Source organism: Zingiber officinale, chromosome 11B (genome assembly GCF_018446385.1).
Source record: "Zingiber officinale cultivar Zhangliang chromosome 11B, Zo_v1.1, whole genome shotgun sequence".
Taxonomy (NCBI): domain Eukaryota; kingdom Viridiplantae; phylum Streptophyta; class Magnoliopsida; order Zingiberales; family Zingiberaceae; genus Zingiber; species Zingiber officinale.
The window spans coordinates 85,977,489-86,038,436 of NC_056007.1; the positions used below are offsets into that span (position 1 = coordinate 85,977,489).

General features: G+C 39.2%; 4 protein-coding genes across 4 annotated transcripts; 3 read left to right on the forward strand and 1 right to left on the reverse strand.

The window, feature by feature from the left end:
• Positions 1-18,644: 18,644 nt before the first annotated feature.
• LOC122034839 (protein WHAT'S THIS FACTOR 9, mitochondrial-like) lies at positions 18,645-20,467 on the reverse strand. Its single transcript, XM_042594194.1, has one exon. The coding sequence runs from the start codon at positions 20,378-20,380 to the stop codon at positions 19,055-19,057; it is 1,326 nt and encodes a 441-aa protein (XP_042450128.1). The 5' UTR covers positions 20,381-20,467; the 3' UTR covers positions 18,645-19,054.
• Positions 20,468-22,386: 1,919 nt separating this feature from the next.
• On the forward strand, positions 22,387-23,563 carry LOC122035368 (zinc finger protein 6-like). The gene has a single exon (XM_042594778.1). The coding sequence runs from the start codon at positions 22,736-22,738 to the stop codon at positions 23,312-23,314; it is 579 nt and encodes a 192-aa protein (XP_042450712.1). The 5' UTR covers positions 22,387-22,735; the 3' UTR covers positions 23,315-23,563.
• Positions 23,564-53,329: 29,766 nt separating this feature from the next.
• LOC122034134 (protein TIFY 10b-like) lies at positions 53,330-54,158 on the forward strand. Its single transcript, XM_042593258.1, has 3 exons — positions 53,330-53,447; positions 53,536-53,662; positions 53,744-54,158. Exons 1-3 carry the CDS (start codon positions 53,330-53,332, stop codon positions 54,156-54,158), a joined length of 660 nt encoding a protein of 219 aa, XP_042449192.1.
• Positions 54,159-56,889: 2,731 nt separating this feature from the next.
• On the forward strand, positions 56,890-60,626 carry LOC122034135 (poly(A)-specific ribonuclease PARN-like). Its single transcript, XM_042593260.1, has 7 exons — positions 56,890-57,307; positions 57,852-58,085; positions 58,176-58,230; positions 58,419-58,532; positions 58,687-58,813; positions 58,907-59,743; positions 60,207-60,626. Exons 1-6 carry the CDS (start codon positions 56,901-56,903, stop codon positions 59,302-59,304), a joined length of 1,335 nt encoding a protein of 444 aa, XP_042449194.1. The 5' UTR covers positions 56,890-56,900; the 3' UTR covers positions 59,305-59,743; positions 60,207-60,626.
• The last annotated feature ends 322 nt before the right edge of the window (positions 60,627-60,948 follow it).

The window sequence follows — 60,948 nt, forward strand, 5'->3', positions numbered from 1 at the left end:
GAGGAATTCTATAACATGTGTCCTCCAATCACTTGGAAACGTGAGGCCTTGCATCCGGTCGACATGTGCCACCAGCAGTGTTTTTTCAATTGGTTGCTGAATGGCGACCGGCGTTATTGAGCTCGCGAGTTTGGCTAACTCATCAGCCGCCTGGTTCTCCGTTCGGGGAATCTTCTGAATAAGCACCTCTCGGAAAGTAGCTTTGAGTTTTTCAAAGGCCTCAGCATAGAGTTTGAGCCGAACACAGTTGATTTCAAAGGTGCCGGAAAGCTGCTGAGCGGCCAACTGTGAATCCGAGTAAAGTGTCACCCGACCGGCTCCCACATGCCGTGCTGCCTGCAATCCGGCTATAAGGGCCTCATACTCTGCTTCATTGTTAGTAGCTTTGTAATCTAGCCGGACGGATAGGTGCATCTTTTCTTCCTGAGGTGAGAGTAGTAATATTCCGAGCCCACTTCCGAGCCGAGTGGAGGATCCATCCACATATATTCTCCACATAGCTTCCGCCTCTGGCCTTTGCACCTCGGTCACAAAATCAGCCAAGGATTGGGCTTTGATCGCCGAGCGGGGCTGATATTGGATGTCAAATTCACTTAATTCTGTCGTCCACTTGATAAGCCGTCTGGACACTTCTGGATTCAACAGTACTCTTCCGAGTGGACTGTTCGTCCGGACAATGATGGTGTGAGCCAAGAAATAGGGTCGAAGGCGCCGAGCGGCCAGAACCAAAGCGAAGGCCAACTTCTCGAGCCCGCTGTAACGAGATTCAGCATCTTTTAAAATGTGGCTTAGAAAATACACCGGCTGCTCTTCACCGCTCGCCCTCACAAGCGCTGAGCCTACAGCATGCTCAGTTGACGACAGATACATATAAAGTGACTCACCCACGATCGGCTTGGCCAGCACAGGCAGAGAATTTAGATATGTTTTCAACTCTTCAAATGCTCGGTCACACTCTTCATCCCACTGGAACTTAGTGGCCTTGCGCAGGATCTTGAAGAATGGCAGGCTCCGGTCGGCGGTTTTGGAGATAAATCTGGACAAAGCAGTTATCCGACCGGTCAACCGTTGCACTTCTCTTGTGTTTCTGGGAGGAAGCATGTCTTGCAGAGCTTTCACCTTGCTGGGGTTGGCTTCAATTCCCCGCTCGGTCACTATATATCCCAAGAAACGCCCTCCTTTTGCTCCGAACAGGCACTTCTGGGGATTTAGCTTGACCCCATATTTGCGCAGCGTTCGGAAGGTTTCTTCCATGTCCTTGAAGAGATCTGCCGCTCGGACGGATTTAATAAGAATGTCGTCTACATAAACTTCCAGATTCCGCCCGATCTGCTCCCGGAATACTTTGTTCATCAAGCGTTGATAGGTGGCCCCGGCATTCTTCAATCCGAACGGCATCACGTTGTAGCAATAAGTGCCGTCGGCCGTTACGAAGCTTACTTTTTCTTGATCTTCCCGGGCGAGCGGCACTTGATGATATCCTTGGTAGGCGTCAAGCATGCAAATTAATTCGCAGCCGGCCGTAGAGTCCACCAGCTGATCTATCCGGGGCAGGGGATAAAAATCCTTGGGGCATGCTTTGTTTAAGTCCCGAAAGTCGATGCAGACTCTCCACTTGCCGCCCGGCTTGGAGACCAATACCACGTTGGCCAGCCAGCTCGGGAACTGCACCTCGCGTATGTGGCCGGCCTTCAGAAGGTTTTCTACTTCTGCCCGGATGATGGCATTCTGCTCGGCACTGAAATCTCTTTTCCTCTGCTTCACTGGCCGAGCGTCCGGTCGGACATGCAACTCATGCTGCGCCAGGCTTGGCGAAATTCCGGGTAACTCATGTGTCGACCAGACGAAGACATCATGATTTCGTTGGAGGCATTCGATTAGCTTCTCCTTCTGTTCTTCCTCCAGATCAGAGGCGATAAAAGTCGTGGCCTCCGATCGGGTCGGATGGATTTGAACTTCCTCCTTTTCATCATAAATTAAAGTAGGAGGTTTCTCGGTTATGGCGTGTACCTCGATTCGGGGCGCCTTCCGAGCGGAACAAGCTTCTGCTCGGATCATCTCTATATAACACCGCCGAGCTGCTAGCTGATCTCCACGCACTTCTCCTACTTTGTCCGCCACGGGGAACTTTATCTTCTGGTGGAAGGTTGAGACAACCGCTCGGAATTCGCCGAGCGCCGGTCGTCCCAAAATGACGTTGTAGGATGATGGAGAGTCGACCACCACGAAGTTTATTGTCCTGGTCCTCCTGAGCGGCTCTTCTCCCAGCGAGGTGGCCAGCCGGATCTGTCCGACCGGCTGAACTTCGTTGCCCGTAAACCCGTAGAGCGGGGTCGTCATGGGAAGCAGCTCGGCTCGATCAATTTGCAGCTGATCGAATGCCTTCTTGAATATGATGTTGACCGAGCTCCCTGTGTCAACAAATACGCGGTGAATGGTGTAATTTGCTATTACCGCTTTAATGAGCAGCGCGTCGTCGTGGGGCACTTCTACTCCTTCCAAGTCTCCGGGCCCGCTCTTGGCTGCAGCCGACCGCGTGGATCTGCAGCTGCCGGACGCCCGCCTTTCTGGCTCGGTTGGAGTCTCCTCCGGTCGGCCCGCCAGCAATAACGTTGATCTCGCCCCGGGAAGTATTGCTCCTGTTTTCCTCCTCCCGAGTGGACGGCCGGGACCTTTCTCTGGACACCCGGCGACTCTCCTGTCTTGGGGATCGGTGCCGATCGGGAGTTCGTTGATGATGTGGCCTATCAGCTCGAGTCCGATCGGCCTCGTTTGTTCTCTGTCGCCTGTCGACTGGGGGAGACCGTCGACCGCCATTTCGGGGAACTGGATGAGCAACAAAGGGAAGACTCCGGCAATCCCGGGTGTTGTGCGTGTCGGCCTGGTGATATGAACAAAACATGGGTGTCCATTTCTTCATGGTCGTCCACCTCTTCTTTTGTTTGGGCCGCTCGGCAGCCACTTCTTGTACGTGCGATCTGGCGTGGGGGGATCGAATTGCTTCGGCCCTCGGTCCTCTGGGTGGCTGCTGAGCGGCGTGCTGTTTCCGCTCGGCATGAACAGGTGCGCGTTCGGTTGGAGTTTCCTTTTTCCGGGCGGCTTGCGCTTCTTCCACGTTTATGTATTCGTTGGCCCGATGTAGCATGTGATCATAATCTCGGGGCGGCTTTCGGATGAGCGACCGGAAGAAGTCCCCATCCATAAGGCCTTGCGTGAAGGCGTTCATCATCGTCTCCGATGTGGCCGTTGGGATGTCCATCGCCACTTGATTGAATCGCTGGATGTAAGCTCGAAGCGATTCTTTTGGCTCTTGCTTGATGGCAAACAAGCTGACACTTGTCTTCTGATAACGCCGACTGCTAGCGAAGTGGTGGAGGAAGGCCGTTCGGAATTCCTTGAAGCTTGTGATGGATCCGTCCGGCAGCCTCCGGAACCACCGTTGAGCCGATCCCGAGAGAGTGGTAAGAAAGACACGGCACTTCACTCCATCGGTGTATTGATGGAGCGTGGCTGTGTTATCAAACTTACCCAGATGATCATCCGGGTCCGTTGTTCCGTTGTACTCGCCGATCGTCGGAGGCACGTAGTGCTTGGGCAGAGGGTCTCGTAGAATAGCCTCCGAGAATTGGCGATTGGTCCGCTCGGGAGATGAGTCCGCCCGGGGAGCCTTCCCTTTTCTGTCGTCTCGCCTTGGCATTTCGTCTGATGAAGAGTCTCTATCTCTCCGAGCTAGTACGGCTTCAGGGGTGCGAAATAAGGCCCGGTGGAATGCGACGGTGGCTGGAGGTGCTTCCGCTTGGCCACCCGACGCAGATGTTGCTTGTTGCTCCGGCCGTTCGGCCGCTGCTCTCTGTTTTTGTTCCACCAGTTTGGCGGCCCTTATCTCGACCAAAGCGTCGAGTTCTTCCCTCGAAAGCGTCACCGTGTGTTGTCGTCCAGCCTCGTCCATCGTTTCCGATCGGATGCAGGAGCGTTCCCACAGACGGCGCCAAATTTGATCATGTCCGAACCGGGAGTCAATGGACACTGGGCACGTGGCGCTCCTTGCTGAATCTTCAAGTGCTCCGATGAACCTGCAACAAAACCGAGCCGGGAGGGGTGTCCCGGCGACGGCCCTCCGACGCTCAAGTCAGGCGAGGAATAGCAAAAAGGTGGCTCCAAGATGAAGATTTTTCATACCTCCGGTGAAGAAATGGAGGCCTTATATAGACCTCTTGAAGAAGCCTGGGCGCGCCAGTCAAAGCAACCACCTGCCTTTGACCATGCCCAGGTATGGGTCTATCAGAAGGGCCATGCCCAAATATGGATCTGTCAGGAAGATGTCCATGAGACCATACTGCTACTGTATCAACCTTTCCATGATGTGAAGGCAAGATCCTCCATCGTGCGATCTGGTGTACGGCCTAATCATCAGACATGCTTCTGCTGATATCCCATATCCCGAGCCGAGCGCATAGGCCGCTCGGCCACCTTTGTACCCTCGCCCTTATTTTGGCCGAACGGACAACCTGCTCGGCCCTTTGGCCTCTGCCGAGCGGACTCCCGGTCGGCCCTTCGATCTTCCTGCCTTGGCGTCGGAAACCCAAGCCCATGGATGGGTTATCTCTAGCTCCGCTCGGACCTACCCAGCTGCTTGGCTAGGCCGTTAACCGCTTAGCCCTTCATCGGTCCTCAAGCTGAGACCCTTCAGGAAGTGGGTCCCCCATTCTTACTGCCGGATCAGATGGCTTTCTATCTCCATCTACCAATCGAAGAACTCTTACCAAAGGAGCAAATATTTTCAAACAAAGTGTCACACCATTCCAAAAACTCATGCCAATCACTGTAGAGTAAGCCAATTTTCCTTTGTTTATTTTTGACCATTTACATTTCTCCCACATATCACTTGTAAACATGGCCCTTAAACTAGCTTTTTTTCAATCAAACTTTACAATGTGAGGAAATTTGATGCAAACCTAGTAACTCCTGGTCGGACTATGTCTCTCTTCTTCGTGAAACTTCTTATCAATGATAAAGTCTTATGGTGAGCATAGATGAAAATGGTAAAAGCCTTGGATTGCTCAATCACCTTTTTATATCGTGGAAGTTTTTCAATATTTTCAAGCATGAGATTAACAGTATGAGTTGCACATGAACTCCAAAAGATCCCAGGTTATTTTTCTTTCATCAATTTAGCTGCAGTCATATTGTTGGTGGCATTGTCTGTTACAATCTGAATAATATTATTGTTGGTTGATCCTAAGAATATCGTACCGGTTCCACTGTACAAAAATTTTGTACAAGTGTCGAACCTTTCCTAACAACCTATTGTGTTCTTTAAAAATTAAATTCAGAATCGCAAACGGAACTTAACATTATTGATTCCAAATTAACTTATCTGTTCTTAGTGGTTTAGACTTAGATCGCAAACGATGCTTAACATTATTGATTCAAATCCACCCATATTACAAATTCAATTAAACATTAATTTCAGAAATCGACTTTCAGGTTAAATATGGCGAGGCACTAGGCCTTCTTGGATATGGGAGCAACCACCACTTCCTAGACAAAGTCTTTCAATGAAATCTAATATTTAATTTCCTTATATAACCCTAGGTTTAACCAAAAAGAACAATCGAATCACAAATTCAAAAAACAAAAAAAAACACAAACTTGAATCACAAATTCGAAACCTAGAATTATATGTCTCTTGTGTTTAGAATTCATACAAAGAAAAACTAGTATGATGCGGAAAATAATTACTAGTTATACCTTTCTTTGTAAGCAACAACCTCTTGATCTTCTACCATATTCCTCTTCTTATCCCGAACGTTGTGTGGGCAACAATCTACTGAGATGAGAACCACCCAAGCCCTTCTTCTTCCTTCTTGCAAGTTTCGGCCAAACACCACTCCTTGAGATGATGAGTTTCGGCCACCACCACCAAGCTCCAAGGGATACTAGAGCAAAGCCTCCTTTCTCTCCTTCTTCTCCTAACTAGAACCGGCCACCAAGGACTCCTCTAGTGTTGATGCCGCCGACCACCAAGGAGGAAGAGAAAAGGAGAAGAGCAAGGAACTAGGGTTGCCCACCACCAAGGAAGAGAGGAGAGGAAAATAGAATAGAGTTATTGTGAGGTGAAGGCACCTCTACCCCCTCTTTTATATTCCTTGGTCTTGGAAAATAAGGAAAATTTAAATAAAAACTTCCTTATTTTCTTTGCCATGAAAAGAAAATTTTAATTGATTAAAAATAATTTCCTTTTCTTCATGGTCGGCCACCTCATAGCTCCAAGCAAGGAAAGTTTTAATAACACAAGAATTAAAACTTCCTAATTTTCTTCCGAAATTTTAATAAAAATTTCTCTAATAATTTTTTCCTTCATGGTTGGTTATAAAAAGAAATTTTATAAATTAAAATCTCTCTATTAAAACATGTGGATGATTTCCAAAAAGGAAAATTATCTTTAAAATTAAAATCTTCCTCTCAATCTACAAATAAGGAAAGATATCAAATCTTTTCTTAATCTTTTGTAGAAACTATAATAGGAAAGATTTAATTTTAAAACTCTCTTTTAAAATCATGAACATGGTTTCATAAAAGGAAAGTTTTATCAAAAATTAAAATCTTCCTTTCAATCTACAAATAAGGAAAGATATCAAATCTTTTCTTAATCTTTTGTAGAAAGTTATAAAAGGAAAGATTTAAATTTTAAACTCTCTTTTAAAACCATGAGGATGGTTTCATAAAAGGAAAGTTTTATCAAAAATTAAAATCTTCCTTTTAACTACAAATAAGGAAAGATATCAAACCTTTCTCTTAATCTTTTGTAGAAAGCTATAAAAGGAAAGATTAAAATTTTAAACTCTCTTTTAAAACCATGGTTTCCACATAGAAAGATTTAAAAAATAAAAACCTTTTTTAATTTAATGTGGCCGGCCACACCAAGCTTGGATTCAAGCTAGGGCCGGCCACACAACTTGGCTCATCCTATTTGCTTGGCCGGCCCAAGCTTGGGTTCCAAGCTTGCTTGGTCAGCCACCTTAGGATGGGTATATAGGTGGGTATAATACTTTATAAATAAGAGGCTACGATAGGGACCGAAAGGAGGAATTGGTTTTGGTCTCCCTATGAAATTAAGCTTTCCGTGTTTGCCCCGAACACCCAACTTAATTTCATCAATAATAATTCATACCACTAAAGAATTATTATTGAACTATTGCACCAATCTCAAATTATATTTTGGGCTCCTTCTTATTATAAGTGTATTAGTCTCCCTGTGTTTAAGATATAAAATGTCCACTAATTAAATGAGTTACTGACAACTCACTTAATTAATATCTTGCTCTAAGAGTAGTACCACTCAACTTCATTATCATGTCGGACTAAGTCCACCTGCAGGGTTTACATGACAATCCTTATGAGCTCCTCTTGGGGACATCATCAACATAGATTACTAGGACACAGTTTTCTTCTATAATCAACAACACACACTATAAATAATATCATTTTCCAACTTATCGGGCCTATTGATTTATCAAACTAAATCTCACCTATTGATAAGTTAAAGAAATAAATACTAGATATATGTGTTTGTTATTATATCAGGATTAAAAGCATACACTTCCATAATAACAAAGGTATTGTTCTTTTATTCAGTCAGTATAAAAAGAACTTACCTTAAATGGTCCTGCTCAAAACACTCAGTGTTAGAGTATATACTAAAAGCTTAGCTTTTGTAAACATTTATTTTGAAATAAAGAATCACATTGGTCAAAAATGTCTACATTTATATGCTAAGTGTAGTTGTTCAATTAATTTATATTGTAGATAACATGGTGTGTGGAGTCACACACAGAAGATCATGTTATTGGTTCTTTATAAATTATAAACAGTAGCTCACGACTAAGATGGAAAGGAACAAATCATTGGAATAGTCGTAGTGTAATTAAGTATTAGTTTATCTTAACTAATAAATTACACTAGTACACTCTGAGTGTATTGAGCAGGACCATTTAAGGTAAGTTCTTTTTGTACTGACTTAATAAAAGAACAAGACCTTAGTTATTATGGAAGTGTGTGCTCTTAATCCTAATATAATAACAAGCACATATATTTAGTATTTATTTCTTTAACTTATCAAAGGGTGATATTTAGCTCGATAAATCAAAAGGTCCGATAAGTTGGGAAATGATATTACTTATAGTGTGTGTTGTTGATTATAGAAGGAAACTGTGTCCTACTAATCTAGGTTGATAATGTCCCCAAGAGGAGCTCATAAGGATTGTCATGTTAAACCCTGCAGGTGGACTTAGTCCGACATGACGATAAGGTTGAGTGGTACTACTCTTGAACTGAGATATTAATTAAAATGAGCTGTCAGTAACTCAATTAATTAGTGGGCATCCGACATCTTAAACACAGGGAGACTAACACACTCATAATAAGAAGGAGCCCAAAATGTAATTTGGGATTGGTGCGGTAGTTCAATAATAATTCTTTAGTGGAATGAATTATTATTGATGAAATTAAGTTGTGTGTTCGGGGCGAACACGGGAAGCTTAATTTCATCGGGAGACCAAAACCAATTCCTCCTCTCGGTCTCTATCGTAGCTTCTTGTATATAGAGATTTATACCCACCATATATCCACTTCTTACCCACCTTTATACCCATCCTAATGGGGCCGGCCAAGCAAGATTGGAACCCAAGCTTGGGCCGGCCAAGTAAATAGGATGAGTTGAGTTGGTGTGGCCGGCCCTAGCTTGAACCCAAGCTTGGTGTGGTCGGCCACATCATATTAAAAGAATTTTTATTTTGTTTAAAATCTTTCTTTATGTGGAAGCAATGATTTAAAAGAAGAGTTTAAAATTAAATATTTCCTTTTATAGTTTTCTACAAAAGATTAAGAGAAAGATTAGATATCTTTCCTTATTTGTAGATTGAAAGGAGATTTTAATTTTAGAGATAACTTTCCTTTTAGAAATCATCCATATGTTTTAATAAGAGAGATTTTAAATTTATAAAATTTCCTTTTATAACCAACCATGAAGGGATAAATTATTAGAGAAATTTTAATTTTAAAATTTTCGGAAACAAATAAGGAAGTTTTAATTTTGTGTTTAAAACTTTCCTTATTTGGAGCATGGGGATGTGGTCGGCCATAGCATGGTTAAAAGGAAAATTTAATTAATTTTTCCTTAATAACCAAAGGCAAGGAATATAAGGGAATTTTAATAACAATTAAATTTCCTTATTTGCCAAGACCAAGGAATATAAAAGAAGGGGTAGAGGTGTCTTCACCTAACAACATCTATTCTATAGTTCCTCCTCTTTTCCTTGGTGTGTGGTCGGCCCTATTCCCTCCTCTTCTCTTCTTCTTTAGTGGCCGGATCATCCTTCTCTTGGAGCTCTTGTTGGTGGCCGGTTCTAGCTAGGAGAAGAAGGAGAGAAAGGAGGCTTTGCTCTTGCATCCCTTGGAGCTTGGTGGTGGTGGTCGGACCTCTACTTCTCTTAGAGAATTGGTGGTGGCCGAATCTAGCTTGGAGAAGAAGGAGCTTGGTGGTTCTCGTCTCGGAAGATCGTTGCCCACACAACGTCCGAGATTAGAAGAGGAATACGGTAGAAGATCAAGAGGTTATTTGCTTACAAAGAAAGGTATAACTAGTAATTATTTTCCGCATCATACTAGTTTTTCTTTGTATGAATTCCAAACACAAGAGGCATATGATTCTAGATTTTCGGATTAGAAATTCGAGTTTGTGTTTTTTTTTTATTTTTCAAATTTGTGATTCGATTGTTCCTTTTGGTTAAACCTAGAGTTATATAAGGAAATTAAATATTAAATTTCTTTAAAAGGTTTTGTCTAAGAAGTGGTGCTTGCTCCCATATCCAAGAAGGCCTAGTGCCTCGCCATGTTTAACCTGGAAGCCAATTTTGGAAATTAATATTTAATTAAATTTATAACATAGGTGGATTTGGATCAATAATGTTAAGCATCGTTTGCGATCCAAATCTAAATCATTAAGAACAGATAAGTTAAATTTGGAATCGATAATGTTAAATTCCGTTTGCGATTCCTAATTTAATTTCTAAAGAACACAATAGGTTGTTTAGGAAAGGCTCGACACTTGTACAAAATTTTATACAGTGGAACCGGTACGATCTTCCTAGGACCAACCAACACTCAAAATGTACTAGTTTAATTTTATAGTTATGATAAACTAATACCTAATTAGACTACGACTATTCCAATGGTTTGTTCCTTTCCATCTCAGTCGTGAGCTACTGTTTATGATTTATAAGGAATTGATAACATTATCTTCTGTGTGTGACACCACACACTATGTTATCTACAATATAAATTAATTGAACAACTACACTTAGCATAAATGTAGACAATTGACCAACGTGATTCTTTATTTCTAAATGAATGTTTTATACAAAAAGCTAGGCTTTTAGTATACACTCTAACAATTATGAGCTCCTACTTGTTCAATACACTTGTCAACATATTCAAAAATAAGTTTAGCTGTATGCGCCTCGTCTGAAGACTCCTTAGACTCTAAAAATGTAGTACCCTCCTTACAATTAACACATAAATTTAAGATGCTTCTTCTTTTTCTATAACTCCATGCATCTGTCATGATTGAGCACTCATTCTTTGCCCATTCTTCTTCATGTTTCTTCAGCAATTATTTTATTCTTTCAACTTTCGCTTTCAACTGTAACGCTCAAAAATTCTCAAAATAAATTTTAGAAATATTCTATTATTTTTCTGGAATTTTAGAATATTTTTATGGAATTTTTGGAGAAGCAGAAGTAGCAAAATTAAATAAAAAACGTAAAACAGCCTAAGCGGGACTTGAACCCGTGACCTATAGACCCTATGACTTATAGGGCGACTTTAGTAACCAAGGGGCCCCAGCAGGGGTGTGCTGAAAGAAGAGGAGAGAAATTATATTTATGGTCGAGTTGAGTTGTATTAATCACTTAATATAAATAGGGGATTTAAGTGGGAGTTTATTATTTTGATCGACAACTTCTCTTCTCCCTCAAACCCTCACCGCCGAACCTCTCTCTTCCGCACCCTCTCGGCACGACAAGCCCAAGGAAACCTAGGGTTCCATCCCTAGGGTCGTAGGAGCACCTTCCGGCGATAACTCCGACACGAGGACGCTCCTCTCCGCGAGAAGAACGTGTAGACGTAAGAAGATCACCGAAGAGACCTTCTTCTCCGGAAACCTAGCGATCGGATTTGTAAGAAAAACTAGCGCGGGAGGTAAGTAACCCCTCACATGCAGTATAAGTAGTTAATCACATGTTTTTACGCCTTTAGTTCAGTCATATGCAGATTTTTCGACACGTAGGGTGTATTTGACCCTCCTCGCAGGTTTAGGGTTTAGTTGAGCACCTCTAGATGGGCTAGACATGTTTCCCCCTTCAGTTTTGAGATTTTGGACACTGTCGGATGCCTAGAGGTGGTCCCCTAATAGAGAGGAGAGTTAGAGCACACCAAGTGCTCGATAAGATGACTCGTACAGCTAAATGATACAATAGGCATTTTTATAGCTCAGTTAAATGCCATAGAAGCATTTTAAATAGCATGTTTAGTCTTGCTTCAGTTTATATGGGACTACGGTCCAATGGGTGGGCTCCCATAGTCGCCTCTAGGTTCAAATAACCTAGCTCTAGGTTCAGATAACCTAGTAAGAACAAGATAAGATAAATCAGTTTATGAACAGTATTTTACTTTTATCAGTGGCACTGTACTGGACTCTCAGTTGTCCTTGGGTTGGACTCCCATAGTCGTCCCTAGGTTTAGATAACCTAGTAAACCCTACTAGATTCGGGATTTGCTACCTCGGGTCTAGTTAGGGATACGCGCATAACAAGTACAGTTGCCGGACCCATCAGCAGCATGATTATTATTTTTATCTATTATGAAAAATAGTTTTCAAAGCTTCACAACTCAGTTAGGTGAATACAGTTCAGCTTCAGCATTAATCTAACATAAGTTTTAGCTTAGCTTATGTATCGGTTTAGTTTCCTTGATGATACAACAATTAGTTTTATGTTCAGTATTTGATTGCTATGGATCACATGTCCATATGCCATGTTTTTAGCATTTTCAGTATGATCATCAGCATGTATTTCAAATAGCACCTTTTAAAAGCATGATTTCATCGAATGCATGTTTTGTGAGGTAGATGGTTCTTACTAAGCTCCCAAGCTTATAGTTTCTTTTTCCTTATACTACAGATAAAGGTAAAGGGAAGATGGATTAGCGGAGGCTAGAGTTCAATGCGACCAGATGTGTGTGAGAAGGAACCTGGAATAAAGATTTTGGGAAATAGCAAACCTAAAACTTAGTATTTCCTTATATTGTTACTTTCTGCACTTTTAGGAGGTTAAGTATCATGATTTGTGAAGTTATACCCTATGCCATGCTTAGACTCCTCGTTGTCTTGATATTAGATAGTAAACTATAAGTAATGTCATGCCTAGTAGTATTTTTATGCTGGTAGTTGATCCATGTGAGTTGGGAATGAGTTTCGGGTGGATTTCTGGAAAATCAGAAAACCCAATCGATCAGCCGATCGATTGAGGAGTCTTCAATCGATCAGCCGATCGATTGGAAGAAATCCCCGCGTACAGTGAGCTGTTGAATCGATCAGCGGATCGATTGAGGAGTCCTCGATCGATCAGCCGATCGATTGAGACGAGACTTCCGCGTACAGAAAGCTGATGAATCGATCAGCTGATCGATTGGCCACGGATCGATTAGCCGATCGATCGGGGAGCTTAGTCCTGCGAACAGAGAGCTACTGGAGCGATCAGCTGATCGATTGAGGTTTCTCAATCGATCAGCCGATCGATCGGGAGAACTCCTCACGTACAGAACGTTGCTGAATCGATCATTGGATCGATTGGCCAGACTGGATCGATCAGCCGATCGATCCAGAAGGTTCTTCCATGCACAGAAGCATGTTGAAGCGATCAGAGGATCGATTGAAGACTTTTCAATCGATTGAGTCCCAACTCAATCGATTGGGGAAGTCTGAATTCAGCTCCTAGACTATATGAGAAGTTTAGATTCCAGATTTTACAGTAAATGGCAGAGATTTTAATTAGTTCAGCTTTTTCGCACCCCAATATTCAGTGATAGCCCACAATAGTTTAGCATAATGTAACCCCTGGCCTTACAGTTTAGTCAGTAGAAGGCGGGTCGTTACATCAACAGTGGCTCCCTAAGTTGATATTGAGTTGGAGGCTTGAATCCTGATCTAAATTGACTCACTGCCTCCATTAGTTGCTTGAAGTTATCATTATCAACATCATTGAATGAGATTACATTTTCATAAACTCATCTCCCAACATATTGTTGAACTTGTTGAGTTCTCTCTTTGAAAAGAGACTCATTTATATTTTTTTGACGAAGCACTTTACTCCCTCTTGAACTTACATTTTCTGGAGCAATTACTGATGCATATCTATCCATGGAGCCAAGTGGAAGAGGTTTTTTAATTTCATTCATCCCTTCAATTTCAAGACCTTCTTCTTCGTCTAGAAAAATAGTCACCTCTGCTCTACAACTTTGCTCTTCCGTTATTTTGTTCTTCTTTCTGTTCCTCCCTTCTAAAATAGTCTGTTTGCACTTATTTTTATCTTCTTGAGATGCTTTTCGACAACCAGATACATTTCCAGGTATATTTCCAATGTGCTCCTTGATCCTATAAACTCCCCATGACATTGTTTTTCCACGTAACTTGCATTTAATTTTATCGAGATTCTTAGGATCAATCAACATCCCAAACTCCCATCCGATGTCGTTTGACTTTCTTCTAAGAATCCCGGATTCGGATTGAGTGACGGATGTTGTCGAAGATGGATTGCTTGTCATTATGATAACCTGAAAAAATTATATATAACATAATAAAATTCAATTATATAATACAAAATATAGCTTTAAATAGTCTTAGAATATTATTTTATATATCTTAATTTAATTAATAAAAATTATTAGCTATTTATCAAAAAATTAAATTTTAAATATACTTTGAAATCTAATTTATATAAATTAATAATATTTATTAGAATTTTTTTTAATTTTAATATAATTTTAAATTTTTATATTTTTAAATCTGATTAATAATTTAATATAAATTAATAATATATAAAATTGTTAAATCTGATTTATATAAATTAATAATATTTATTATAATTTTTAAATTTTAAATATAATTTTTATATTTTTAAATCTGATTAATATAAATTAATAATATTTATTAGAATTTTTTAATTTTAAATATAATATTTATATCTGTTATATAAATTAATAATATTTATTAAAAAAATAAATTAAATTATTTATATATTTAAATCTGTTTTATATAAATTAATAATATTTATTAAAATAAATAAATTTTAAATATATATAATTGGGGTAATTTAATTAGGCTTTATGAAACCCTATTATTAAAATTATCTCGGTTAGGAGTTGTTTGATTTTATTAAATCCTAAAACAAATTATGTACAGTGAAACACACACCGACGCCGCGATCAGACACCTCGCACACCTCGCGGGAGGCGTCCGGCGCCGTCGGAAGCGTCATCGGACGCGTCCGACCCGTCCGAGAAAGTCCGATGTCGCTTCCGGCGGCTTCCAGTGCCACCGGAAGCATCACGAGATGCCACCGGGCGCTTCCTGCGACACTTCCGGCGGCTTCAGACGCGTCCGGCGCCACCGGAGACGTGTTGCGACGACAACTCAACAGGAGAAACAAAAAAAACTAACAGAAAGTCAGAAAAAAAACGTAAAAATTTACCGGAGCCACGGAGCGATGAAGCCTTACAGCGACGATGAGAGAAGACGAAGCGGCGATGAGAGACGACGAAGACGTAAGCACGCACGCAAACGAGCAAATTAGGTACAAAATACTAAAACTTAAATATCTACGCCGAGGGCCCCGAGGCCCGCCAAGAGCCGCCTAGGGCCGCCTAGGCGGATGGGCCACCTAGGTCACCCGCATGGGGGGTTTCCTACGTGGTCTGTTACCGCACAGCGCCTAGGCAACGCCTAAGCTATCGCCTAGGCCATGTTTTCAAACACTGTTTTTAAATAATATTTTATATTTTTATATAATTTGTATAATTTGTATTTTCAAAATTTTATATACATATTTTTATGTAATTATATAAATTTATTATTTTTTATATTTATATTTTTATTAATTTTATATATTTTTTCAAATATTCATATTATAAAAAATAATAATTTTGAAAAGTATTCAAAATATAACAATAATTATATAAGCACATTATTAATGGTGTATCAAAAATTATATTTAGATAATTAAAAAAGATTAATTTATATAGTTTAAAGATATTATTCTTATTTAATTAAAAATTAAATTAAAAAATAATTATTTATCAAACACTTAAACTTTACTTTGTATTAGCTTTTCGTTTATATTTTCAAACACTTCATACTTAACTTTAACTTCTTACTAACTTTAAAATATTTTCTATAAAAATTACTTTTAAATAAGCAAAAGACTCGCAAACACTCCCTAAGTAGATAGAATTATGGATTGTTATGAGTAAAAAGAGCATTATTTTAACACAAGAAATAAAATTTTAAATTAGTCTGATCTAGGGGCGGGTTGACGGAGCCATTAGGAACGAGTGAATCACCTTTTACCACATAAATTAGTCTAATCTCGACCAAATGATCTTATCTACATATCACACGACACTGAGACAATAATGCAGCGACAAAATATCTTCTTAGTTTTCTAAATATTTAAAGATCAAGTCTCAAATTTGATGAATTAATAAAATAATTTTTCTTAATTGGTAGTTGACATAACGATGAACTGACCTCTTAAATGATACAGGAGTCACATATATATTATTATTATTATTATTATTGCTTATTTTGACCTTTTTTTGTATATTAGGTTTTTTTTAGATATTTTTTATATTTAGGATATTTTTAGTATTTAAAATATTTTTGATAATTTTTATTTTTTTTATAGTTTTTGATATTTTGAGTACGTTAAATTTAAGATTATAAAAGTTTAATAATATTTCCCTTCTTTTAGGATTTTTTTTCTTTATTTATAGGATAGTAATTATAATCCATATATATATCTTTTTTAGATATATAGAAATCAATCCTCTATCATTAAATAATATCTTTTTTTGAAAAAACCTTAACGTTGATATTATCTCTTTTTATCTTCTCCTCAAATCTCTTTTGATAAATATTATTCTGCTCGACATTATTAGGACGTCTCCAATAGAGATATTTGAATAAATCATCGGGCACAATTCATTTTAGGTGACATGCAATTGGATCCCATGTAAGGTAGGCAATGGTTATTTTATTATATTTTTTTAATTTTTTGTTTTTTTTAAATAATCATTTGGAAAAAATAAACAAGGAAGGTGGTCAATTTTTTTAGTTATTTTTTTAAAAATTCAATTAGTAAAAAAATATAATTAATTTTATTTAAATATAAAATTAGATATAAATGGAAGAGGAATCTTTGTACATAAAATTATCATTTTATGATCAAAAGATCACGAATTTGAATCTTGAAAATAACCTCTTGTAAAAAATAAGATAAAATTATGTACAATAAATTCTTCCTCAGGATACCATATAACGAAAATTTCATGCACCGAACTATCATTTTTTTTATAAAATTAGATATAAATTAATAAAATAATAATAGGACTATATATATTTGATTGAGAAGATATTTAATTATAAATTTTAAATATTTAAAAATTAAAATATTTGATTAATAATGTCATCCTGAGGAACATAAATATTTTATAAAAAAATATTTAATATCATTATAGATACTTTAAAATACTTTTCTATTTATTTTAATGACCAATTAGAAACGTACGTGAAACTGAATCGATCATCGAATTAATTGACATAGATGGAATAACTGATGCTCACTAATATAAATAAATAAAGCTGTGGACCTATCCAAAAAATAAGCATATTTGAGGGACCATCAAATCAAAGTGATTAATAGAAAATATTTAATCACAGTAAGGGAGAGCTGCCTAGTTAAAGTATTTGACAATCGATTTAAAATCAAAAAATAATAAGAAATATAGAGGAATCTAAACATCTTGGGAGTCATTAAATATTTCTAATAAAAAGAGTTTGACGGTGTTATAAAACTTGAAAATTAGAGAGACAAAAATATGGACAAACTCAAGAAACCCAAGAATATAATAATGTCCATTTAACATAAATCTAAAACATTTAGTATTGTTAAGTATTTTTTTTTGACTAAAAGTGTTTAATGATGACTAATCGATTAGAATCATATCTAGTTGATTGATCAATCAATTGATAATCATAAATATCTTTAGTCAAAAGTGTTTGATAATCTTATAAAGCTCAATGTAAGAAATAAACACATAGACAGGCTCACAGAACTTTAGAAGTACAATAATACTCAACTAGCATAAATTTGCAAATTTTAGGATCGTCAAATATGTTTGACTAAAAGTTTTAGGTGATCCTATAGAACCTAAGATTTCTACACTCATCAAACATTTTTGATCAATGGCACATCAAATCGATTGACTAGTTGGCTGATAACCAATAACTATCTGAGCCAAAAATATTTGATGTATATGGCTCAAATTCAAAGAAGTAACAAACACCTAATATTAACAGACTTAGGAAAACCACGGAAAACATCAATTTAGCATGAATCCAAAATCTCCAAGTAGTTAAGCACTTTGGCAAAAGGTATTTGGTGGACCTATAGGGCATAAAATTCGAGGAAAAGATAACTGGACAACCTCACAGAAACTCCAAGTGTGCAAGAGTGTCAATTTGGGAACACTTCTAAGATTTTTGTTACACTCAAACACTTTTTGCTAAATAAACACTTTTGATAAGAAAAAATTAATGAACATAAAACACTCAAATTCTAGAAAAATGAATATGGACAAACTTAAAAGAACCCTATGAATACAACAACACTCATTTGACACAAATCCAAAGGATCTAAGACCAACCAATAGTACACATCAAAAACTTTTGATAAAAAAAATATTTGACGGTCAAATTCAAAATCTAAAAGCCATAACATAAAATTCCTAAAGTGTAATTGTATTCATTTTACATTAATCTGAAGTCTATTGTTGGGCTCCCTCGCTGAAAAGGATCAAATATTAATTTGTTTGTGGCCATAAGTGGGATAAAGATATAGTCAAAAATATAGTTTATAGTAGATACAGCAAGCGGCATCTTTCCTCAGTGAACATCAAGTCCCTTGTTAAAACAGATGGAATTAAACAACATAGTAAAGGATTATTAACCCTAAACCCTGGGTTAGGGTTTAGGGTTTTAGTAAAGGATTATTAAGAGGAATTAGCAGTTTCTGGGTCAAGTTATAAATGGTCGGCCAATGTAAAGGTTTTCAGTCATGAAGATGATTCATTCTTAGCAGCTTTATTGAGGTTCCCTTGACGATTCTTAGGCCTATGCCGAGAAAATAAGATCACCTCAAAGCACAGGTGACATTAAAGAAGTTGGTAAAAATGAGATAAAGTCTAAAATACATTCCTATTTTTTGCTGATGGATAGGGTTCCGCTGGTTTTGAGAATCACAACCAGAAAGTAAAATGGGTCGACTGAAAGTCTCATGATAATCATGCGCACTGGAAGAATGCGCAGCAGTTAAATAACAAGTTATAGCATCAATACTCATAACAAAGAAGAATGTAAACTAAATAGGCAGCCACATGCAAAGATAACAACAGAATCAGTGTGTACAGGAACTCACCCCAAACAATTGGGCTGTTATCTCTTCGAATTTGAATGGCAAGCAGAAGCATTCCCTTCCTTAGCATCCTTTTCATGCAGCTTAAGCTGATTATTGTCAAAATAGCATGCCCAAGTTCCTCTGATCTCTGATTGACTCATTCTCAAATCTTCTTTTTCCAATATAAATTGAGTGTATGTTCAGTGTGCACCAACACGCCTGCTATAATTTGCATGTCATGGCGTTCCTGCTTCAACTGCATGTCATCATCTCGCAGACTGATTGGCATCCTCATCATCACTCTCCAAGTCCTCGGATTCAATTGTTGATAGTTCTTCTTCTTCCATCACGTCCTCCTCATCTTCTTCATCATCTTCTTCATTATCTTCCTCCCCTTCTTCATCTTCTCCTGCAATGTCAGTCAGAGCAGAATCATCGGCAGCAGCCCTTCTAGGCTTCTTACCCTTCTCCACGACAGTCTCCTTCCCCTTGTGCATGAGGTGACTATATTGATACCTTAACCCCATCAATGGGTGCTTCTCCACCAAAAGATCCCTCCTATAAGCCTCACGAAGCACAACGGTGTGCGTTCGAAGCTTATTTGAAACATAAAAGATGCCCGGGTGGTGCGTGATTACCTTCGTAAGACCCGGCGGGAGCCCAATATGCTCCCCGAGCAAGATCAGATTTTCCTTTTCCGTCTTCTTTGGCACAAGAAGGTTTAGGACCTCGTGGAGCACCGCCACTGTCCACTTCTCCGCAAGGTCGCTCTTTGGCTTGAGATGGGACGCGTCCTCGTAGGGTGAGATGTACGGAAGCTTCTGCCACTCGTCCAACCAGTTCCTCACCTTCTTCTGCAGGTCGAAACCCCGGGAGAAGTGAAGGGGGAAAGGGAGCGACATGCCCTTCTTATAGCCCCCAAATTTCATGGCGTACCTCTCCATGGCGGACACCGCAAGGTCTTTGCGATACAAAACGAGCTCGAGGTCCAGCGCGCCGGGCACTCCACTGGTGGAAGGGACAATCTGAAAGTAGTCGGGGTAGTCCGGGAGTATGGAGCGGGCATAGTCGCGCGGGAGGCCGAGGTCCCATCGGAGGCGGTCAATCAGGGTCAGGGGTAGACGTCGGCGTCGAGCGATCATGAGGAGGCGAAGGAGGCGGTCGGCAGAATCGGGGCGTGCAGCCTCGAGGGCCCGCTGCTCGTCCTCATGGAGGCGGACTAGCTCGTCTGTCGGGCGGATGACAGGGTGCGGGGGGACGCCGGAGGAGGGCGGAGGGGACTCTTCGATGAGGGCAGAAGGAAAGAGTCGAATGAAGCGGATGGGGCGGAAGGGGAGGTGCAGTTGGGCGGCATGAGCGCTTATAGACGTGAGAGTGAGGCTAGGGCCGGAGGAGGAAGGGGAGGAGGAGGCTGAGGAAGGGAGGAGGAGGAAGTCCTTGAGTGCATGAAAGGGTTGCAGGTACTTCTCCTTCTCTACGGCATGGTCGAGGCCGCGGTCACGGACCCACGTAACCCTAGCATCCACGAAGGTGCGGTGCGGTTGGGCAAGGGGAAGCCGCCCAAGGAACCGGCGGAGAGGCCGTAGCAGCATGGTGGCGGCGGCGAAATTGGCGGAACTATCGGTTTGGTGCGGGCGGATGAAGCCAGCGACGGCGTCGGCGGCGGCAACTGACGATATCGGTCCGGTTTAATCAAGGGTTTTGACAAGGTAAAGGAGAATAGTGGGCCTCCTCTATACAGCGAAGTTTCTAAAGCCCAATCCACTAAAATCATGAATTTTAATTCCTCGTTATAAAAAATTGTATGTTTGCTCTAAAACTTAACAAATATTACATTTTGTAAAGTATCGTTCAACGTCAATTCTAGTGTTCTTGTAGATATTAAGATTAGCCTCGGTTTTTTATTCTTCATAATACGCCAAAAACTTTGTCTAAATGAAATTTATCATGTTCAAAAAAACAAAATTAAAAATAAAAACGATAATATAATTTAATGTTTCTTGGCCAATTGCTTCGGATTTTGATAGGTAAGAGTAGGATTGTTTCTGCACTACAGCATTATATTCTTCTGTGTCAACTTGTCAATGAGATCCTCCAATCGATGAAGTCGCCATTTTCATTAATTTTACGTTAATTATTCTCTGTTTGTAAATTGATTATGTTATTGTCTGCATGATTGATGGGTCTCCTATAGACTTTTCTCGGAATTATTTTGTCTGTTACTTTTATCAATTTAATAAATCATGTAGCCGAGCTGTTAGTTATTGTCATAGAAGCAACTACCGTAGAAATTCATTTCTTTTATGAATTTAGAAAAGCAGACCTTTTTTCTGATAAAAATAAAAAAAGGAAACAAATTATATAAATCGTAAAAAAAAAAGACGCCCATTTAAAAAAGAATTCAAAAGAGCGTCTCTATTGTATCGCTAGAATATCTTTAGCTAATGTTGTTGTCTTTCTGATAGTTAATAGCGCTGGGCCGTCTTAGGACCGCTGAAAAAAATTAAGATTTTAATATATAATTTTTTAAATAAATTATAAATTAAAAATTATTAATCAAATTTTAATAAAAAAAATTATCAATAAAATTTAATTTTAATATTAAAAAAATTAAAATTATCAATCAAATCTAACCCGAGTAATCTTTTAACAATTTAAACAATTTAGGACTTAGATTTGATTTTTTTTTTTCATTCTGTCACTTCTGATCCTGCACATTATTACGACAAATCTGCAGTTAGTGTCCTTGAAGTGACAAACTTTAAATGTATAACTAAACTACTGTGGAGAAACATGCCACCTTATAGGCTTATACCTACAACAACTGAAGAGCCAGAAGTGACCGAAGGCAAAAATAAAATAAAATAATAAAAAAATTGTCTCTCTATTTAAATATAAATATAAATATAAATTTATTAATCAAATTAATATATACATCCTAAAGTAGCAATGGTCAGTCGCCGTTATATATCTTTTATATAATCTCCTACTATACATTATTTAAATATTATATAAACATTAAAATATAATATAAATAATATTCTATACACTTATAATTTAAATATTTATTTAAAAAATGAAGTGATAAAAAGTTCAGGAACAAATTAAATTTTAGGAAATAGAATATAGATACAAGATATGATTATTATTTTTGAGTCCATTAAAATTTTAAAGTAATAAAAAAAATAAAAAAAATATGATTAGTAAAAAAATTTATAACCAAGATTTTGTCGCGAGGTCCAGTTGGCTGTGGGCCCGATTGAAATGCGACCTGAGCCGGGATAGATCTAGCGTTCGGTTACACTTAATGGCGGTAGGTGCAAGCTGCTACAGTGTCAGCCATCAGAGTGGTTCTTTTGGATTACTATTGCAACTTGACCGGGCCAAACTCTGCAGTATTCCCGCCTCCTTATCTGACCCCAAACTAAGTCACCCGGCGACATACCCACAGCGAATCTGACTAGAGAATCTCCCATGAGCCTTTCAAAAAGGATGTGTTCTGTCTAATAGGACTTGAAATTTATAAATCTAAATTATTTATTTTAAAAATAAAATGTGTTCATTCTTTTAACTTCCAATGATAAGGAAGCAACTCATGTGTGTGGGTTTACATCTGTGGTCACTGCCTCCTTGTGGATTGTCTCGTCCGTGGCCACTGTATCTATTCGTAGATTCTCTCTCTCAGCCAATCCCGTCCGTAGCCACTGTATCAGTTTGTCGATTCTGCTAATCCAAGGTCCCTCCACTAACATTTGCAAATCTATGTAGACAGATCTTTTGACTTGCTTAGTGGAATCTCTTGCTTTACCTTCTGTGGCATCGGCGATCGGCCATTAGAGGAAGAAGAATGTATGCGCTCCGTGTCATTGGTCTTTCCATAAATATGAATTCCTAATTTTGCCTCGTCAAGCTTCCCACAAGTCCACCCCTATCCTATCCAAAAAGAGATGGAGGCTTTAAATTCTGAGATGGATTCTCCGCCGCCGCCGCCGCCGGAACCGGTCTTGGATCTTTCCCTCGAGGTGGAGGGCGCCGCCGGGCCCTCGGATACCAAGGACGTGAAGCTCTTCCCCTGCCTCTTCTGCAAGAAGAAGTTCCTCAAGTCGCAGGCCCTCGGCGGCCATCAGAACGCCCACAAGAAAGAGAGGAGCATCGGCTGGAGCTCCTACCTCTACCTCGCACCCGCCACGACCGCGGCCGCCGCCATTCCACCTCCGTACCTCAGCGCTCCGCCGCTCGCCCACGCGTGCAGGAATCTCCCTCCCGGCAGTGATTACAACTTCGGCGGCCAGACGGAGTTCTTGAGCTCCCGCAGAGCCCCTCGGTTCTCCAACGACCACGCACTGCTTTCCGCAGTGAGCAATAGCCGAGCAATGTGCGCCGCCGGAGATCCAGCTGCCAGCGGCGACGAGACCATCGATCTCCTAAATTGGAAAAGGGGCTCCCATCTCCAACAAGAACCGCCTGCGGCCAACTCCTACGACACCGGAGACCGGACCGAGCTCGACCTATCCTTAAGGCTCTAGGAACTCTATGCGATCCGTCACTTGTTGCTTAGCTTTCGTTCACCGGCTGTTAGGTCCCCGGCCCCTCTTGCAGGCCAACTAACGCAACAGTATAACGCCGTGGAGAAGTTGAATTAGACCAGAGAGGAAGAGCAGCCGAGCACGAGACGTGGGTTCTATTGCATTTTTATTTTATTTTTGTCGTCGAGGCGTCTGCAAATTATAATCATGTAAATGCTCTGCTGTTCTATTTCATGCTCTGTTACGACCTCTGTCTCTTGTTTTTGCGTGCCGAAGCAACTCGGTTTTAGTCCGTCCATCGAATGCCGTGGCTCCATGCTTCTTTCCCTTTCCTGATGGAGAAGGGGACGGTGGGGCTTCATTGTGATGCACTAACTACCAGTACCAGCTAATGGGCGAGATGAGATGATGCTCCCTGCACAAACTCAACTTGTTGTCCTCTGTGAATGATGTTATTAAAACGAGATGTTAAGCAGTGAGACTACTGTTTGTGGTTGTCCCAGCGCCACCGTTGTGGTTGCTCTTGTAGGTCACACAATTCACAGGGAGAGCGACAGGGAGAAGGCAGCCACAGCAACGGAACAAAACAAGGTGGTGGAGATTATTCTTGGACAAGGAAAGCAACGTGGATCATGTCATGCCAGTGGTGTAGAGTTGCCCTTGTGGTTGCTCTTCTTTCTTTGTCAACCTTTCTGCTCCTTCAATCACTAGCTTTCACTGTGGACTTTTTCCTTCTTTATTCGCCACACCGTGGATGATCGGAGGAGGAACTCGCCTCCAAACATTAAAGAAGTGTATCACTGTATGACATATAAAGCATCTGATCAAATAAGTTAGGTATTGGTTTTGGATCTGTTTGCCATGTTGCTCTATAAATAGAACATTTAGGTTGAAATAGTGTAAGGGAACAGATAGGATCGTAGAGAAAGCATTTTTAGTTTTCACTGCATAATTTATAATTATTATAATTATTCTATAAACTATTCCTTACAGTTTAATAATCATCAAGACTCATATTTCCCCAGGTAGTTTGTTTGGATACTGTGCTATGTTTATAAATTAATTGAAAACTAGTAAACTATACAAGAATCTTTTCAGTGGTGTTTATTAAAATCTTGACATTTGGCAGGGACATATTTTCTCTAGGTGTTTATTTAATAGCTATTCAATGAAGAATACATATCGATAATAGTATGAAACAAGGATCCATAAATAGCTATTCAGTAGTCTTTATTAAAATTTTGACACATGCAGGGACATATTTTCCCTAGGTGTTTTTTTAATAGCTATTCAATGATATGTACATATGGATAATAGTATGAAACAAGGAACTTTGAACTATGGTATCATAGTAAGATATTTAGATTGTCATATAAATATTTTTGATTTGATTTTCAACTATGATATATTTATAGAAAATTTTCTTCAAATCGAATGTGCAACTAAAGGATGTTGATCGTCTGAACTGATCGTCACGCGCGCTTCCTAATTTATTCTGATGATCAATAAAAAAATTTTATATGGCTAGACCAGTCATCTTAAAAATAGACTAACTGAAATTATTAATTTTTTATTTTATTATTTTTTTTAAGAAAGCATAAATTGTGTTTGAGGTTTTTTTTTCAATTTTTTTTTTATCCCTAAAGGCTAGCCGATCGAGTTGGTAGTCACTCGGGACTTGCCATAAGAAAAGCATAAATTGTGCCCAGGGCCACAAGACAGTTTGTACATGGGCTCAGGGGAACCCACAGTCCACAGAAGTAAGGTCCCCGTCATCCTTACAATTTTTATTATTTTTAAAAAATCTATCAAATAATTGTTATATGGTTGACTAACTACACAAAAAAAAAAAAGGATTAATTTATATCGATATGTTTTATTGTTTAAATGTTTTTTACTTTGTGTATTTAAAAGTAAAAAATGAGTAATTTTTAATAACATAACTAAATTATTATTTTTAATTATTATTTTTAAAAAAAAACTGTCATAAACATATATATATATATATATATATATATAATTATTTTTTTATGATGTTATATTGATTCATTTAATCTTTTTAACAAATGATATATTTATTTCTCCTCATTGAATATATTTTTAATAAACATATTTCACATGCATAGTTACTTTATGATTGATTATATTATCCAATTAACTATTAGTTAGTTACTTATTTTATAGTTAAGTATTATAAAATCATTTTTGATTATATCATATTTTATCATTTATTAATATATATATATATATATATATATATATATGATGCATGATAATTATTATTAATAATTTAGTTTTTTTGTAATAAATCTTTACTATGTCCAATCTTATAAAGTTAGAGTTTATGGTTTTTGATATTTTTGAAAAAAAAATATATATCGTGGATTTTAGATACAAAGATTCATTTGAATGCTATGGGTTTTGGAGACACTATAAAAGATGGACATAAGGAATCTTTACAAAATAGTGCAAAAGTAATAATATTTATTCGTCACCGACTTCATAAAGGATTGAAAATTGAATATTTGACAATCAAATATCCACTTGAGCTATGGAATAATTTGAAGAAAAGGTAAAGTTATTATAAAACCGTGATTCTTCCAAATGCTCGTTATGAATGGATTCATTTACGTTTATAAGATTTTTAAATTGTATGTAAATATAACTCAGCTATGTTTACAATTAGCTCAAAATTAAAATTAGGTGGTGAAAAAATTACTAATGAATATATTGTTAGGGATCGGATGGCCGGATAGAAGGGGGTTGGATAGACGGTGCCCCCAAATCGATGCTTTCCTACGTATTCGTTAGCTTGCGTAACGGAAATACAAACTAATACAAACACAAATATGAAACCTAAAGATAAGAAAATAAATGCAAACCATAACATGACGATTTACGTGGTTCGGAGATAAAGTTTCTACTCTACGGTTGTCCGTAAGATGGACAATCTCTATCCATCAGTAGATTAGTCTTTGAAACCCTGACTAGCACAATCCTCCTTGTCGGTGGAGAAACATGGCCACAACTCGACCAAGAACACATGGATTGACACTAGTCGGCTGGTCCTTTGTGAAATTCGACCGTTACAGCTCCAACGACTCGATACCAATCGACTGGTGCTAGGACCAGTCGATTGCTCCACTTCGGTTGAGAGAACAGAATCATTCTATTCTCTCCAGCTCGACTGCCAGTCGATTGGTACATACACCAGTCGACTGGTACAAACCTAAACATAGGGTTCCCCTTTCCGAATATATTTCTCTCAACACTCGGACCCTCACGACAATCCTGACTCTTCTTTGTAGCCTTGATCTTTTGCCTTCAAGCCTACTTCCTTTAGCTCTCGTCCCTCGGATGCATTCAAGCACGCGGCTCGTCCCAATGTCATCCTTCGAGTATGTCTCGAAGTCACTTCCCTCAGCCCTTGTCCTTGCTACCTTGTCCACGGTCCCTCGGATGTTCCATCATTCACCAGACCCAAAGACACCAATTGCTGAGTCATATATGTATCCTGCAATCCTGCATAATTCAAATACACATATCAAATACAAGGGTAAATGTAACTTAAACCATTTACACAAACATCAAAACACATGGTCGCAAGGACTATTGGGATTGCTCCAACATATATGTTGGAAAAAATATATTCTATCTTTCATGCATCTAACATGCTACTGCAACAATAATATAGAGAGAAAGGTTTCAATAAATATTTTGAGTAGACTACATATCATCTTGCGGCTGAGCAAAATAACGAACTTTTGATGAAAAATCATGAGACTCGTCCAATTGGTGCTAGTCCATTCTTGAAGTGAATGAGATAACTGTTAAAATGATAAACGACAGCACAAACAAAAATTTCACCATGGTAGTGGTCATGGTCGTGGTTGTGGGTGTGATTATGGTCGTAGATACGGAAATGATTGATTTCAAGAAAATCATGATGCTTATAATAAAAAAACACAACAACTCACCACAAGTAGATTAACAATAATGTCCACCAAAAGTGGACAAATGACAATGATAAAAGGGTTCAAAGTAGACAAGATAATGACGAAAAGAAATAAGAAAAATCATGTTATAAATGTGGCATGAAAGGACTTTGGTCGCATACTTGTACGCCAAAATAATTTATAGATCTCTACCAAGCCTCTTTAAAGGGCAAAGCAAAAGCTATAGAGACAAATGTTATCTTTCAAGACAATAACACAATTGTTTGTCCTTCTATGACAACACATTTAGATGTTTCTAATTTCTTTGCAGACCTCTAATGGAGAGACAAACAATTTGATACGAAATGAAGATATTTATGGAAATGTCTAAATTAATCAAATATTTTAAAATGAATTAGTTCATTTGCTATTATGTTTCTGTTAGGACCCATGCGATCGGTAAAAGAGGGTGAATTCAAAAGAAAAATAAAACCTTTCTCGATCTTTTTAAATAATAAGATACTTGTATAAAAAGCGTCCGGAAGGGTTCCGAGCGCCCGGACGGTGAGGCACCTCGGAGGCACCCAGGTGATCCGAGCGCCAGGACCATCCGAGCGCCTGGATTTGATCCAGGCATCTAGACCAAGAGTCAACCTCCTATTGACTTTTCGGTCCAGGCACTTGCTCCGGTTCTGTTCAATTGGGTGATTTCGGCCATCCGAAATAGGGTTCACCTGAATCCATTAGCCGACCTTCGAGCAGTCTTCAGGTCCGACTTTTCGTCCCTCAAAAACGCCGCTCACCTCCTTCTCATTCGTCAGCATACTCTTCCATAGTGCCTCATTACTCGGACGCACCGAGCCCGTCGGCTCTCTCCCATGCTGTCCTTCTCGCTGGCTACGTCATTCGATCGACCTCCTATGCTCCTAAATTCCTGCACACTCAGACACAGGGCATCAAAACACAATATGACCTAACTCTAATTCGGTTGACCACATCAAAACTACCTCGGGATACAAATAGTTTCTTGAGTAATCTTTTAGTTGTTTCTCATTATGTATTTTTTTTTGTTTTAATGAAGAATATCATGGCTTTTGGATGCAATAATGGAGATTTATGTCTTATTGATAATGAACGACGCATTCTATATTCAGAAAGAAAACAAATTCTAATTTAGAAATGAGTGAAAGTAATATTAATACAATATCTGATAGTACAAATATTATTGAAGGTTCTAGAATAGCTAATATATCATTATTTGGATGAACAAAATTTGTTATTGACAATGCATTATTCTCTCCTATGTCTCAAAGAAATTTGATAAGTTTTAAAGATATTTGTCAAAATGGATATCACGTTGAGACATGTGATGAGAATATTGAATATCTCTATATTACAAAATTAGAGTTGGTAAGAAACATGTATATGAAATATTACCCACTTTCTTATTTGTTTTGTACTACACAATAATATATGCGGTAGAAACAAATGCAATAGTAAACATGAAGTTTACAGATTTAAATGATTTTATACTTTTGCATGACTGGTTGAGACATCCTAGTTCTATAATATTTCAAAAAATTATCTATAATTCACATAGACACCCATTAAAGAATCAGAAGATTTTTCAATTTAATGAATTCTTATGTGCTGCTTGTTCTCAAGGAAAACTTATTGTTAGAGCAATCTGAGTGCCCTATATTTTGATATTTGGGCAAAGGTTTAAGTTAGGATTATTATTGTATTTGATATGCGCTTGTGGGTGTGCAGGATATAGGTACAATAAGGAAAAGTCTAAGTGTGATCTTGGTAATGGTGAAAGTTCAAGTAGAGTCTTGGCGGTGTAAGTTCAAGTATGTAGTATTGGTAACGTAAGTCTAAGTATGACTTGGTAAGGTTGAAGTCTTAGAGGTGAGGAGCCTCTTGGAATTGGAAAATCCAACATCAAATGACAAAGCCGAAGAAAACTCTTGAAGGCAAAGCGTAAAGGATAGTAAGCATCCAAGGGACGCAAGGCTAATGGAGGATGCTAGAAGGCAATATCGAGGTTGTACGGGCAAGGAAGAGTGCATGAGAGATTGTACTCAGGGTTAAATCCAAGGTTAGAGTTTTACCAGTCGACTGGCAACTGGACCAATCGAGTGGCCCAGGGCACAGAATGTTTCTGTGCCTAACAGCTGCAAAAGCCAGTCAACAGGTACTGTAGTGGTCAATGGGCATTATAGCAGTCAACAACTACTGTATCAATTACTATAGTAGTCAACTAGTGTTTTCATCGGTCGATTGGTATCGAGCTGTTGGCATGTAACGGTTGAATTCCATATAAGACAATCGATTGATAGGCGGGATTTTCCAACTAGTGGGCTATATAACCAAGGCTTTGGAGCTTAGTTAGGGTTAACGAAATAGACTTGGTAAAAGTCTATTAGAAATCTCCTAAGTGCACCATGCTCTTTTTGTGATCTAAGGATTTTGGATCAAGGTTATAGTAAGGTTTCTCTACCGAGAAGGAGATTTAAGCTCGCTGAGATTTTCCGAGAAGTCATCCACCGACGGATCGAGATCGTCCACCTTACGGACAAAATGTGGAGTGAGAGTAAGTTATCTCTAAACCACGTTACATAAACGTGTTAGGTTTGTGTGTTTACCTCTTGTTCATTGTCTTATAGATTAGCTTTCTTCTTGTTAGTATGTTTGTATTTTCGCTACGTACTAACAAGTTGTAGGAAGTGATCGAAGAGGATGATTGGTTATTCACCCGCCACTAGTCGAGCATCAAGATCCCAACACTTATTATGCGGCTTTCACCATCTAAAGTTGGAATTGAATCCCTTGTATTCCTGGAATGTATACAAGGCGAGGCTTATTCACCCACCATATGGATCATTTAAATATTTTATAGTTCTAATTGATGCCTCTATAAGATGGTCACATGTATGTTTATTATCATTTTGCAACTTGACATTTGCAAGATTGCTCGCCCAAATAATTATGTTAAAAGCTCAATTTCCAAAATATTCTATCAAGGAAATACATCTTGATAATGTTGGTGAATTTACATCCCAAGTATTTAATGATTATTGTATGTATATTGGAATAACTATTGAATATCCAATTGCTTATGTTCATATACAAAATCGTTTAACATAATCATTTATTAAACACCTCCAATTAATAGTTAGACCATTGATTATGAGAACTAAGCTCCCTATATCCATTTTGGGACATGCTATTTTGCATGTAGCAACACTTATACTTATCAAGTCAACCAGTTATCATATATTCTCTCCTTTACAATTGACTTTTAGTCAGGAACCTAATATATCCCATTTGAGAATATTTGGATGTGCAATATGTGTCAATTAGCCCACTACAACGCACTAAAATGGGACTCCAAAGGAAAATTGGTAATATATATTGGATATGATTCTTCTTCAATTATAAGATATTTGGAATTAACCAATAATGGGAGATGTTTTTATGGCGCGATTTATCGACTGTCACTTTAATGAAACAATTTTTCCAAAGCTAAGGGAGAAAATAAAGAGTTTCCCAAAGTAGTCACTTAGCATGCTTCATTTTCGCAATTTGATCATCGTACAAATCAATGTGAACTTAAAGTTCAAAGAATAATACATTTACAAAATATTGCAAATCAATTGCCTGATGCATTTGTTGGAACCCAAAGGTTGTTTTGGTGTGATCAACAAGTTAAGTTAGGTCCTGTGTATTTCTAACCTTGTGTCTAAGTGTGCAGGAGCTTAGGAGCACAGGTAGTCGAGCGGAAGACGTAGCTAGTGAGAAGGACGACAGTCCGAGAGACGAGGTGCTGCGGAAGAGTACACCGGCGGACGAGAAGGAAGCGAGCGGTGGTTCCGAGGGACGAAAGCTGGAGCGGAAGATTGCTCGGGGAGCAAGAGACGCAGCAAGCGAGAAGACAGCATGCGGTGCATCCGAGGGACGAAGACTGCGGATGAGTACGCCGGAGAACGAGAAGGAAACACGCGACGATTCCGAGGGACGAGAAGCCGGAGGGAAGCCCGCTCGAGAAGACCGAAAGTTGGGTTCGGGTGAGCCCTTTTCCGGATGTCAGAGATCACCCAAGCGAGCGGATCCGGAGGAGAAGAACCGGACCGAGGCGGGACTGAACCAGAGAAGAGGTCCCGGACGAAAAAGTCAACACCTGTTGACTTTGGGCTCCGGGGCGCCCGGAACCCTTCCGGGCGCCCAAACCTTGATTTTGATCAGGATCACGATTTACGCGATCTGAACGTTGGGGGATAAAGTTTTATCCCCCCAGGGCGCCCGGAACCTTTTCAGGTGCCCCGACCAAGGTAAGGAAAAATGCCAACGGACAAAAAAGTACCAGGCTGAATTCGTGGCGAACGACAAAGCAGAATATCATCTGCTAAACGTTCTTCCACCTCAAGAAGTCAACAGGATCGGGCGCTACGACTCGGCAAAGGAACTTTGGGAGAAGTTCCTCGAGCTGCACTAAGGGACGTCCGAAGCCAAGCTCGCCAGAAGAGATCTGCTTCGGAATCAGCTCATCAGCCTCCGACTTGGGGAAGACGAGTCAGTCGCACATCTGCACTCAAGAATAAAAGAAATAATTACTGGACTTTCGAATCTCGGAGAAAAGGTAAGTAACCGAGATTCGCTCAGGTATGCTTTAAATTCCTTTCCTAGAAATACTAAATGGGCATCATTAGTAGATGCATTTTACATTTCTAAAGATTTAGAAAAGATTTCATTAGAAGAATTCTTTTCAACATTTGAAGTGCATGAGTCAAGATGTGTAGGAATGAAGGAGCCCAAGAACAACGTCGCCCTCAAAGCCTCGAGAGACGAACCAAAATCGGAATCCTCTCTCGACGACGAGGTAATGGTAATGATGGTAAGAAGATTCAAGAAACTTTATAAATCCAGATGATCCTGTCCGAACGCTGAATCAACGGACGCTGGGCACGTGGCGCTCTTCGAGTTGTTGACGTAAATCTTCGACCGGTCGTATGGAGCTCCGGCGAACCTGCAAAGAATGTTAGGATCTTGGATGGCTAGAGGGGGGTGAATAGCCTCTTCAAAAGCTAAAACTCAAAGATAAAACTCACACGAGTGGTTAGCGCAGCGGAAAACAAGTTAAGGACAGAATAAGAGAATAAGAGAAGAAACAAAGCAAACCACAGTGACTCAAGTGTTTACGAGGTTCGGGGATAACTTGCCCCTACTCCTCGGTGTCCGTAAGGTGGACAAGCCGATCTTCGGTAGATCAACCCCGGTGAACACCCGGCTATGAACTTTCTCCTTCTCGGTGGAGTGACCTCTCAACAAAATCTCAACAGGTATGTAGAATATAGCACAAGACTTACTGAGCTTGGTGACTTAGGAGAATGAAAATTAAGCTTACAGTCACGCGAAGGTCAGTGAAACAGAGAGCAAGTCGAGACAGCCGCTTCTCAGCCCCGAGCGTCAAAGCTTTTGCACTGATCGACAGAGAGTGTTTTTTCTTCACCAAGAAAACTTCTGCTTAACCCTCTCTTCAACCAGCCTTTTATGTCTCTGCCATCTCTGCCTTTCGCCCGCAACGGATCCCTGCCAAACTGCAGCAAATCTCTGCATCCAGCCATAGCATCGCCAATCACGCTTCTTTCTCATCTGATCATCTGAGCTCACACCAATGGAATTCTGGTCTTCACTGGTGTCTCTGAGCTCCACCCAATCACCATGAGTTGAGCTGATCGATGCCAGATCACCGCCAGATCGCAGCCACGATTTTGCTGCTTTAACAGGTTTACAGCAAAAGTCTCTCTGGTATCCTCTACTAATGAAGCTCAATTTGAAATCAACCAATTGCAAATTACCAGTAACCTGCACCTCAAAATCTTGCAGCAGATGGTTAGAAATATTTAGGCAAAAGCAACTTTGAATCAGAAAGAATCAGAGAAAGTGCATGCAAAACAGACTATAGTATGGATCGGTCTGCAGACCGATCCATACGTTCAAATCTCTTTTTCGATCGTTACTGATCGGTCTGCGGACCGATCAGGAACTAACCTGATCGGTCCTCAGACCGATCAGGTGTCGCGCGCACAAGCCTGATCGGTCTCCGGACCGATCAGGCATCAATCTGACCGGTCCCGAGACCGGTCAGTATCGATACAGTAGCATTCGCAGCATGCTACTGAGTTCTCACTGATCGGTCGGCGGACCGATCAGTAACAACACAGTATGCTACTGAGTGTTTACTGATCGGTCCGTAGACCGATCAGGACACACTTAGTGTCACTGGATCGGTCTGCCGACCGATCACCCGTGCCACTTGTGCCACTGGATCGGTCATCAGACCGATCCAAGGCTGTGATTTAAGGGGCAAGCATCCAAGCTTGCTACCCTTAATCCTGACAGTCCAGAGACCGAGCTACCGAGCTCTTCTCCGACTATACATGCCAAGTTTCCATACTTGGACTTCCCAACACCAGATGTCCGATCACCCTTGATCCATCTGGATTTTCCCTTGCCTGGCTTCACTCACCAGGACTTTCCAATTGCCTGGCTTCACTCACCAGGACTTCCAATTGCCTGGCTTCACTCACCAGGACTTTCCCATTGCGCGGCTTCACTCACGAGACTTTCCATTTGCCTGGCTTCACTCACCGGACTTTTCAATTGCCGACTTCACTCACGGGACTTTCCAATTCAGCTTCACTCACGGACTTTTCCAATTCGGCTTCCTCACTGGGACTTCTCCCGTGCCAAGCTCCTTGCTCGGACTTTTCCCAATCAGATTAATCAAGTCAACCAAGTCAACCCTGATTTGTCTGAGTTAATTCAATATCTGATTGAAACTTAAATCGGTGTCAACATCAAAACAACATCCAGGTCAGTATCAACAATCTCCCCCTTTTTGTTGTTTGACAACACGATTTAAGTTTAGATCAGAAATGCTTTCATATCCATAATTTTAGGGAAATCGGGATCCTCCCCCTAAGACGGATATATCTCAAATATCTTCTCCCCCTTTTCCATATTGAGTTTACAATTCGTCTCTAAACTTCAAATACTCTCTCCCCCTTTGTCAAACACCGAAAAGGTATATATACAAAATATGAGGACTGACAAACACCTCCCCCTTAAACCCATATCATAATCCACAAAAAGAAGTAAGATATGATAGAACTCAAGCAATGTCATATACATAGCATGAAAAAGATATCATAGGAGTACAAAACGCATGAAAATAAACATAATGTCTAAAATAGCAACCATCCAGGACAGGCAATCAACATCGTATCTAGAACAAAGTAGCACAATCAACAATCAATCAAAACATAGAGAATGTCAGCCAACATCCTCATCAAGAGGATCATCTGCAGCATCAGCTGGAAGAGTGGAATCCTGAAGAGGCATGCTGCTGCCTGAGGGTAGCACGCCCGCAGAGTGCTGAGGAGGTGGATGGCCGGCCATCCATCCTAGAAATGCCTGATGTGTCGCCAATTGCTGTCTCTGTAGAGTATCGAAGCGCTGATCAATCTGGAGGCGCAGGCCATCGAACTCTGCAGTCACCATCTCCTCGTGGCGGTCAAACCGGCTCTCCAGCTCAGCGATCTGCCAGCGCAGATCTGGATCCTCCTCGCCATATGCAGCAGCAGCAGGAGGACGAGCAACCTGTCGTGGAAGTGGTAGCTCACCCAGTGCCCTCCCATCCTTCCACCTAACCGTCCCATCCTGACTTAGGATTCCGGACTTGGAAAACGCACGTTTCCCAAGTCGACAATCCTGCCTGACCATCTTCACTATCCTTCCCCTAGAGACGTCAATACCCATGGACTCGAGCCAATCAGTAATTATATGCCCAAAAGGCATATAGATGTTGTCGCCGCTCGGTTCGCTATGGGAAATGATAGACATATAGACACTCGACATAATATCAAAATCTAGACGTCGACGTAACCCATAAAGCATCAGACAGTGATATGGTCGAATTTCTGCCAACGGTTTAGAGGTGATAGGTAGAAGACATTGTGTGACAATTTTGAAAAGAATGTAGTCAGGAGCAGAGAGTCTAAGGGCTGCAAATGTAGGAAAGTCGTCATCTAACTCATCTAAACCATCCAGTCTCGGATGACCAAAGAAGTACTCATAGATTGAGTCAGAAGAGACATTAAGAGGATGAGGTACGGGTTCAGGCAAAACAGGATAGATGGAGAACACCGTCCCCGAACACAAACGACAACCTAAATACCCAAAGAAGGCAATTATGTCGAGATCAATGTTTTGCTTAGCCACTCTTGTTCTATAACTACCATTAGGAGTCGGATGAAGGTTGTTATAGAATTCAGATACAAGATCGAAGTTGATGTCCCTTTCTAGAAAAACCAAAGTATCGAGCTTGTAGTAGGCAATGGTTTCTAAAATAGAGGGACAAGATTCCTGCATGAACTTCTTATCAACAGATCGACAAGGAAGTAATTTGAAAGTCCTGTCCTTAAAGTTTTTCTCAAACTGTTGGTTCGGGAATCTCCCCGAACTTGATGGTTGAGGTCGGGAAGAGGTAGGAACCTTAGATTTGGACTTATCCGACTTAGAGGTACCCTCCCCTGCAGATTTCTTCCTAAGGATGGGAAATGGGACATGACCGGGGTACACATGGGAGCACAAGACCACAACGGATGAGTACCGACCCAAAAACGCAAATGCAGTGAGAACTAAATTTAAAAAAAATGCTAAGGATGAATAGAATGGGAAGAGGAAGTTACCTTGGAGGCATTACTTCGTTCGTCGGAGAAAGAAACGAGGGTCGGCCGGCGCTGGGAAGAAGAAACGAGAGAAGCGGAGAGGTAGGGTTTGCGTGAGACGCCAAAGAATGGGAGGTTTTAAGAGGGTAGGTGACCAACCCGATCGGACGGCCGTCCGATCAGGAGAAGGATTGAACGATCAGATCCTTGGATCGGAGATAGCGGATCGGTCCCTGGACCGATCAGGCATCCTTCAGATTGGTCCCGGGACCGTTCAAAACGCGAACAGAACCTATCGAAATTTCCTGATCGGTCGGCAGACCGATCAGGAAACCTCCTGATCGGTCCGCAAACTCTCTGTTCGATATCTGAACGGTCTGCAGACCGTTCAGATATGATTGTCGCAAGAGAGCCCCTGACCGGACTGTGGACCGATCAGGGAGTCTCCTGACCGGTCCAGCGACCGATCAGTGTCTGATACTTCAGACTTCTGATATCTGAAACTCGTATCAAAAGTCCTAAATTTTGTTCCAACAACTTCCTAGGATCCTAGAAGCCCATAGATTATAGTTAGTGATATCAGATGGATAATTCCTAATGATTTTCTCTCAAGAATTGAACTCATTCAAGGCTTAGAAATTCAAAATTTAAACCTTCTCGATTCTTAGCTTCAAAATCAGTGAATCTCCACAAACTTAGGAAATTGCTGAAACTACAATCTGTAGTGAAGCAAAGTCCCAAAACTGACATAGGCTACCTATAACCTATTCCAAAATTCGTCCTCTCTATGATTAGTTTCAAGTTTGTCAAAATAAGTCTTAGTTCCTAATACTTCTTTATCAACTTGTCCTAACATCAATCAAAGTCATGAAATGTATCAAGCAGAAAGTATCAACCAAACACATTAACTATGTTAGACAATTTCTAGACAAAAGTCCAACCAAGATTCCTTGGTTGGAATGTATGAGTAAGATCTAGGAACCAAATACACATGAATTGTGTAATGGTGTTCCCCAAACTCAATTAATGTCTCTTCAACCTAATTATTCAAGGGATGCATGATACATTTTGAATAATTTGGTTGATCCTAGCATCTCACCCCATTTCTAGCAAACAAAAACATTTTGTTAAACCTTATAGTGTATGTGAGATGTTCCCAAGTTGCCCAAATTTTTGTCCCAATTACTCTTGTCATCTTAATAGTCCTTATTGATCATGGTGAAACTCTAATGACCTAAGGAGCCAAACACATTCCCAACTCCCTCCTTAAATGACTAAATTCATTTTCCGGAAGGGGTTTGGTGAAAATATCAGCTAGGTTTGACTTTGACTCAACATATGTGAGTGCAATGTCTCCCCTAGCTACATGATCTCTAATGAAGTGATGACGCACTTCAATGTGTTTTGTCCTTGAATGATGGACTGGATTTTTAGTTAGGTTAATCGTGCTAATGTTATCACATAGCACTTGTACACCCTTGTAAGAAAATCCATAATCCTCTAAGGTGTGTATCATCCACAACAATTGCGATACACTCTCTCCCATGGCAATATATTCGACCTCGGTCGTGGAGAGAGCAACACAATGTTGCTTCCGACTTGACCAACTAACTAAAGATGACCCTAAAAATTGGCAACCCCCACTCGTACTTTTCCGATCCAATTTGCACCCAGCATAATCGGAATCGGTATAACCTATCAAGTCAAAAGACTCGGTACGAGGATACCAAAGACCTACTCTTATTGTGCCCTTAAGATATCTCAAAATTCTTTTAACTGCAATTAAATGAGATTCCTTTGCACGGACTTGATACCTAGCGCACATGCCCACAACAAAAAGTATATCGGGTCTCTTGTTGTGAGATATAGAAGACTACCGATCATGCTTCTATATTGCGTTAGATCAACCTGGTTTTCCACTCTCATCATTGTCAAGGCGAGTGTTTGTCGCCATTGGAGTGGACACTTCCTTAGAGTCACTCATATTGAATTTTCTGAGCATCTCTTGAGTGTATTTTGCTTGATGGACATAAATACCATCTCTAGTTTGTTTGATTTCGAGTCCAAGGAAGAAAGTCAATTCTCCCACTAGACTCATCTCAAACTCACTCTCCATGTGAGTGATGAACTCATTTAAATAGCCCTTGTTGTTTGAGCCACAAATTATGTCATCGACATATACTTGGGCTACAAAAATATTTTCACCATCTCTACGTAGAAATAGTGTTGGGTCTATTTGTCCTCTAACAAAGCCCTTCTCTAGTAGATATGTTGACAACCTTTCGTACCAAGCTCGTGGTGCTTGTTTAAGCCCATAAAGTGCTTTCTTGAGCTTGTACACGTGATTTGGAGATTCGGTATTCACAAATCCCGGTGGTTGTTCAACATAAACTTCTTCCTTAATGAGACCATTTAAGAAGGCCGATTTTACATCCATTTGATAGAGCTTGAAACCTCTATGTGCAGCAAAAGCTAGCATTAAGCGAATGGACTCTAATCGGGCCACTGGAGCATATGTCTCATCATAATCAAGGCCTTCAACTTGACTATAGCCCTTGGCTACAAGTCTTGCCTTGTTTCTAACTACCTCTCCCTTTTGGTTCAATTTGTTCTTGAAGACCCATTTGGTTCCAATAATGGTGGTCTTCTTAGGTCTGGGAACCAAGTCCCATACTTGGCTCCTCTCAAATTGACCTAATTCGTCTTGCATAGCTATGATCCACTCAGGATCATGCAATGCCTCATCAATTAATCTAGGTTCAATTTCTGAGATCAAAGCGACCTCATTGGACTCATTTCTAAAGAATGACCTAGTCCTAACCCCTTGATGGATGTCTCCCACAATCTGGTCTTGGGGGTGACTAGTGTCTAACCTAGACTGCCTTGGTGCTGATGGTGCCTCATGAGTGGTCTCACTTGGCACAGACAAGGACTCAATATCAGACAATGGATCCACCTGAGTTCTTTGTTGTCCTTGCTCATCATTATCAGAGTCAATTTCGACTCTTTCGATGTTTTGGTCATTCAAACTTAGCCTTCTAAGTTCGAATTGAATTTGTTCTACATCCCTTGATTGATCATTTAAATTAGGGATTTCTTCAAAAGCTACATCAGAGGACTCTTCAATCAATTTAGTCCTACTGTTGTAGACTCGATAAGCTTTGCTGGTGAGTGAATACCCGACCAGTATCCCTTCATCAGCCTTAGCCGTGAACTTCCCAAGATGATCCTTTGTGTTCAAGATAAACACCTTACAACCAAACACCCTAAGATGTTTAATTGTAGGTGGTTTCCCAAACCAAAGTTCATGAGGGGTCTTTCCTAAAAATCTGTGTATTAGGACTCGATTTTGCACATAGCAAGCTGTACTCACAGCTTCGGCCCATAAGTAGCTCGGCAAAGAGTACTCATTGAGCATGCTTCGTGCAGCTTCCTGTAGGACTCGGTTCTTTCTCTCCACAACCCCATTTTGCTGTGGGGTCCTCGGAGTAGAGAACTCATGTCTATAACCCTTCTCTTGACAAAACTCTAAAAACCTATGGTTTTGGAATTCACCACCATGATCACTCCTAATGGTTTTAATTGTGGTTGATTTTTCATTTTCCGTTCTTCTACAAAAAGAAATGAAAATATCTATGGTTTGGTCCTTATGTTTCAAAAAGAAGGTCCAAGTATATCTAGTGAAATCATCAATAATCACAAGACAATATCTACTTCCATTCAAAGATATTACACTACTGCAATCAAATAGGTCCATGTGCAATAAGTCTAACGGAGTAGAAGTACTTACAATGCTTTTACCTTTATGAACCGCTTTTGTTTGCTTACCCTTTTGACATGCATCACATAGTTTGTTCTTTTGATATTTGATGCTTGGTAAGCCTCGCACTAATCCTTTGTTTGCTAGCTTCCGGATGTTCTTCATGTTTACATGTGCCAACCTTCTATGCCATAGCCAAGACTCTTCTTCTTTTGACATGAAACACTTAATCAAAGCATTAGTAGCACTTTTAAATGATACTTGATAAATATTGTCTACCCTTGTGCCTACTAGTACTGTGTCAAGTGTGTCAATGTTTTTAACCAAACATTGACTTGAATGAAATTCAATTGTGTAACCCGTATCACACAATTGGTGACACTTAGGAGATTAAAAGTCATTCCCTTGACTAGAAGGACATTCTTGATATGAAGACATTCGGATATATGAATGTCTCCAACTCCTATTACCTTAAGACTACCATTGTTACCAAAGGACACATTACCTCTACTTTTGTTTTGAAGAGAAGCAAATAGAGATTTGTCCCCGGTCATGTGCTTGGAGCATCCACTATCAACAAACCAAGTTGATAGGTGCTCCCCCTCGATCAATGCCTACAAGATACGAAAGATAGATGTTTTAGGTACCCAAATCTTGGGACCTAATGCATCTACAAGAAGTGACCTAGGAACCCATGCTTTGGTCATACCCTTCCTAGTTCCATGAACCCTAGAATCATTTGATCTATGGTATTGGGTCCTAGACACTAATGAGATAAAACTCGATTCTTTGGGTTGATAACCTAACCCGGCTTTGTTGTAGACTGCCCTTTGGGCATTTAAGATCATGTCTAATGTCTTAGAGCTAGTTGAGAATTTCTCAAGCATTTTCTTGAGCTTCTCAACCTCACTCTTCAAAGCCTTGTTCTCATCTTCAAGAAGCTCTAGTTGAAGGTCATCAACCTCATCTTCCCTAAGAGCCTTTAGCATTTCTACTTCTTCTTTTAACAATTTATTTTCTGTTTTCGACTTTTTAAGCAATGTAGATAAATGAGTAATAGTCTTATAACATTTTTCTACATGAGAAGAGGTTACCTCTTCATCATCCGAGGATGATGAGGCCGCGTTTGAAGCATCACTTGAGTTGCCATCGCTTCCGGAGTCCTCCCTTGCCATGAGTGCTAAATGGCGAGTGCTCTTCTCCTTCTTCTCTTCTTCCTCGGATGAGCTTGAAGATGACTCATCCCAAGTGGCCTTAAGGGCCTTCTTCTTTTTGCTTCTTTCTTCTTTCTTCTTGGCTCGTTCTTCCTTCTTCTTGGCTCGTTCTTCCTTCTTGAGCTTAGGACACTCACTTCGGTAGTGCCCTTTCTTACTACATTCATAGCACGTAACGTTAGATTTATCTATGTTCGGATCATTAGGTTTACCTTTGTATCTTCGGCTTCTTCTCATGATCCTCCTCACGAAATTCGCCATTTCGCTTGATGACGATGATTCGCCTTCGTCATCGGACTCGGAGGAAGAGGTGGATGAGGAGATCTCCTTTTCTTTCTTCTTTTCCTTCTTCCTTCTCCCATCCTTGCTCCTTTCTCCTGCAACAAGAGCAATACCTTTCTCCTTTTGGCCTTTGTTAGCAAGTTCATGTAATTCCATTTCACAGAAAAATTCATCTAACTTGACAATTGAAAGATCCTTGGATACCTTGTAGGCATCTACCATAGATGACCACAAGGCATTCCTAGGAAAAGCTTTAAGTGCATACCTTACAAGATCGCGGTTTTCTACATGTTCATCTATGGAATGGAGACCGTTAATGATCTCTTTAAACCTACCATGAAGTTCACTTACATTCTCATTTTCCTTCATGGTGAGGTTCTGGAGTTGGTTGAGGAACAAGTCTCTCTTGGCAATTCGAGAGTCCCGAGTCCCTTCTTGAAGCTCAATGAGCTTTTTCCATAGATCTCTTGCACTAGTAAAAGGACCTACCTTGACTAGTTGGTCCTTGGCGATTCCACATTGCAAGGTGACCATGGCCTTGGCATCGGCTTGTGCTTTGCGGAGTTGTTCGGTAGACCACCTTGACGATTCGAGCTCCTTACCTTCCTCATCTCTTGGTGGTGTGTAGCCTTCCTTGACTGAGAACCACATGGCAATGTCCGTCTTTAGGTAATACTCCATGCGTCCCTTCCAGTACTGGAAATCTGCCCCTTCAAAGTAAGGTGGTCGATTTGTGCTAAAACCTTCCCTCATGGCCATCTCTTTGCTCTTAGGTTGTTAAGCCGGATGAAGAGCTCCAAGCTCTGATACCACTTGTTAGGATCTTGGATGGCTAGAGGGGGGTGAATAGCCTCTTCAAAAGCTAAAACTCAAAGATAAAACTCACACGAGTGGTTAGCGCAGCGGAAAACAAGTTAAGGACAGAATAAGAGAATAAGAGAAGAAACAAAGCAAACCACAGTGACTCAAGTGTTTACGAGGTTCGGGGATAACTTGCCCCTACTCCTCGGTGTCCGTAAGGTGGACAAGCCGATCTTCGGTAGATCAACCCCGGTGAACACCCGGCTATGAACTTTCTCCTTCTCGGTGGAGTGACCTCTCAACAAAATCTCAACAGGTATGTAGAATATAGCACAAGACTTACTGAGCTTGGTGACTTAGGAGAATGAAAATTAAGCTTACAGTCACGCGACAAGTCGAGACAGCCGCTTCTCAGCCCCGAGCGTCAAAGCTTTTGCACTGATCGACAGAGAGTGTTTTTTCTTCACCAAGAAAACTTCTGCTTAACCCTCTCTTCAACCAGCCTTTTATGTCTCTGCCATCTCTGCCTTTCGCCCGCAACGGATCCCTGCCAAACTGCAGCAAATCTCTGCATCCAGCCATAGCATCGCCAATCACGCTTCTTTCTCATCTGATCATCTGAGCTCACACCAATGGAATTCTGGTCTTCACTGGTGTCTCTGAGCTCCACCCAATCACCATGAGTTGAGCTGATCGATGCCAGATCACCGCCAGATCGCAGCCACGATTTTGCTGCTTTAACAGGTTTACAGTGGAACATAGCAAAAGTCTCTCTGGTATCCTCTACTAATGAAGCTCAATTTGAAATCAACCAATTGCAAATTACCAGTAACCTGCACCTCAAAATCTTGCAGCAGATGGTTAGAAATATTTAGGCAAAAGCAACTTTGAATCAGAAAGAATCAGAGAAAGTGCATGCAAAACAGACTATAGTATGGATCGGTGCAGCCGATCCATACGCTCAAATCTCTTTTCGATCGTTTACGATCGGTGCGGACCGATCAGAACTAACTTGATCGGTCCTCGGACCGATCAGGTGTAGCGACATCTGATCGGTCTCGGACCGATCAGGGCATCAATCGACCGGTCCCGAGGGCCGGTCGATCGATAGCATTCGCGATGCTATCGAGTTCTCACCGATCGGTCGGCGGACCGATCAGTAACAACACTGATGCTACTGAGTGTTTCTTGATCGGTCCGTAGACCGATCAGACTACTTGCTAGTCTGTTGGATCGATCTGCCGACCGATCCAGCTGCTCACTGATCAGACCGATCCAAGGCTGTGATTTAAGGGGCAAGCATCCAAGCTTGCTACCCTTAATCCTGACAGTCCAGAGACCGAGCTACCGAGCTCTTCTCCGACTATACATGCCAAGTTTCCATACTTGGACTTCCCAACACCAGATGTCCGATCACCCTTGATCCATCTGGATTTTCCCTTGCCTGGCTTCACTCACCAGGACTTTCCAATTGCCTGGCTTCACTCACCAGGACTTCCAATTGCCTGGCTTCACTCACCAGGACTTTCCAATTGCCTGGCTTCACTCACCAGGACTTTCCAATTGCCTGGCTTCACTCACCAGGACTTTTCCAATTGCCTGACTTCACTCACCAGGACTTTCCAATTGCCTGGCTTCACTCACCAGGACTTTTCCAATTGCCTGGCTTCACTCACCAGGACTTCTCCCGTGCCAAGCTCCTTGCTCGGACTTTTCCCAATCAGATTAATCAGGTCAACCAAGTCAACCCTGATTTGTCTGAGTTAATTCAATATCTGATTGAAACTTAAATCAGTGTCAACATCAAAACAACATCCAGGTCAGACTGTATCAACAAAGAAGTCGGGCCGGGAGGGGGTTCCCGGCGACGACCCTCCGACGCTCAAGTCAGGCAAGAGGAGGACAAGAAAGTGGCTCTGAATCTACGAGAATGTGTACCTCAGGCGAAGTGTGAGGCCCCTTATATAGAGCTGTGAAGAGGGTAACGCACACATATCGAGGCGAATATGTGTCCTCTAACCATACCTCAGTATGGGCTTGTCAGAAGAGCTTACCTGACACCATACTGCTATAGTCCGAGCACATCTCTGATGGGACAACGGAACCCTCTGTTGTAAGATCCTGTGTATGGCCTGGTTGTTGAACAATACCGCTGTCAGAAGATGTTACCTTGTCCTTTTTGTTAGGACCTTCGGATGGCTAGAGAGGGGGGGTGTGAATAGCCTCCACTAAAAACTCAATCTATTCCTCACAAAAGCTTGTTAGCACAGCGGAAATAAACAAAAAGAAAACTGATGCAAGGAAAGAAACACAGCCCACAGCTTACACAAGTATGTACGAGGTTCGGGGATAACTTGCCCCTACTCCTCGGCGTGTCCGTAAAGTGGACGATCCCGTGATCTTTCGGTAGATCACACCCGAACAAATTTCGGCTAAGTATTTCTCCTTCTCGGTGAGGTAACCTCTCCACAAAGTCACAGAAATGATTTGAAATGAAGCACAAGACTTACAGAGTTTTGTGGCTGAAAGAATGAACAAATGAACTTACAGCCACGATGAAAGCAACGCACACAGACAGAAGGATTCCTCAGCCAAGAGCTCAACAACACAGCACTCTTGCTTCGGTTGACAGATAGTTTCAAAAAAAATCTTTCGTTACCAAAACCTCTCTTCTTCCTTCTTCTTATCCCTCTGCTTTCTCACCGTCTTCAGCCAGAGCCGAATCGCTGTCACCTGTATCGAATCACTGCTACCAACTCAGGCATCGTCAATCACTCTTCCTCCTCATCTGGTTCTCTGAACTCACACCAATACCATCCATGGTCTTCACTGGCGTCTCTGAGCTCGAACCAATAAGCAAGAGTCAAGTTGTTGCCACTGATCGCAGCCAGTGAACGTTGATGCTTCAAATGCACCATTTGCAGCGAAACACAGTAGAAAGATCACTTGGTCTTATTCTTCTGATGAAGCTTAATTTGAAATTAACCATTGGCACGACACCTGCAACCTGTAACTTAAAAATCTCACAGCAGATGATTTGATCAGTGAATCAGAAATCGCAGAGGACAAACGACATCATTGTAGATCGGTCATCAGACCGATCCATAGCCTTTCGGACTGATCAGGACACACCCTGATCGGTCTGGGATGATGCTGATCGGTCTGTGGACCGATCAGCCTATGGGTGGATCGGTCTGTGCTATCGCTCTGAATCCCATCGCATCCTTCTGATCGGTCTGTAGACCGATCAGATAATCCACAGATTGCTTCTGTGTGGTTACTGATCGGTCACGAGACCGATCAGATAATCCACAGATTGCTTCTGTGTGGTTACTGATCAGTCACGAGACCGATCAGTTCACTTAAGGTATCACTGGATCGGTCTGTCGACCGATCCAGTCAACCAAAGTATCACTGGATCGGTCAACAGACCGATCCAATATCCCTGTGTTAGTTTTAGAGCCTCCCAGCCCTAAACCCTAACGTCTTCCTGGTCCAGAGAACGAGCTACCAAGCCCTCTCTGACCTAGTCTGGAGAACAAGCTACCGAGCCCTCTCCGACTTCCACGTCCGGTCCAGAGACCGAGCTACCGAGCCCTCTCTGACCTAGTCCGGAGAACGAGCTGCCGAGCCCTCTCCGACTTCATCCAGTCCAGAGAACGAGCTACCGAGCCCTCTCCGACTTCGTCCGGTCTAGAGAACGAGCTACCGAGCCCTCTCTGACCTAGTCCGGAGAACGAGCTACCGAGCCCTTTCCGACTTCGCGTGCCAAGTATCCGTACTTGGACTTTTCCTCTCCACATGATCAACCTTGATCATTAATCAGTCTGAGTTTAATTAATATCTGATACAAACTTAAATCCGTGTCAACATCAAAATAACAGTCAGGTCAGACTATATCAACAATCTCCCCCTTTTTATTGTTTGACAACACGATTTAAGTTTAGATCAGAAATGTTCATATTTTCCTATTTTTAGGGGAATCAAGATCCTCCCCTTAAGACAGATGCAGCACCATGTAAGGATAGGGGAATCAAGATCCTCCCCCTAAGACCGATACAACACCATGTAAGGATAGGGGAATCAAGATCCTCCCCCTAAGACAAACTTTCATTTATCTCTAAACTTAGTTACCTTCTCCCCCTTTGTCAAACATCGAAAAGGCGCGAATTAGGTAAGAAAACGTTAAAGGACTCCCCCTTAACCCATACTGTCTTTTTCTTAATTCACCTAGAATACCCTCTAAGTGTATTATAAGACAGTGATAAAGAATTAAGAGACATACAAGACATGTCATATGAACAGCATATTAAAAGCCAATAAGAAGTGAAACATAAAGAAAGACAAAAAAATGAACAGCATAAATAGATGAAAGCAGCAAGTATCCAGGTCAGACATAAATATCCAACAAACAACATCCAAAACATAGATAATCAGAATGACAGCATAGAACAATGTGTATCAATCAGCCTCCTCATCATGAGGAGCATCAGCATCATCAACAGGAGGAGTGAGTCCCTGAGGTGGCATGCCGCTGCTCGAGGATGGATAGCCCGGGAAATCCTGTGGAGGTGGGTATCTGGCCATCCATCCCATAATCGCCTGATGTGTCGCCAACTGCTGACTACGTAACTCATCGTAGCGCTGGTCAATCCGGACGCGCAGCCCGTGGAGCTCAGCAACCAGCAGCTCATCGTGTCGATCAATGCGACAACAGCAGCAGGAGGAGCAGCAACAGGAGCAGTCGCAAACTGTCGTGGAGGTGCCCGTGGTAGCTCACCTAGTGCTCTCCCATCCTTCCACCGAACATCCCCATTTTGTCCTATGATGCCAGACTTAGAAAATGCCCGCTTCCCAAGTCTGCAGTCCTGCCTGATCATCTTAACTATTCTATCCTTGGAGACATCAATCTGAAGGGTCTCAAGCCAATCTGTAATTATATGCCCATAAGGCATATAAACAGTGAAGCTGTTTGGCTCACTATAGGAGATGATTGAAGAATAGATGCTAGACATTATGTCAAAGTCGAGACGCCGACGCAATCCATAAAGCATTAGACAATGATAGGGTCGGATCTCAGACAGGGGTTTAGATGTGATGGGTAGAAGGCAGTTCGTGACAATCTTAAAAAGAATGTAATCTGGGGCAGACAATCTCAAGGCTGCAAACGTAGGAAAATCAACATCTAATTCATCTAGCCCACCCGGTCTAGGATGTCTGAAGAAATACTCATAGACGGAGTCAGGTGATACATCAAAGGGTGAGGGTAAGGGGTCTGGTAAGTCTGCATATATAGAAAAGACATTTCCGGAACACCTCCGGCAAGCTAGATAGTCAAAGAAAGCTGAGAAACTGAAATCAAGAGTCTGCTTAGCAACTTTTGTTTTATAACTTACATCGTTAGTTTGATGAAGGTTGTTATAAAACTCAGAGACTAAGTCATAATTGATATCTCGTTCTAAATATACAAGTGAATCAAGTTTGTAATATGCAATGATTTCTGACATAGTTGGAATTGCCTAAATATACTCTAAATGATTTTTTTTAATTGCCTAAGTCATTTTTTTAAAAAAAATGTGCTTAAAAATTCTCAAAAATTTAAGTTAGAATTTTTTTTAAATTTCAAAAATATTTTACTTAGAACTTTTTTATACTTAGAAAAATTCTCAAAAATCATTCTTTCCTAAGTTAAGAACTTTTTCTTGAAACTAGAAATCTCAGCTTAAATTACTATGAAAAATTTTCTAAATTTCTTAAAAACTTAGAATTTTTTTTCTAAGTCTTTAACCCTTAGATTGTTTTTCTTGGAACTCCATTTTTTTTTTATCAAAGGGGGAGAAGGGAAAGTATAAGTCTAGGGGGAGGTAGATAGATTTATTTTTTTTCTATCTTTTTATACTTAAATTGCAAATTAAGTTAATTTACTTAATTTTATTTAATGTCTATTTTTGCCCTACCTTAACTTGGGTTGATCACACAAAAAAGGGAGAGATTGTTGGAACCCCAAGATTATTTTTGTGTGATCAACAAGTTAAGTTAGGTCCTGTGTGTTTCTAACCTTATGTCTAAGTGTGCAGGAGCTTAGGAGCACAGGTAGTCAAGCGGAAGACGCAGCTAGCGAGAAGGACGACAGTCCGAGGGACGAGGTGCTGCGGAAGAGTACACCGGCCGACGAAAAGGAAGCGAGCGGTGGTTCCGAGGGAAGAAAGCCGAAGCGGAAGATTGCTCGGGACGCAAAAGACGCAGCTAGCGAGAAGGACGACACGCGGTACGTCCAAGGGACGAAGACTGCGGATGAGTACGCCAGCGGACGAGAAGGAAACACGCGGCGATTCCGATGGACGAGAAGCCGGAGGGAAGCCCGCTCGAGAAGACTGGAAGTTGGGTTCGGGTGAGTCCTTTTTCGGATGTCAGAGATCACCCAAGCGAGCGGATCCAGAGGAGAAGAACCGGACCGAGGCGGGACTGAACCAGAGAAGAGGTCCCGGACGAAAAAGTCAACACCAGTTGACTTTGGGCTCCGGGGCGCCCGAGCCCTCCGGGGCGCCCGGACCTTGATTTTGACCAGGATTGCGATTTACCCGATCTGAACGTTGGGGGATAAAGTTTTATCCCCCCAGGGCGCCCGGAACCCTTCCAGGTGCCCCGACTAAGGCTATAAATATAGCTTTGGTCCAGAAGCTTTTCATAAATTCAGAACAACTCATTGTAACAACACTTGTATGCTCTCTCTAGTTTAGCTTCTCTAGTTGTGAGCTTCACTACTGTAAAAGGCTTCTCTGCCAGAAGGAGATAATAGTACGACATCTTCCTTGGATTAACAACCTCCCCGGTTGTAACCAAGTCAACTCTCTGTGAGCCTTTACTTTCTGTTTTCTGTTTACTTTATTATTCTGCAAGTGTTCTGTTGAAAGTTCGAAAAGGGTCTTTGTTTATTTTTTTAGGGCTATTCAACCCCCTTTCTAGCCGACCCAACGGTCCTACAGCATTCACTCACTTGAAGAGAGTGACTAAGTCACATATACCAGCTATTAATTCTCTGGCTCATATTGATGTACCAATTGGACAATCAATTAATGAGACTAGTACTCGCCTGAAGCGTGGTAGACCAATCGATTCTAAAGATAAAAATTCCCTAAAAAAGGAGCAAGTAATTAAGATGTTAATTTTGAAGCGCCTAGGTCTCCTATAGAGACGACTGACATAACTATTGATAAACTCCAAAAGAGGTCCAAATACTTAAAAATAATGAAGAGCTCTCAATAAATTATGTCAGGACAAGGAAAAAATTAAATCGATCAAAATTAGTTATCGACAATAAATTTGCATACAGTGTAGTGCTTGAAATTGTTTATGAAAATGATGATCAAGAACCTAAATCTATTGAACAATGTCGTAGTATGCATGATTGGCCAAAATGAAAATATATAATTCAAGAGGAATTAAACTCACTTGCAAACACATGAGGTTTTGGAACATGTAATCCAAACACCAAAAGGTGGAACCCTTGTAGGGTACATATGGGTTTTTGTAGGAAAGCAAAATGAGAAAAATGAAATCATAATATATAAAGCTCATTTAGTAGCACAAGGTTTTTCTCAAAAACCTGGTATCGATTATGAAGAAACATATTTCCTTATAGTGGATACAATCACATTTCGATATCTTTTTTGTATGACAACACAAAAAAAGCTTGAAATGCGTTTGATGGATGTAGTAACAGCTGATTTGTATGAAAAACTTGATAATGATATTTATATAAAAATCCCTGAAGGATTCACATGCCAAAAGCATCAAGTTCAAATTTTAAAAATATTTATTCCATTGAATTACAAAGACCTTTGTATGTACTGAAGTAATCTGGACGTATGTGGTATAAATGTCTCAGTGACTACTTGGTGTAACATAAATATCAAAATGATCCAATATGTCCATATGTTTTTATAAAAAGGACGAGCTAAAATTTATCGTTATTTATGTATATAGATGATTTAAATATCATTGGAAGTCCTAAAGAACTTATACATACAGTTGATATCTTGAAAATAAAATTCGAGATGAAAGATCTAGGAAAAATGAAGTTTTGTATTGGATTACATACCAAAACATTTTGCAGATGAAATTTTTATTCATCAATCAACTTATACACTAAAGGTTCTAAAATGATTTTATATGGATAAAGCTCATCCATTGAATTCCCTTATGGTTGTTTGATCACTTGATGTCATCGAATATCCTTTTCGACCTAGTGAAAATGGTGAAGAACTGCTTGATCTTGAAGTACTGTATTTAAGTGTATTTTGTGCATTAATGTATCTTGCTAGTAATGCAAGACCAGATATAGCATTTACTGTAATTTTATTAGAAAGATATAGTTTTCTCCAACACGTAGACATTGTAATAAAATTAAACATATATTTAGGTATTTTCAAGGTACCATCGATTTGAGCTTATTTCATTCTAATATGTCTACTTTAGAGTTAATTGGTTATGTAGATGCAAGATATTTATCTAATCCACATAAACATCGATCTCAGACTGGTTGTTCATTTACATATAGTGGAACAACTATATCTTGGAGATCTATCAAACAAATCATAGCTACTATAACATCGAATTATTCATAAATACTTGCACTATACGAAGCAAGTTGGGAATGTGTTTGGTTGAGATCAATGATTCAACATATCAAGGAAAAATGTGGTTTAATTACTAAAAAGAAAATTCCAACAATATTGTTTAAAGATAACGCAACATGTATAGCTTAATTAAAGGAATGTTACATCAAAGGGGATAGAATTAAACATATTTTACTAAAATTTTCACTCATGATCTACAAAAGAATGATTATATTAAAGTTCAACAGATTCGCTCTAGTGATAATCTAGTGTATTTATTCACTAACGCATTAGCTACAATAACATTTAAGAAATTAACACATAGTATTGGAATACGGTGGTACAAAGAGCTCAAATGATATTTCAAATAGAAGAAGTATATTTTCACTATATCATATTATGTTGTTTGATAAATTTATTGTGATATAGTTGCATAATGATGTATTTTTTTTCTCACTAGGTTTTTTTTTTTCCATCGAATTTTTCCTAGTAAAGTTTTAACAAGATGAAGTATTGTAAAATAATATATGCGGATGCCCATAACCCCAACCCTTTATAAACTCCCTTATTTCTATATTTCATTATTTCTAAATAACCTCCTAAGTTATGTAAATTCACGAGGAATTTTAAGAATAGAAAATGAAAAGATTAATAATATTTTCTTTACATATGTAATTGTTTATATAATTTCACAACATAATATTAATTATAAATGAAATTTATTTTATAATAACGTATATATTTAAATTTTATAATGTTATATATTATTTCTTATCAAACCATATGGATATTACATTTAATAATTTAATTATATATCATCAACATTATCTTAAATTGTTAGCACGTATTCAGAATATAATTATTTAATAGAATGGAAAATGACGCATTATATTTGATGAATAGCATGTTTTTCCAATCAAATGCAAAATTCATTATTAATTTTTATAATTAAGAATTTCTCAGTTTTGTATCTCATATTTATTTATACAATTATATTTTAGATAAATAAATAAATAAAATTTATATTGGTATTTATTTTTTTCAGATTATTTGAAATTCCAAGATTTGCAAAATACTAAAAAATAGTAAATAAAAAATAGTACGATAATATAATCCTTCTAGAAAGTTGAATTAAATTTAAAAGACGATTAAATCATAAGAATAACCAGTGTGTTAATTTTATTATTTTTAATTGAACTAATATATTTCACCAGCATTATTTGTATTCGACACTGTGATAACGATGGACATTCTAAAAATGGGTCCACGTAAGTAGGATTATTTGGCATGGAGGTTAAAGTCAAGTAGTCAAATTATGTGGAGGAGTAGATCTAGAATTATTGATCAAGTTACGTTGACCAAGCACTCGTATTATCGGTCGGACGTGATGTGCCAACCGGACCTGGTCTCCAGAATAGTCTTCCTTCACAATTTGCAGATGAATTTGGAGCTAAGTACTATTTTATTCGGCCCACTGTCCTATCCGATCGAACCTAGGGGCCGATCGGACCTAGGGTTTGATCGAACATATTACATTATGTAAAGTGAAGAGCTAGTTGTTGACTGTATTATGTAAGGTCGAGCAGGTGATCTCCCGGTCGAGTAGCGGCCAGTCGGTCTATAACGAGATCCGCATATATGTTATATCGTACTCTTTTAAAAGTTTATAGTGCAAAAGTCAAAGAATATCCTGCTGACGAATCGTCCTTTAGAAGCTTTTAGCCTATCAAATCACAAAGATTTGCATGCCCATTTAAGAATAGGTGTCAGAAGTACTTTGTGGGGGTCTTTATCTATAAATCCAACAGTAACACTTTAAAAAAGGTCTCTATCTACAGATGGAAGTATGCGATACTTCTTATTTGCACACGCTCATAACTACAATTTTAGCTTAACATTCTCTTCTCTTAACCAGATCACTGACTTAAGTGTTGGGGGTCAAGGTCAGAGAGGCTTTTCATGACCAGATACTAACACTCCTTATATCATAGGACAACACAGAATTTTCATTCAATCAATAGCAGAGTGACGTTCCAGCTCACTCCATTCATCGATTTCGGGACTGGATCATTATTTATGCCCTATCTTAAAAAAAAAAACATTACATACCAATCGAAACGGTAAGTGCCCTCAATGGTCGACCAAGACTTAATTACAAATCGCGCTTGAAGATAGATCGATTTCTTCAAAAGATGAAGTGCCTATATGTTCCAAAGGCAAGTGAGAATGGACCTGGTCGATCCCTTGCCTAAGACCGTGTTTTTTTTTTCCTCAAATGGTGTGACTCGAGTGCCTAAGAGGTTAGAGTACTATAATCAATTTGTCAATTACATTGGAAACGAGATGGCCAATAATATTCAATAAGATTCTTAAAATAAGTTCTCAATAACATTCAACCTTTCACTCCCTTGATCGATACCAAGTCAAAGATAAATCTCTCATCAATTCTGAACCTAAGTCATTAAAAGAGTTCCCTTAATATAACACACGATTAAAATAGACACGTATATGCAAATCCTTGTTGGGAGTTGCATGGATCTCGTGCATTTTAAAAATCATCATTTTAGTTGCAAATTCGATGCACATGAAAACGAAGTTGATATATACATATTTTAATGTCGATAAAAATGTCACACAAAAAAAAATAGGCGAAACTCAAATCTCGCACAGATGCATCTCCCCCTCGAATTTCCGTTCCTGCACGAGCAAAAATCAATAAACACTTTAAAAACAATTGACGAGAAAAACAACAACAACCACAAGGAAGGCCAAGAAACCTCAAAGGATGGTGTGCTGCGTGCTGACTATGTTGCTTTCAAGAACAATTAAACGCCGCATTCTCCACGTGAAAGTTTCTCACTAATCTGCGTATTTAGTTTATTCGTCGCCTTCTCGCAAATCCACAGAAGAAGAGATGATGGGAACGAGGTACGACCCTGAACTCTGGCTTTCCATCGGCGGCGAGGCCGTCGCCAGCGCCGCCCGCAACCGGAGACTGCGCAGGTAAAGAAAAGTCCTCAGTTTGGCTCTGTTTTGTTCTGTCAAAGAAAAAAAGAATAAATTGGCGAATGACTAATGATGCAGGGTGGAGTCGCTGTTAAGATACTCAACAGCTTATCGGCAGCAGCAGCTACAACATAAGCGTCAGATGACGATCTTCTACAACGGCCAGGTATGCGTGTGTGACGCCACGGAGATGCAAGCGAGAGCAATCATAGGAATGGCAGAGAAGGAGATGGAAGCGATGATTGGAAAGAAAAAACGGATGAACAAACATGATCAGCAGCAACAGCAGGAAGCCATGGCGGAGTCTGCTACTGCTCTTCCTCTGCCTCCCTCTCCGTCTCCTGAAAGCTTGCTGCAAGTTCTGAACCCAGATCTGTCGATGAGGCAGTCGTTGCAGCGGTTTTTGGAGAAGAGAAAGGATAGGATTAGTGAAGTAACTCCCTACGAACAGACACCTAAATTGTTGTTCCCACTTAAACCTCAGCATGCATGATGAGTGCATCTGTTTTCTCTTAGGTTGTCTGAAAATAAGATATATATATTTTTTTACTTTTGTAAAATTTTCCTTATTTTTTTTAAGGTGATGCAAATATTGTTTTGACATATCCTTTGGCAGATTTTTATACTCGAATGCATTTATGTTGATTATATAAGATGCAGAAATTAGAACTTTTAAAATATCTCTCAGAAGAGAATATAACTAAATTAACTGGAACAAAATGATATCCTTAATTTTGTGGTTCAATATCATTGATCATATGATAAGATATAGACAGACAAATATATTTTAATTTAATAAGTACGAGGAAAGTCAGATATTTAATAAAATATTTTGCACCAGTTCAGAATTATTTGGGATTCAATAAAACTTACACGTCAGAAATATATAAAAAATCATGGATTTAAAAATATATAAAATATTTTTATTAGAATGAGATTTTTTTATAGAGTCAAAGAACAAAGCCCGAGGATTTAGATTAAAAGTGAATAATATCATATTATTCTGGAGATATCAGATATATGAATATCATTTGAAAATATGTAAATATCCTTTAGACAGAACAAATAACATTAGAGTCATGGTCCATACGAGATACCATGTGAGCCAATCTCACAAGCCATGGAGATACATGAGCCCTGATCCACATGAGTCTCACAAGTTATATTTAAATTTAAAATGGATAATATCATTAAATACGTAAATATCTTTGGGGTATAATTAGAATTAATTTAATTAAGATGTATTAAATTTGTTTATAAAATAAAAGATAAGATGTGAGTGTAGGGCGAAATGGACACAGCTGGATGGCGAGAATCAGATGCGGTGGATTTACGTTTGAAAAAGAACTTGTGCAGGACAATTTGATTGAGTCAAATTACCAGCTTTTTCACACAAAAACAAATAAAACAAGCAAAGTTTTAAATGCTCTGCCAAATTATCTCAGGATAATTAAGTACCGACAAAGACTGAGAATTGTTCTGCACACCATATTAATTAATTGGAAAAAAGAAAAAAAATATATTAAATTAAATAACATCGAATCGGATATTAGTCGTCGGATTGCACAGCGGCCACGTTTTTTAATTATCGACTTGCGGTGTCCTACCTGAAAATTTTATTTTCTATTTATTATAGGAGCAAAAAAGTAAATCACAGTTAATAATATCTTTTTAGTCAACAAATTAGAAACGACTGTTACAAATGTTGACTTTGAGTTTCTAGACTTGTTTAAGTTTATTAAGCGCCACTCTGAGTCTGACAAATTAGAAACGACTGTTACAAATGTTGACTTTGAATTTCTAGAATTGTTTAAGTTTATTAAGCGCCACTCTGAGTCTGATACTTAACCGTGGATGATGGATCATCTACTGATATCACATAATCATGCATTATTGACTGTCAAATATAATTCCATATATACTAGCGATTTCTGTTCTCGTACTTGACGTATCATTCAAACTCTCTTTATATACAAAGAAAAATGATATGGTGAAGAAAATAAATTTTAAAAAAATTTTAAGAATAGACACGTAAAATACATTCAAGTTAAACACTACTGGGATCACGTACGTTATTAGTAACGTCAGACAAAGCAGCGATCCATGACGTGCATGCTTCTACTCCACTCCTCTGCTTAAGACTCGTGTGGCAAAAGGATCCATAGTTTGCCTGATCAACACTAAAGAGGTATGAGTTGTAAGAGATGTAGGGATTTATGACTTGCCAACCTCGAAATTTGATACCATGACCTCAAGCGGTAAATCGTCAACCGCTTATCCAGCGGGAGCTTCGCACTAGTTTGAACTCTAACATCCCATTAAGATAAAGAGGGAGAGAGTAGAGAAATAACTACAGTGGAGGCCGTAGTTGTTAATAGTTCTAAAGAATAAAAATTAAATAAATATGAAAATTATAAAATTTATAGTAATTTTCTGTGCTAGATCTTGATCTTCACTTATCGTACAAAATGAAAAAACTCATAGTAATGCTCAGAGAAGAAGATCGGAGAAGCTATCGAAGAATAACTTACCGTCGGAAGAACAATAACGAACGAATCAAAAAACACTTTAAGATTCCACGAGTCAAATCACAAGCCTCGGATGTTCTTCTTCTATGCAAGACATAGTCTCGGTAAAATTCTGACAACACTTTTGTTGTGTTTCAATCTCATATACGTACACAACCACTACAAGAAAACAGGGCTTCAGAAATGGATTTTTAAAACGAAAATAAAATCTGTTTCAAATTTATATAAATCAGAGACAGATTTAATACGGAATTATTAATCCGTTTCATTTTAGTAAATTATATATATTTTTTAAAAAATTTAAGATAGAATTTAAAACAAATTTGAAACGAAATTACATAAGTTTTTATAAACAAAAATAAATATGAATTATAAACAGAATTTGAGACTGTATAATTTCTATGATAAGTTTCATTTATAAATTAATTAAAAATTAAAACGAAAATAAAATCTGTTTCAGATGTATATAAATCAGAGACAGATTTAATACGGAATTATTAATCCGTTTTCATTTTAATAAATTTTATATTTTTTAAAAAGAAATTAGACAGAATTTAAAATAAATTTGAAAGGAAATTATATATAAATTTTTATAAATAAAAATAAATATGAATTATAAATAAAATTTAAGACTCTATAATTTTTGTGACCAATTTCATTTATAAACTAATTAAAAGTTAAAATGAAAATACAATTGCAGAGAATAAATGTCGAGTTCCGAATTTCGGAGTGGTCATGGCAGGTTAAGACATGCGGAATCTGCCATTTGTTTGGGTGTGCTACCGATCCTAACCCTAGGTCTGCTGCCTCGCCTCCGTCCCTTCTCCACCGATGCGCCCGGTGGCTGCAGCGTGGCCGTGATGCAGGTGACGAGGTCCAATTTCAACGCGGCGCTGGAGGGCCTTAGGGCCTGCGTAGAGGAGTCGGACTTCGTGGCCGTTGACCTTGAGATGACCGGCGTGACGAGTGCCCCATGGAGGGACTCGTTCGAGTTCGACCGATCCGATGTCCGTTACCTTAAGCTGAAGGACTCCGCTGAGAAGTTCGCTGTCGTGCAGTTCGGTGTCTGCCCCTTCCGCTGGGATTCATCCAAGGGCTCCTTCTTCGCCCATCCGTTAGTGTTCTTCATCATTTGGTTTTCGTTTTGTTATGATAGGGTTCAATGTGGTTTTAGAGAAAATCGAAGTGATGAATTGACTTCTCTATCGGTTTTTATTTTTGTGGGGAAAAAATGATCTTTACCTCATTCTCCTGTTCAAATCGAATGCCTTGTTTAGGATATTCTTTCACGTTTTCTCCCTCTGGAAGCTAGGCCTGCTTGCGATAAAGGTTAAAAACTGTTCATATGTCAAGCAGATGAGATTCATGACTGATTTTTGCGTGGTTTTACCTTATCACTTCTTTTGACGGATATCCAATTTATGTTTTGATGAGATGGTGGTAGTTTACCGATACAGGACTATTCATTTGATATTTTTGGGTTAATTTATCAGTCATACTTGCTTGTTCTGTGGGACAAGTCTCGACAGACATTGGTAGGTAATTGTAGATGAAATTTGTGTTAGATCGCCTAGTTATTAATATAAGATTCTGTATGATTTCATGTTTGTAGAAATTTGTTGGATTTCGTGTGACATCTGCAGCTCTTTACATTGCAGGCATAACTTCTATATCTTTCCACGGAATGAGTTGCCACTTCATGGGCCACCTGATGATTTCCTATGGCAAGTAACATCCATCGACTTCCTTGCTAAATGCCAATTTGACTTCAATGCATGTATATATGAAGGTGCTTTTCTCAATCAAGTTCTTCGCATCCTACTATACATACAGTGTTGCCTTTCCATCATACCACTAAAAGATAAGTCTCAATTAGTCGTTCTATCTACTTAGTCATTTATTAAATCTGGAGAGGCAAGGGGACTCCTTCCATTGCTTGTTGGGTGACTGTGGGTTCACATGCCCTTTTTATCTGTTAGCAGTTTTTTGTGCTGTGTCATAGAACTCATCAGTTGTAGTTACCAGTGTATATTTAATGTTCGACTTATTTAAATCTTAAGCATTTGTTAATCCCATGAGGATTCTGCTTCTCTGAATAACTGGTGACAAATTTTACAATGCCTTGTGTCAATAAAATTTATCTTTCATTTTTAACTTGTTATGTGTAAAGATGCATTAATTGTTAGATGCCAGTTTCCTTTTCTAACAAAAGCTAATAATTACAGGTTGTGAAAAAGCACTTCAATGACCTCATGTATGTTCGTGTTGTTGACGAGGACAACTCATGGCAAAGGAGGGTAGTCTATGTCGACACAAATGAAGATAAGGCTGTATTGATGGTATGGAATGAAGCTATGTCTTGCAGAGGCTTTTATAACTTTTAACCTTACCATATTCTGGAACAGTTATATCTCGGAAACAATGTTTGACAGGACTTTGACTGAAGCTCAACCATGTGAATACTAGATTTTGTTATTTACTTTTTATATGCAGAAAGATGTCCTTGAAGATCTGAGAAAAAATGCAGAAAAAAGAATCAAGTCTTCTGTTGGATTTCGGCATGTTGTTGATCTTCTTGCATCAACAGGAAAATTGATTGTTGGTCATAATTGTCTTCTAGGTTTGCTGTTTATGCTCATAGAAGTCTCTCTCTCTCTCTTTTTTTTTCTAGTTTTACCAATACCATCTGATCAATTTACTTTTATATAAACAGATTTAGCTCATATATACAACAAATTTTTTGGTCCTCTTCCTTCATCTTTGACGGAATTTGTGCAAGCTGTCCATGAAAAATTCCCCCACATTGTTGACACTAAGCACCTTTTGAATTCAAACCAGACAATTCAGCATTTGATGAAAAAGAATAGCAAGTCATTGTCTTCTGCCTTCTCTCTTTTATGCCCCAACGTATCATCTAATTTCCAGACCACTTCCAAGTCTTACTTGAGATTTGAGGTCCAAACAGATGAAATTAGGCAAGCTTTCATAATTCAATCATTTTATTCATTTGTTTCTGCATCAGGAAATAACAAACTAAACATGATCATCCGTTATTTTTTGACTTTGTTGGGTTGGAAATTTTCTCATACTATTTTAAACTCTCAAATGTAAATCTGTTGATATTATATGTTTAATCTATCTGCAGCAGTTGTAGTAACTATTAAAAAGGATTTGCTTTGATCCCTTTTCTTTTATTTTTTATTCACAAGAATTTCTTTGGTCATTTTCCCTTTTTTTCGTAACATTTGTACTCTTTGCATTCTCATTTCAATGTTTAGTGTTTATTGTATTTTAGGTTGTTACATATTGTTTCCTTATAGTCACAATGTTCTAACTAATTTGTAGATGAGAATGAGGTTATCTAGAGGTAATCAAGTTATCCAAGAATGATCCGTAATTATTTAATTAGGTAATTCTACTCTTCCATTTTCTATTGTGACTTATGTTTCACTCGTTAGTATCATGCAGGATACCAAGAGCAAACGTTGCATTAGCCACAACAACAAAGAGTAAATGTTGGATTCAAAACTATCTTTTAATCTTTTGCTTGGTACTATTTGCTTACTATCTTCTATAGTTTTGTTTATTAATATTATAGGATTATTTCTTAGCAATATTTATAGTTCGTGTGGTATTATGTTGATAGATATTAAGCTTTTTTAGTTTGTGATTTAAATTAATCAATGTGTAGTAAGAAGACCATCAAGTCTTTTCTATTATCTTGTATTTGATTCTGTTATATGTACTTAGAGATTCTAAGTTTAAGATTCAAATTTGAAGAAAATCCTACTTAAGTATTTGTTCACACTGACATAATTTTTATGGTTTTGTGATACTTATTGTTTCAGAGCCAAAAGAGTCTTCATGACTTGTTAATTCTTTAGCATTGACAACTATGGACTAATTAGTGGGTGATCATTAATATTGATTATGACTTTTGCACAATTTTAATTTATTTGCATTAAAAATTTTGATATTGCAAGACTTACTCGTATCATGTTTTGATTTGTTAGATTTTCTCAACAAAATTGGTTGGTTCATTAATCTGTACAAGAGAAGCAATTTATCTCATGAAATTCGAAGACAGGGAGGGCAAAAAGAAGAAATTGAAGGCATGCATGTTATTAGCTCGAGGATGGAGGAACAAATTATTGAAAGGAAAAAAAACTTGTTATTACATAAAGTAGGCAGAGGAAAGAAAATCGTATTGAGGAAGGTAGGCAAAGAGAAGAAAATCTCAAGGAGATGATTCAGAAATGATTCAAGAAATGGAATATACAAATCAGTTATTATTAGGAGAATTTGGTCTTTATAGTTTGATTATTGGTCAAATTTGTTTGGATAATGTAAATATTTATTTATTTTAATGTTAATTGTATAATACATTTGGAATTAGAAGTTATTTCTTTTTAATAAATTAAATTTATTTGAAATGAAGAATTATTTAAATATATTGATGAGAAATATAAAAATATAATATAATAATATTTAGTGATAAATTTTAAAATAAAATTATATACGGATTTATAAATAGAATTGTAAACAGATTTATAAACAAGATTAATAACAGATTTAAAACAAAATTAGAGACAGAATTTACATTTGAAATTAATTTTATTTTGTTAATTTGAAAACAGATTTATAAACAGTTTTTTCATCCGTTCTTAAAATTAGAGATGGAATATTTTCGTTTCAAAATTAGCTACGGGGCTTTCACTAACGGATTTTTGAGACGGAATATTCCGTCTCAAACTT

Bases quoted from the DNA above. Each gene is read 5' to 3' on its own strand.
- LOC122034839 (XM_042594194.1), bottom strand. From the start codon at position 20,380: ATGCTGCTACGGCCTCTCCGCCGGTTCCTTGGGCGGCTTCCCCTTGCC.
- LOC122034134 (XM_042593258.1), top strand. From the start codon at position 53,330: ATGCATCTCCCCCTCGAATTTCCGTTCCTGCACGAGCAAAAATCAATA. The intron at 53,448-53,535 runs GTGTGCTGCGTG...CTGCGTATTTAG, and splicing joins CCAAGAAACCTCAAAGGATG to TTTATTCGTCGCCTTCTCGC. The intron at 53,663-53,743 runs GTAAAGAAAAGT...CTAATGATGCAG, and splicing joins CGCAACCGGAGACTGCGCAG to GGTGGAGTCGCTGTTAAGAT.
- LOC122034135 (XM_042593260.1), top strand. From the start codon at position 56,901: ATGTCGAGTTCCGAATTTCGGAGTGGTCATGGCAGGTTAAGACATGCG. The intron at 57,308-57,851 runs GTTAGTGTTCTT...TTTACATTGCAG, and splicing joins GGCTCCTTCTTCGCCCATCC to GCATAACTTCTATATCTTTC. The intron at 58,533-58,686 runs GTATGGAATGAA...TTTTATATGCAG, and splicing joins AAGATAAGGCTGTATTGATG to AAAGATGTCCTTGAAGATCT.
- LOC122035368 (XM_042594778.1), top strand. From the start codon at position 22,736: ATGGAGGCTTTAAATTCTGAGATGGATTCTCCGCCGCCGCCGCCGCCG.